The sequence below is a fragment of the Podarcis tiliguerta genome (assembly GCF_965153285.1).
Source record: "Podarcis tiliguerta genome assembly, chromosome: 3".
Lineage (NCBI taxonomy): Eukaryota > Metazoa > Chordata > Lepidosauria > Squamata > Lacertidae > Podarcis > Podarcis tiliguerta.
This window is the reverse complement of record NC_139536.1, coordinates 51847104-51919192: the sequence shown is the minus strand read 5'-3', so window position 1 is coordinate 51919192 and position 72089 is coordinate 51847104. Positions and strand designations below refer to the sequence as shown.

General features: G+C 41.9%; 2 protein-coding genes across 6 annotated transcripts in view; both read right to left on the bottom strand.

Annotated features, from left to right (window-relative positions):
• Nucleotides 1–42982: 42982 nt before the first annotated feature.
• SOD2 (superoxide dismutase 2) lies at nucleotides 42983–53798 on the bottom strand. Of its 3 annotated transcripts, none has more exons than XM_083434300.1 (5): nucleotides 53082–53798; nucleotides 50883–51085; nucleotides 45845–45961; nucleotides 44323–44502; nucleotides 42983–44104 (listed from the first exon to the last, which is right to left on the bottom strand). In XM_083434300.1, exons 1-5 carry the CDS (start codon nucleotides 53120–53122, stop codon nucleotides 43959–43961), a joined length of 687 nt encoding a protein of 228 aa, XP_083290426.1. In that variant the 5' UTR covers nucleotides 53123–53798; the 3' UTR covers nucleotides 42983–43958. The 3 variants fall into 3 exon arrangements, with proteins under 3 accessions (XP_083290426.1, XP_083290428.1, XP_083290427.1); XM_083434302.1 differs by having other exon boundaries at nucleotides 50883–51076; nucleotides 53076–53220; XM_083434301.1 differs by having other exon boundaries at nucleotides 52610–53162.
• A 4245-nt stretch (nucleotides 53799–58043) lies between these two features.
• WTAP (WT1 associated protein) overlaps nucleotides 58044–72089 on the bottom strand; it is a 21302-nt gene continuing 7256 nt past the window's right edge. For all 3 annotated transcript variants that reach the window (XM_083434221.1, XM_083434222.1, XM_083434220.1), the window contains 7 exons: nucleotides 71863–71900; nucleotides 71723–71778; nucleotides 71077–71135; nucleotides 68223–68350; nucleotides 66306–66484; nucleotides 61037–61191; nucleotides 58044–59231 (listed from right to left, as the gene is read on the bottom strand). In XM_083434221.1, the coding sequence (XP_083290347.1) occupies nucleotides 58648–59231; nucleotides 61037–61191; nucleotides 66306–66484; nucleotides 68223–68350; nucleotides 71077–71135; nucleotides 71723–71778; nucleotides 71863–71892 (1191 nt within the window). In that variant the 5' untranslated portion in view covers nucleotides 71893–71900 and the 3' untranslated portion in view covers nucleotides 58044–58647. The remainder of the gene's footprint in view (nucleotides 59232–61036; nucleotides 61192–66305; nucleotides 66485–68222; nucleotides 68351–71076; nucleotides 71136–71722; nucleotides 71779–71862; nucleotides 71901–72089) is intronic.

The window sequence follows — 72089 nt, the reverse complement described above, 5'->3', positions numbered from 1 at the left end:
AAATGTTAATAACAGCTGTGGCCCCGACCCAATCATTTATATATTTTTATATTTTTTTGCTGCTGAGCACAATCATTATTGGGACCATGCAACATAAGGAAAGGGATTAACCCTGTCTTCCAATGAAGTCCTGATTAATGTCATCTCTGAAAGCTATTGTTTGCCCTGGGTAGGATGTTTGCTTGGGCAATAATTGAAGCTCTCCTACTCAGGCAAATAAGAGCAGGTTGGGGAGATGGTTTTAATCAGGACCATAGCACAAGGGAAAGGGTCAAACTACAGTCCCAGTCTTGATCTCTGCCCCCTACAGTTGCTTTTTAAATTGAAGAAGTAGAAAGGTCAACCACGACTGTGCAATTAATGTCAGGTCTACTTTGGCCCTGAATCAAGCCTAAAATGGGCAAACTCATTTGACCTGCATTAAAGGAGGATATTGATGTAATGTCCACATCACTTAATTCCATGACCTTCCTGGTAACCTACTGCATTTTGGTTTCAATTTTTTTAATGCAGTTGTACATGATACATCTGTTAATATTTAAGCATTTTAAAATAATAGAGAGTGCTTGAACAAGTAGAGAGTGCAGCATACTGGATACAACACAGGTTTTCGTAAATTGGAGTGGCTAAGCTGAGGCCCTCTCAATGTTCCTGTGGACCCCCATGTATTCAGATATTTATTTACTGAAGAAATATTGGAGAATAAAGATGCTCGTAGACTTTCAGGTAAGATGGTATACATTTGGATCTGATGTGATCATATGTTCATATATGTTTGCTAACAACTCAACCCAATGCATTTTTGCAGAGAAATGATTTCATTTACCTCAGTGGGCCTTTTTCTCTCCAAATAGGGATGCAAAAGGTTGTGGCCTAGCTAATGAATGTCCTTGTTTTTCGGAATGAGCAAAATATTAAACATTGCGCTTACAATCCTACCATATTTAGTATGCTTTTCCATCAAAATCATCTGCTTTTATTTCCCCAGCTCTGCAACTTGGAGAGAACCATGGTCCTCCCTGGGACAAAGTGTTTTAACATGCAGATGAAGGCACACCATGCCAAATCTGCTGTGTCCTGTTATAAACAATTATCTTGAAGCTCAATAGCTGCCATAAGGAAGAACGCAGCCAAGCAGCTTAGTTACCAGGAGTGTCTGTGTATGTGTTTACAAACTGTGTAAACCCCTTCGCAAGGAACCACTTATTGCAATGACTGTATAGTGCTGAAGATTTACACTAGAAAAGCTCCTTGTCTATTTGGTAAAAATGGCTCTTTTTCACTAGCAGCTGTTTCTAACCATCCTTCTGCAAGCTTTTGACCCCAACGTCCTTACATAACTTCCCCATCTCACCAAGGCCCAGCATATTTTCTGGAATGCACAGACTCCTTTCAAGTCAAAACTCTACATTCCCTATAGGGGAGGAAACTTCTCATTGTTTCAGTTGCAGATTTCTGGCCACAGGAAAGAGATCTCAGGACCTCAAAGCTGTGCTCAAGGTTTGATTTATATGTTTACTTAATGACAGAAAGTTACTGTTGCTTTGGGGATAACTCATGTACAAGGCCATTACTGTAGTCGACGAAACAGAAAGTGCAATAAAAAGCATTGTGTTTAAGGTGATAGGTTTTGTGTTCTCCATGTAGCTCCATTGCAGAGCATCTGCTTTACATGCAAAAGAGCCCATGTTCAACCCCTGACATACTGCAGTAGGCCTGGGAAAGAAGTGTTAAGTAGAGTTGTTTGATTGTACATTGAAATGGAAAATGACTCAGTGTACTGTTAAAGGGTCCCTTTGCTCAGTCCCAGCTCCTACCAACCTAGCAGTTCAAAAGCAAGTCAAAGTGCAAGTAGATAAATAGGTACTGCTCCAGCAGGAAGGTAAATGGCGTTTCCATGCGCTGCTCTGGTTTTGCCAGAAGCGGCTTAGTCATGCTGGCCACACGACATGGAAAAACTGTCTGTGGACAAACATTGGCTTCCTTGGCCAGTAAAGCGAGATGAGCGCCGCAACCCCAGAGTCGTTCACGACTGGACTTAACTGTCAGGAGTCCTTTACCTTTACTGTTAAAGGGAACATTGGGGAAATTCCATTGAAGTTAAGCTGGAGCCTAACAGTTGATAATTAGCTAGTAATATATCTCTGATGGCCCTTAGATCACATGAGTAAGGTATTCAGTTCCAAATATCCATTTTGAGGGAGTTGCCTTTGTTCTCAAACCACCATAGGTGTGCAAATGAGTCTCTCCTGGAGAAAACAGCCTCAAGCTGGAAGGCAGGCGAATGGAGTCTGTGTATGGAGAGAAAGACCTTTGATTTCAAGTATGTTTGAAGTAATCTGATATTTCTAAGAAGAGGAACCTGTGTTTGGACAAGCACGTTGTTTTATACAACTATTTGGTTGCATCATTATTTGTTTTTGTGTCTGTTTGAAGAAAGTTCTGTTGGTAAAGCTTTGAAAACATATTTTGGGTCTGGATAATTTTTATTCCAAGAGGAATCAGTTTTTATTCATCTTACTGTTTCAAGCTGTGCAATATTAATATCTGCAATAGGAAGAGCATCTGAAACCCTGCAGAACCACTACCAGTCAATGTAGTAGTAGAAACTGAAATTGGCAGATTCACTCATCCCTACCTACTTTACAGGGTGGTTTTGACAATAATTTGGGTAGTGGAAGAATCTTGCACACTGCTTTGCGCTCCCTGGAGAAATGGTATGATATAAATGTAATAATAAATTGTTTAGTCTTGCCTTTCTAGTTTTTTCTACTTTAAATAGTATCTGGAGCGGCATTAAAAGACACACACAATGCCCATTCTTCCTCTGGAAACGGCCACCCCATGAAGGCTCCTTGGCCTGTGAGAATCCAAAGTTATGGCTTTGGCATCTCCCCTAGAAATTTGATGGAGAGCAAGATCCTTTGGAGTGTCGATGCTGTGAAATGTCCATCTTATGCAGCATAAGATGGAAAATAAATGTGTAACGCATAAGATAGGTAAATAAACCATGTATCACAGAAATGCCAAAAATCTCCCACGATCTTCATTCCATGAAACCAACACTCAGGAGCCCTTGAAAGATTGGAGCATGTGTAACACTAGCAGTTAGACCAACCTTCCCCAACTTGGTGTCTTCCAGATGTTCTGAATTGCAACTCTCATCAGCTCTGATCATTGGCGGGGTCTGGTGGAGAACATCAGGTTGAGGAAAGCTGAAACAGACAATACTGAGCTAGACTGACAAGTAGTCTGACTTGGTGTGCAGCAGCTTCCCATGTTGAAATACTCAGGTGTTTACTCAAAAAAAAACCTTGAACTATTCTTTGGACTACCCATCATGCAAAACTACAAGAAGCTGATGGCTATCTTTATCATGAGCATGAGCAAAAGACAAAGTATTGCCACATGGAAGATGTAACATTTGATGCAGATGGCCCCAATTGTTCAATCACTGCATCTACGCAACAGCTGCCAGGAAGCAGTGGCTCAGAAATGTGCATGAGCTGCCGCCAAGCATCATTACATTCTCCACACAGCTGTGTGTCTGGGTGCCACTCCACATGGAGATATTAAAAAAATGCTTGAACCAGTTCGTAATGTCTCACATTTGAATCTCTAGACTGACTTCACAGAAAGGTATCGCATGGAGATAACACGTTCATCAAGTGATGGGCCTGTATCATAGCCGTGAGATTTGGAAAAGCATGCCTAATCCATTGTGCCACAAGTACACAGCATGTACAACAGGGGCTGCCAGCCTTTTTTGACTGGGGGCACATGTTGAATGTAGAGAGAATTCTGAGGATGCCAGTCAGAAGGAGGCATGTCATAACACAAAATTATAGGGGCTGCAAACATCATCTTCGTCAGTTTATGCGCATGCTGCTTTTCCATGTTCAATGTGGCTTACAACATGAAAAGATTTGCATCATTACAAAAGTAGTCATAAACAATTAATAAAACACATAGATCATAATAAAATCTAAAAAGAAAGAAACAAAAAATGATAGCAACAAAAGCAGCAAGAAGCCCCAACAAAAACCCCTAAACAATACCCCAGTCCAATACCCAGCTCTACCTCTCTTTCAAATCAGAACCAGTGAAGGCGGTGAAGGTCCTGTGTGAGTTTCTGGAGGCGGTTGGAGGTTGGATGGCGGCTAACAGATTGAGGTTGAAGTACTGTTCTTGGGGGACAGGAGGCGGGCAGGTGTGGAGGATTCCCTGGTCCTGAATGGGGTAACTGTGCCCCTGAAGGACCAGGTGCGCAGCCTGGGAGTCATTTTGGACTCGCAGCTGTCCATGGAGGCACAGGTCAAATCTGTATCCAGGGCAGCTGTTTACCAGCTCCATCTGGTATGCAGGCTGAGACCCTATCTGCCTGCGGACTGCCTCGCCAGAGTGGTGCATGCTCTGGTTATCTCCCGCTTGGACAACTGCAATGCGCTCTACGTGGGGCTACCTTTGAAGGTGACCCGGAAACTACAACTAATCCAGAACGCGGCAGCTAGACTGGTGACTGGGAGCAGCTGCCGAGACCATATAACACCAGTCTTAAAAGAGCTACATTGGCTCCTAGTACGTTTCCGAGCACAATTCAAAGTATTGGTGCTGACCTTTAAAGCCCTACACGGCCTCGGCCCAGTATACCTGAAGGAGCGTCTCCACCCATCATTCTGCCCGTACACTGAGGTCCAGCGCCGAGGGCCTTCTGGCGGTTCCCTCATTGCGAGAAGCAAAGCTACAGGGAACCAGGCAGAGGGCCTTCTCGGTAGTGGCGCCCACCCTGTGGAACGCCCTCCCATCAGATGTCAAAGCGATCAACAATTACCTGACATTCAGAAGACATCTTAAGGCAGCCCTGTTCAGGGAAGTTTTTAATGTGTGATTTTAGTGTATTTTTGGTTTCTGTGGAAGCCGCCCAGAGTGGCTGGGGAAACCCAGCCATATGGGCGGGGTACAAATAAATTATTATTATTATTATTATTATTATTATTATTATTATTATTATTATATAAGAGTGTGTACAACAGCAACAGCTTATAGTCAGTCAGGGCCCTGCACTCCCACGCCAGGTGGGAAAAAGCCTGCAAGGCAGGGAGCAGGTCTTCCAGAACTCACAGCCAGGATTGTGAAGTTTCCCCCAGAATTTTATTTCTATAGGAGAAAAGGCTTAACCTGTTGAATTTCTGTCTAGAAAATAAGACAGAAGCAGGAGAAGTGCAGTTCTTTAAGACCCCAGAGATTCCTTTTGCCTGGTGTCTAAACAGCTCACTTACCAAATACAACTCTGACTTCACTCATTGGCTTAAGACACAGATGGGTGGGAACAGCCTGTCAAGCGAATTTCACAGAAATCTCTTAGAAGGGCCCCTGCATATTTTATTTCAGAACTTTCCTTCAAGGACTTGTGACTATAGCTATGAATCCATTTCTCCCTTTCTTCGTTCTGCATCTAACTTAGATTGTGAAATGTAGGAGAGAGAACTGTAAGATGTGAAATGTTACCCTGTTACCTGACCTGAGGTACCCAAGGAACAGGGGAGGTTAGAAAGTAAGTAAATAAAAACAGTGCCAGGAACAATGTCTTTGAAATGAATGTTGTGAGCTTTTTAAAGTGCAGAATCCATGTGACTTTTGCTGATGCAACGGCTTCTTGTCTTGATGAGAGTGAGGCAGTTCCCCAGGATGCTCATTAAGTCAAGAATGCCCCTTTCCTCAACTTGTTCACCTGAGAAGAGCAGCCTAGCATTCCTCCTGATAAACGGCTTTTCTTTATGTCATCTGTTCTTCCCATGAAGTATGGAATGTCAGTGAGTCTGGAAGGAAATGCTCTTTATGGCCAGACGTATGCAGAGCAGATGGGCTCATCTGCTGGAGGTGGGATAGGATGGAGAGACGGAGGCCACGTATAGAATACAGTTAAGTCGCCCACTCATATGGACATTCTTCCTCTATAATGTCCTTCGCAAGCTCTGCTTTGAGGGGAAGACTATCAGACACAATTCTCTCTGGCTTTATTCGCCCAACGCATTTCATGATCCAGGGCTTGGCAACAACCCTGGGAACACTGGATTGGAGCCCCTGGGTCCTTCCCAGCCAGCCAGCCAGCCAGGTTCCTCCACTGTTTTCACTGGAAGAGCTCCAGAAAGTGGTCAGACTGTCACAGATTTTTTCCCTTGCTCTACCAGTGAGCTGTGGTCCTTCTGCATCTGTTTTGCAGGCAGAAGATTCCAGGTTCAATCCCTGACATATCCAGGAATGAGCCCCCATCTGAAACCCAGACAAACCACTGTCAGTCCATTTAGACAATACACTGATTGGCTGAGCTCACTGCCACTCTTGCTCTGGGTCCAGGATTGCTTAAACGAAAACAGTGCGAAGCTAGATGTCCAGCTGCCGATGTAGCCATTTGCTTGCTTATTTGCTGCTGCTGCTCACTTGTTGTGGCACCACTGGGGTAACTTTGGGATCATTTGAAGGAGGCAGTGTAGGACCCTCTGAGCTGAATAAGATGTCAGATCTAGGCCTGCAAGACTGTCTCTAGTGACACTCCTGACACAGATTCCTTCTACTTTCCTTCTGTAGCCCATGGCACATCTACACCAGTTTTATTTGCTAGGCAGGGCCTTAGGTCCTTTGCATTGGGCCTCAGATCTCTGTCCTTCTCTCTGCTTTTCTGTAAATTATTTTTTAAACGTACGTTGCTCACAGGGCAGTCGAACGCACTGCTAAGGTGCTAGCGAGACCCCAGTCACCTAGCACTTGAAGTTGTGGAGCAAAGCTATTTGTGCCCGGTAGCTCAGAGTAAGCGTAACAGCAAGAAGCAAATATTTTCCCTCTGAAAATTGACCATAATTTGCATCTAAGCATTTAAATTAGCATATTGTGGAATTGTAGAGTTGGAAGGGATCTCAGGGATCATTTAGTACAAGCCTCTGTTCAGGGACATATCACAGGAGTAATAGGTGGTGCAGACATACTCTCAGAAGCAGCACTGAGGAGACTCCTGGGCTCAGGTGCTTCTCAAGATACCGTGATACCTCAGATTAAGAACTTAATTCGTTCTGGAGGTCCGTTCTTAACCTGAAACTGTTCTTAACCTGAGGTACCACTTTAGCTAATGGGGCCTCCCGCTGCCACTGCGCCGCTGCAGCGTGATTTCTGTTCTCATCCTGAAGCAAAGTTCTTAACCTGAGGTACTATTTCTAGGTTAGCGAAGTCTGAAACCTGAAGCGTCTCTAAACTGAAGCGTCTGTAACCCGAGGTACCACTGTATCTGCACAAACCATGAGAGACCCTACATAGCTGAGGACGAAAATAGACCTACATGTATAGCATACATAAATGTTGCCCTAAAGGAATGGAAATGAGGAATATTATTAGATGATTGTGTTTTAATAATATGTACATTCATCTTTTGGCTGGATTCTTTTGGCTGTCCTGAAAGGAAATGCCTCTTGGGGGTCTCAGCAAGGAAAACAGCTAAATATTTTGCTTGATGATTTCATCACAGGAGTCTTCTTTAGGAAACGCCACTTCCTGCTGAACAGAGGATATATTGTTCTCAAGAGACCTTTAATATGGGACCCAGCTCAGTCTCATAATGTCAGACAAAGAAGAAGCTGTGGTAAGTCTCTGATATTTCTTTTATTTATATCCTGCCTTTTGGCCCATGGAGACCGGAACAGGTTGGAAATATCTCAAGAAACATAGATTCAGATTTTCTGCAAATATACTAAAATAAATGACTTGATCTCCCTTGAATATTACAATTGTCATGGGGTTTTTCATGGGGTTTGTCATGAGGGGAAAATGTTATATTAGCCTTTTTGTGCCACTTTGACAGCATTTTAACACTTGATGATACTGATGCAAACCACTGTGATACATTTTATGATCAACAATAAACAAATAATTATAAAGAAAATAAAATGAATAGTTGGTGAATCTTCTCCAAAACAGTGGAAATTGTAGTTTGGAAAGATGCCAACTTTCTGTCAGAAATCCTTCAGAAGTAAGAACCACTGAGTTCAATGTGGCTTATTCCCAAGTAGCTGACTACAGGACGCTTGTCCTCACAGTCCCTTAACTCAGCTTAAGTCTAGATATGTCCATAGTAGATGCGAAAATAAACCTGCCAGCTCTGCTGTCTAGAATATGTAGTTGACTTATCTATTTTAAGGCTCATATTCTTCTGTATACTTTTAAATCTGGCCACTTGGCAGCCATATTTGTCTCTCGTTGTAGTCTGCTTCATGCAATGTGCTACTATGTTTATTTTTCATTGAGGTTTTCTCCAAACCATTCTTCCCGAGGCTGGAGACCTCCAGATGCTGCTGTCTACAAATACCTTCAAACTTGAATATTGGCCAAGAGGGCTGGAGCTGATGGGAGTTGTAGTCCAAAGAAGAGGCCATATTGGGAAAGGCTGCTCTAAACAAATCATGGTAATCCTTGTAAGAGCAGACTTGCTAGCTCAAAGCAAATTATTCAACCATATTGCTCCTTTTCCAAGCCAAATAAATAAGCATTGAAAATCCTGAGCTGATAGAACGAAGGTGATTTGTCGACTTGCATCTGTGGTAACGCCAGTAAAAAGCCCATTGTGGAGCTCTAGTAAACCCTTCACCCCCATTTGTTACTGAGCATACAATGCAAGCAAAATATGATAGTTTCATTGCTAGGTAGTACTGTATTTGCAAATCCTCATCTCTTCTCATTAGAACCAAGCTTTGCTAAACATGAGTTGCTTGATTTCTCAGATCACTTGGCAAGAACCTAGCTTCTTTACAAGCAACATAAGGGAGAAGTGTTTACATTCAAATTTGAAATCTGAGAGTAACAATAAATTGTATTCAACCTTAGAGTGTGGGGATAAGCTTTTAAATATGGAACTGTTTTAAACTTTAGCATACATTTGAAATATAATCAAAGCAAATCTAAAATAGGAACATAGTTTTCCTGGTTTCTTGATATTGTTTTCATAGTAGTAGCAGGGACACCCCTTCAAAAAAGGGGGGGCCTGTGGCTCAACCAACACTGCATCACTGCAGTAAGATCTTGTAGTCTTTCCAGCCAGTTTTCCTTCCACCCACTAAGCTTGCACCTCACAGGGGTGGGTGGCACTGTGATAGGAGAACTTCCAGGACTGAATTCTCCTTTGTTTATCCATTCGATTTTGAAAGAAATTTAGTACCATCCCATGCTACTGTTAAGTTTAGGTGTGATTATGTGACTATCTGCTGCTGAATCATTTTTATTATTTTTATATTTTGCAGTTAACTTTATTTTTCATTTATTTCAACCATTTATGTACTGCTTAATTACAATTACATCCAGCTCAACAAATACACATTTGTTGTATTTGTACAAGAACTAATTTAATGCTGTGTCATTGCTCATACACTGCCCTGGGATCCTATGGAATGAAAGGCAGTCTAAAAAATTAATTCATCTTCTTTTCATAGAAAGTGATATTCAGATTTGTTCTCTACTTCTTCCTCTTCTTCTTCTCTCTCTTGGCTGTGTACACTTTGTACTTTTAAATCACATTCAAAACACATTATTTGCTTCAAAGAATTCTGGACAATATACTTTGTTCAGGGTTGCTGGGAACTATAACTATGTGAAGAGTGAACTACAGTGCCTGTAATTCTTTGAGGGAAAGAATACATTTAGAATGTGCTTCATAGCTGCACACAGCTCAGATAGATCTCTGGTGGGTGAGAGAAAGAGAGAGAGAGAGAGAGAGAGAGAGAGAGAGAGAACAGTCTTTGCTTAAAGTTAAAGTTCATATATAGAAATTCAGTGGCAGCTATCTTAATTTCTTTTTCAGAAAAATTACATTGCTCTTTTTAAGCCATGTTTCCATTAACCTTGCCTGATATATATAGATATATACTCAGTGGCCAACTCACCCATTTCAAAATGACTATAACATTTCCTCCTTTAAAAGTTAGGAAAACCTGACACGCACTATCACTTCTTTGAGAACACATTCTTCTCACCTTCACTCATGTGCTCTAAGCAACAGACAGTAAAATCATTACTTTTAAGACGTATGGGAATGGGACAAAAGTCATCCTTTCCCTATACCTTAGTACTCTTATGAAGGCTGTAGGCCTTCAAAAGGAACAAAATGTACAATAGACCCCCACAACTATATTTATGGTGCAATCTTACATGTGTTTAGTCAGAAATAATTCTGTGTTCAATGAGGCTTAGTTCAACCCCCTGCAATGCAGGAATCGCAACTATAGCATCCATGACAGATGGCCATCCAACCTCTGCTTAAAAATTTCCAATGAAAGAGAATGCCAACAATACTGAGCTAGATGAACCAATGGTTGTTCCTCTGCTAAAGAAAAATCTTCTTATCCACTTGCTCTTTTAAGAGTCCTGCGGGCAGAAAAAGCTATTGGCAGAGGGATGGGGTAGGGGTGAGGTGATTGCAGCTTCTCACAGAGAGCCTGGTGTATAAAGGGATAGCCAAGGTAGCTCTGTGAGGACTAGAACCCTACTTATGCCTTTGCTTCCATGAGAAGCTCTATGTAGGGGGGGAGGGGCTGGTTGGTGGTTGGGAGGGGGGAAATGACTTCTGTGAGCCATGTTCAACTAATAAAAATTCAGTAAAGCTTAGGAGTCCTCATAGAAAGACAGAAGAGCAATAGTAGCTTTTCAAGTTACAGTCAGATCAGTTGTTTTGTATTCAGTCCCCATCCAAGTATAGTGAGGGGACGACATGATATGGATACAGCAGAAGCAAATTAATTGTATAATAAATCCTCTTGGTGCTAATGGCTCTGGTGTTTTTGGTGTTCTGAAGTGTGATGTTACTAATCAAGAGAGTAGCGTAACAAGAAGGATAATGTTGACATTACTCATAGCAATATTCTAGGGTAGTGACATCAAAAGCCTCTAATTCCTTAATTGGCTTTATCAATGTTTTCAGCTGGGGGAAAACACACTGAATGTATCACACGCTCGCCACATCTGTCGAATGCTGATTGTTTGCCCTGCTATTATGCTTATTACTCACAATTTATTGCATTTTCTCTGATCTTGAGTCCTGTGGAGCAGATGCTACATTAACTTTTTATTTTGGGCAGAAACTTCTACACGCCTCATTCTTTTAAAAGAACATTTATTGGATGGGTATTATAGACGTTAAAGTGTTTGCAGAGAACTCTTCAGTGAGCTCTTCTCAATTAAGTGTCGCCAATGAAATCACGTTCCAATGGATGCGTCTCACCAGAGAGATGAAGTTAAATATAGTAAGATCCAGAAAATGGTTATACAGATTATAATTGGCAAGCCACAGTGATGATCAATGGTGCAAACAGAAAAGACAAAGGAAGAGACAAGAAAAGGGCTGGAAATTATTACCGGTGTTACCATATTAGAGGTGTATGAACAGAGGAAGCTGCTTTATATTGGGACATTAATCCCAGCTCTTTTTTGGTATTGACTGGCACTGACAGGGCCTGTCCAAGATTTCAGACTGAAGCCACTATCAGCTCCACCTAGAGTGCTGGGGATTGAACCTGGAATCATATGTATGCAAAGCAGATGCTCTTCCACTGACCAATGGCTTTCCCCCCAGTAATACTAGGCAGAGCTAGCATCAGCTGTTGGCATGACTAGGCTTCTGCCAAAGCCCATGATTCAAACAAGGCAGAGGCGCCAGCTTGCAAGGGTGATTGTGGGAGGAGGCCAATGTTGCATGCGTGACATCACACACAAGTGGATGACCTGACAACTGGCAGATGATATCAGGACATCAGGAGGAATCAGGCGCAGAGCTGAAAACAGCAGCCATGCAGCTTCAATGACCAGTGGCTCCTCTGCCTCCTGGTGCCACCACCAGTGGGAGGCTGCTTCAACCCTCCTTTCCCTCCATGGCAGAAGGAGGAGGAGAAGGAGCAGGCCACTGGAGCCATGCCTCACTGGGCTCTGTGCTTTGGGGCATTGGGGGGCCTGGCCTCTACCCCAAAAATATTGAGGGGGCAGAAAAGGGATCAGCTCTCAGGAGCTGATTCCTCTGATACAAAGACTCTGCGTGGATGAGGCTACTGCAATTCAATCGAGAGAAAGTAGACATAATTGTGAACTATGACTGGCAGGCCTGGTGATACGCAAAAGGTGGAGAGATCTATTTGCCTTGTCTGGCTGCAGATGGTCACAGAGTTGGACATGTTTATCTAACTAACTATCATCTCCTCTATCTATCTATCTAGTTGCAGGGTACACCAGGAACATGAAACATACTGGGCCTTTATTCAAATTCAAACACTGATTCCTATTCACACGCCTTTAAACCTCCAGGCTCAAACCTTCTAAGAATGTCAGTAATAACCGTCACTGAACTCTTCCTGTCTCCACTGCTGCAAATGTCAGTGGGCTGGTTTGAGCACTGCTAAAAGTGAACATAAGAATGCTAACCTATTTCAGGGAGATGTAAATGTTACTGAGATATTATAGGTGGAGCTCTAAATGCTAATTAAAATGGTTATTGTCTCTAAAAAGTGCTTCAGTACTATTACATTTCTTTTCACGCAGAGGGATTTATAAGGCCAAGCTTTGCACCGAGTAGCAGAAATGATTCACGATAGCCTGGTTGCTTCCTGTCTTCATCCCACATCGACTCTGTCTCTGGTAGCTTTTTCAACACAAGCAAATTACTTGTATTGTTAGGAAGAGAAAGGAGCAGATGATGAGTTTATGGTACGTGAACTGAGTGTGCATTAGCATTTGGAGCACTGCTACAGGGACACATTGAACAAATCATGCAGTCATCAGAGAGCAGGACAGGATCCTGTGGAAGAAACTGGCTCATTTGATTAGAGCATGTGATTTTATCATCATTTCTTATCATTGCCAGCGCCATATAGGCAGTTCAACTACATAGAAGAGCTGAAGAAAAAATGTAAAAACAACAGCAATTCTGTTTCTTTTCCAGACCCCGTAGGGGGAAATGCAGAAGAGATGTCCCTTAAAAATATTTGACCAAAAAGCATTTTATTTTAATTTGGAGACCGAAGAGAAACCACAGAGCAGCTAATGGATGAAAAACTCACAGAAATAGATATCTTTGGCTAGAACATGAACTGGCCTGGCTAATGTTAAAACTTTTAACTACCTATATGGCTCTGGCAACACTAAGCAATGATTATAAAATCACACACTCTAACCGATGAGCCAGTTTCTTCCACAGATTCCTCTCCTGCCTCTCAGGATTGATTACTGTCTGATTTGTCCAGTGTTGTTGGAGGTATTTTGCTTTCTCCTGACACATCAAGCCTTCACCTAAACCAAATTTCAAGGTCTGTGATCCAGAGTTTTAGGAAAATGTGAGTCATGATCACATAGACTATAGGAGCTTCCAGAACGACTGTTTATTCACACTATGTTCGAATGAAACTTGTGCTGATGTCACCTGTTTAAGAAGTATTCGTCCTCATATGTTTCCACAGAGGTTATATATAACATTGCCAGCTCTCCCGCACTTTCCATCACAATTTTTGATCACATTTGGGAAAATAAATAAACAGTCTATCTAAAAGTATTCTATGTGTCATTCAGCTTGATAAGAGCATAAGAAAACCCCTGCTGGAGCAAGCCTCCAGCTTAAGTGCTTATAGGACAGCAGCAGGACATATTTACTGTCATATTTACTGTCACCACTGAAAACCATTGCCTTTCAGATTATATGAATGCACTGAATATGGTTTGGTCTGCACTGGCTGTTTCAGACATGCCAGCTCCCACTTAACACTGCCTCAAGTGAGTGGTGAACATGTATATATGAATTTGCCTTCTGTCAGGGGCAATAAGTATAGGGATCATTATGCTGGTGGGTTGCTAGGCTTGGATTTAACTAACTCAGTGCACTAGCAAGCGCTCCTGCTAGTACATGTCTCCCCCCCTTTCCTTCCCCTGTGCTCCCTGCTCCTCTTCCAGATCTGAATCCCTTTGGACTCGTGTGTGGGTAAACAACAAAAATAAATGGCAGGGTGCTTGGATTCAAAATGCAGGGCTTGCACGAAGAGAGCCTGAGTAGGAGGCTATTAAACTCACAAAAGTTGAGCAGGAGCATAGCATGAGGAATATAGGTTGTTAAACCTTTTTTATTTCATTCAGCTGCACACAGCAGCTGACCTCAGTGGCGTAGCGTGGGTTGTCAGCACCCGGGGCAAGGCAAGTAATTTGCACCCCCTAACCCGTGGATTTGCGCCCCCTAACCCGTGGATTTGCGCCCCCTAACCCTAACCCCCAGATGTTGCGCCCGGTGCGGCCGGCCCCCCCTGCACCCCCCACGCTACGCCACTGGCTGACCTCATTCTACCTCTCTTGCCATGAGCAGGCCACACACTGTTAAGTAAGTTTAAAATGCTTTACTTACAGTTTCAAGGTGTCAGTCATACATTGTTCCATACAGCAGCAAGGATAATACAGGCAAAATTGTACTGGGTAGAAAATACAGCAAAGTAGCTTCAAGCATGTGGTCTGTGCTTGTGCCCAAGCCCAAGACACATCCTTCTCGTGGCTTACAAGAGAGAAGGGGGTAGAAAGGCATCACTTCCTCTCTGGAGGAGAGTGGGCATGACCTAACTGAGTCTATCTAGCAACACAGCTCTGTGGTCCTTAACCCCTTCATGCACCAACTAACAGTCATGCATAGTTATGTTTGACTGCAATCTCTCACAAGGACAACCGTTAGAACAGTGTGTAGGGTGAGGAAAGGAGGAATCGTTCCATTTGGCAAGCTGAAATGTTTGCACTGATAGAATGATCAGAAGAGCACAATGTTGAATTCCTCCCTTCAGCTTTTATTCCCATGCTTTCTCCCGATGAAAGTCACAAATACACACATCAATGTTACTATTTGGGGAGTGGGGAGAGATGTATTGGTGACAACAGCAGTACCGCACAAATCACAGCTTGGGGAAGGATTTTTGTCCAGAACATGATCCCATTCTTGATTCTCCCTTTATGGCTTCTATTCATCACCATAATCCATGACCAAATACAAGGTTAACATAACATGTCCCTTGACTGGAAACTCCTGGCTCTCTGTTTCATGGTTGAGTGGCAGTACATCACTGGTCCCGCCCATGTGGGATCCAGAGTTTACCGTAGGTTGGAGCATGAGAAGAAGCCATGTGGAAGCTACTTCCCACACCACTGCCCCTCATGCATGTATCAGCCCAGCATGCCGCAAAACAGGAAAGAGAGATAGTGAGATTGTGCTGGGCATTTCAGTGTTTTTTGGAACAAGATAAGAGGCTTTTCAAAGCCAAGCCCTGCTTGCTATTTCAGCTAACCATAATTGAGAGCAAGTCTGCCAGAGATACAAAAAAAAGTGGTGGAGGTGGGGAAGAGACCCTTTTTAGTTCAAAGTTCTGAATCCCTTTTCAAGTGTTATCATTGAGTCATGTTCACAGTTCCTGTAAGCCACCATCAAGCTTTCTTGGTGGGAGATGACAGAAAGATAGCCCTTTGTACTTTCCCTTTGAATAGTCTACTGATCTCTTCGTCAGTGGCTTGATTTTAGTGCTACAATGACCTCATATTTCTCATACTTTGAACTCTTGTTTTAAAGCTTAGCAATGCAAGTATGGTCATAGATCTCATGAGCATAGGATGGAGTGTTTTATTGCTAATTGTTTGGATCTTGGCTTTTTTCACTTATATTGCTTTAAGGAAAGAAGGGGTCTGCCTGAAGCAACACTGAATACAGGCAACACCACCGCCATTTACGCACATGCAATATGTGCACAACTGGGCTTACGTGCATCACGCTGAACCCAGAACTGCATTTAAAAATGGCCCTAAAAAAGCGCAAACAGGTCAGAAAATGCACAAAAAACAGTGCCTAGCAATCCCATGAGCCTTTGCAATTGCAATCCCAAGAGCCCTTGATTTGACCATTGCTGTGGTGAGTTGGAGTTTATGGAAGGTGGTTGAAAGGAAGCAATTGTGGTGGAGTTTGGCAGGATGCCTCACTCTACTTAATAATAGGGCTAGCCCTGTGTCGGGGAATGTTATTTCCAACTGTCTTCAGTTTGATGGAGTCTGAGGGCTTATCCACACTTCCTCTTGTCTGGTTGCTTATCTCTGGGGAAAATTGCTCTTTAGCGCTCAATTGGAGCAAACAGCAATTTGGGTTGTTTGCGGATTGCCATTTGTTCCAATTTATCGCTAAAGAGCAGGTTTTCCCTGAGAAAGGAGAGGGCAAGAGGGAAACTGCTCTGACTCATTCTTTCTAAGCATGGAACAACTGGAAGTGTGGATGAACCTTCAGACAAATATGGCTTAATTTATTATCTTTCAGAAGTAGGAGTTTTGAAAAGAAACAAGTTATTACGTATATCTTCTCTATCTCTTTCTCTCCCCTCCCCCGCCCCATTGTCAAGAAGAGAACATGCTTCAAAGAATAATCCAGAACCACATTTTGTGCTTAAATGGGAAATTAATCCTGCAATCCTAAACACACTTACTACGAAGTAAGCTGCATGGAACACAGGGCTTACTTCTGAGGAAACCTGCATAGGATTGTGCTGTACAATCTTAACTTTTTGCAAAGCAGCTGTTAAGAGGAAGCAAAGGTTTCACTTTTTCTGGGCAAGTACGTTTTGCCAGATGTGTTGACAGTTTCTATTTACTGAAAAGATTAATTAATGTACTGGGAAGCAGGGCGGAAAAGAAAACTAGTAAATCATACTGGAGATGGGAAGAGTCACGGGAAAGAATTGTATAAAGAAAAACTCCTTAGAAATCCACCCAGATTTCAATCATAACTACCCAAACCACAGGGCAGAATCAGACCTGGCAACCCAGTTCTGACTTGTGCTCCACAAGGACAGCCTCTTCAAAAGGGCATGGCCGCTTCAGGGATGCATGTCATTATCTGAAGCATGCCTCAATGTACAGATTGCCATTTAGTTTTATTTTTGCAAAGGTCTCGCACATGGCAGGCTTTCTGCCTGCAGCTGAGCACTTCTGGTTCAGAAGATTCACATGCTCAGCAGGACTGGGACCTGCAGAGGATAGGAGAGGTAGCAGCAGGTGTGACCCCAGCCTCCCCTGCCGCTCGTCCATGCATTCATCAGCTTTCCAAAAATGAGCAACACTGTCCTTTCTTCATGCAGCCTGCAATGGCTAACCAAAAGGAGCACCAGTTTAGCTGATCCTGTGTAAAAGAATTGCATACTGAAATTTTCCTTCCAAATGCCCCTTAGTATTAGAGGCATGACTAACCTGCTCAACCCTTTCAGGAAATACGGCTAATTTTGTTATGAGCATATTAAGATTTGCAATTTGAATTTGGCTGATCTCCTCTGGACTTAACAAACAGTGAAAATCTCACGAGGGCCAGATGTCTTGACCCTCTGCAGCTCACAGCCAGCCAGATGTGTGCTGCAGAGTCAGCTCTAAGGGCTTATGCCAGGGGCCAGCAAACCTTTTCAGCAGGGGGCCAGTCCACTGTCCCTCAGGCCTTGTGGGGGGCTGGACTGTATTTTTTTTGGGGGGGGAGGGATGAACAAATTCCTATGCCTCACAAATAACCCAGAGATGCATTTTAAATAAAAGGACACATTCTACTCATGTAAAAACATGCTGATTCCTGGACCGTCCACGGGCCAGATTGAGAAGGCGATTGGGCCAGATCTGGCCCCCAGGCCTTAGTTTGCCTACCCATGGTTTATGCACTTAACTGCTGGTCTCATTGTGCACTGATATTGCTATCAGTGACTGGGACGCTTCAGCCTGATCTGTTTGCAGGGAGATGTTGGCTACTTAATGAGCATTCATTCCTGTTTGTTTACAGGGAGGTTAGATGATGCTGCATCAGAGCAAGTGTTATCCTATGTTTTCCATCGTATTTTCCAGTCACTTTCCTAATGGCAAAAAGTCCTATTGTTTAGGGTAGCAGATTTATTGCACAAGACCTCCCTATCAAACAACTTGACTTTGCTGGTGCATAATAGAATCCCACTCGAAAATAGCAACAGTTTGGAAGTCTCCTCAGATAGAAATGGGTGTCTTGTTGCAGGGAGGGAAGCAGCTCTGTGAAACACCTAGGTAAGGGAACATGCACAGAGTGATGAGGGTTTTTTGTTTGTTTGTTTGTTTGTTTTTTAAAAAGTGTGATTCCCAAAGAAGACAGAAGAAAGTTTCTTTTGCTTAAAGAATCTCTAAGGATTGCAGAAGCAAAGTGACTGCTTTTGAGTGCCTTAAAAAAAACAATAGGGGATGAGTGTTGCTCTCCTGTAACACACACAGAAGTTCTTGTCCTATTATTTTAAGCAGAGAACACAAGCAAGCTTTCCCCACTATTCTGCTTGCAGCTATTTCCCAACATTTTCTGGATCTTTTGAAATTATAGCTGCGGATCTTTCATAACTGTGTGCTCCCCATCTCTGGCACTTGAGCACACGTCACCCCTCTTTTTAAATGCTGAACATGGCGAACATGAGCACAGCTGTATCCCACCATAAGGCTACTCACCTCCTTCTAATATACAGATATGAGATTTTGAGCTACTAGTACTGGATTTGGTCTATCAAGAAGAGAGCGGCGAAAGAGAAATCTGGTTTGTTAAATCATCTGTAAAGGTCCTAGGTCATTTGGCTGCTGTTTTCTTTTGAGAGCACATATTGTCAAGATATTTGTTTACCATTGCCAGATGTTCCCCAATTTTTTTAAAGAAAACATCTGTATTGAGATTTCTCCCCCCCCCCCATGTTCACTGAACAATGTTACTGTTTTTGCCTTCCAAGAATATCCCCACCCTATCTTCTACAGACCCCTTCTCTTCCAGCGGCTTGGCCTGTGCAAGAACTTTCTCCCTATAAAGGCATTCCTATTCCCAGGGGAAACTGGGGCAAAGATCTTCAACAGATCAGATGCTCATCAAATTACCATTCTTGTGGCTCTTTGGGGGAAGGTATGATAGTCAATTTCCCCTATACACAGGGGTTTCCAAAACAGGTGGTTTACAAGTTAAAATTACAAGAAAGTAATTGTTGGGGGAAAGGTGCCCTGGTAGGCTGTAGGTCTTCTTCCTTGGAAGTTTTCGTGAAAAGGCTGAAAAGATATCATTTCTGAAAGCTGGAGGAATAGAGGGTCTTCTCGCCTTAAGTCAGAATTCCCGACAGTGATTACCTTTCATCTTTCTACATTCCTGCCTGTCTCTCAGTTCCATGTGCTTATTTTTTGGCACATGAATCTGGAATCCCAAGACAACCCCTTAAAAATTGTGCGGTACAGCAATGCTCAGATGAACAGCAGCTATTTGGATGGGTGCATGTGGGATTTCCTTAGGATTATGCCGATCTGGAGATAAATAAAGAAATGCCCAGTGATTTAGGGGAGTCAGCAGATATTCAGAAGATGAGGGCGGGGAGAGATGCCACCATTTTTCAACTACCTCTCCCTAGTAAGTAGTTGAGACTCTGACACATCAGTGCAATGGATATGTCAGCCACAGTCTGACACAAAGTTAAACATGGTTAAGCTCACTGAAACTAATAAGATTAAGCACTGTAGTTTGTGGTCCTAGTTTGTATATTTTGACACTGAGCTGGTGACACTTACATTGGAAATGTGGTGCCAGTTTCATCTCTCCTGGCATTCTCAACATTATGAGGCCATTTTTGTTGATGTCACTTTTTCCCTGATTGTGGAAGTTGAATGTTTGCAGCAGAGGGCAGAGTAGAGTCCCCAAATCTTCTCCAACCAGAAATCTCTTGCCTTGCTTTCTTTGCACTACAGTGGAAATTAAAATGGAAACCCAGTTCAATTTTAGACTGCTGGTGGCAATGAGGACCGTCATGGCGTCAGTCTCCAGTCAATTTCTCTTTCTGTGAGCCCACCGCAGCTCTATGAGCTTTTCTCTCTCCCATTTGCCTATGCTATGTTTTTTGCTGTTTTCCAGGCCCCAGCCAAAGACCCTTATCTGGTTATGAATGTTCCTGATACCGCTCCAGAATACAGGATGCTGTTTCAACCATTTGAACGAAGCAGCCATATTTTTATGAACTCTTGTTTGATTTTTAAAGGGATGAAACCCAGTTTATGTGCCACAGCAGCTTCATTCAGCACTGATCCGTGAAGCTGAAGAAGTATTAGTAGGATCTTTGGGAATAAAGACAGCAAGTAATCTGTCTATTAAGGGGGTTTAGATTTAGAATTTCTTAGTATTACAGGCTGGAGCAAGACGCCACTCTTGGATTTTTCATTCTGTATCCTTTCCACTTCTGTCTAGTGTTACTCCAGAATAAGCAGCGTGTTTGTTGGTCTGCAGATAACGTGAGCAGAAGCTTTAGCAGTTTTACTGTTATGCTGAAAGATGTTTCTGTATTAAAATCCCTTTTTGCTAGTGGTTGGCTGTGGCGGTTAGAACTCTGCAAAGCACCATGCCTGCATTAGGGATGGCCCAGGCAAATCTACCCCATTTCAGTTTCTTGGTGTCTCATTTTTCCAATCTTAAATTCAGTTTTCCACATTTCCACAACAGTTTGTGATTTGTTTATTTTTAATGCCTCATGAAAATACATCAGCAAATTCCTCCTAATATGCACATGTTTGTATGCAATTTCTCCTAATAGACACATTTTCACAAAGCAATTTTCCTGAATGCAATGCATTTTTAATACATGTGTTTTCATTTATATATTACTGCAGTATATGCAGTTTTGTAGAGTCTAGGGCTTGCCAATCAGAAGGTCGGCGGTTCGAATCCATGCAACGGGGTGAGCTCCCGTTCCTTGGTCCCTGCTCCTGCCAACCTAGCAGTTCGAAAGCACGAACTGTGAGATTTTTGACCAGCTTCGGCCCATCTGAAGCTGATACAGGCTCGTCTTATCTTGAGCCCAAGCAGAGTAGTCCACACAGCAGAAGGATAAGCAGTATGTGCCACATTCTTTAACTTTATTTACACTCTATGCTGAGAGAATACAAACATGCATCTTGCCTCTGTGAGAGCAGAGAAGCAACTCCCTCTTGACACAAAGAACACCAAGAGAAACAGTGAAATCCAGGAAACCAGTGTACATCACATCCAGTCTCCCATTCCCGTGGGAATCCAACAGTAACTTGGACTGTGGAATGCAAAACAATGTCTTGTGACTGCAGTTGCTGCTCAGTGAGGGAAATAGAAACCAACACGAACTTCCAGCAGGAAGGTAAACGGCGTTTCCGTGCACTGCTCTGGTTCGGCAGAAGCGGCTTAGTCATGCTGGCCACATGACCCGGAAGCTGTACGCTGGCTCCCTCAGCCAATAAAGCGAGATGAGCGCCGCAACCCCAGAGTCGGTCACGACTGGACCTAATGGTCAGGGGTCCCTTTACCTTTACCTATGCATTCATTGGCTGGAGAATTTCATTGCAAAATCTGGAAAACTGCAAATTTTGAAGGCTAGCTGTGTGTTGTTTTGGAAAGTAAAAATTAGCCAGGTTCATTTTTAAATGCAAACTGATTCAGATTCCCCACACCCTATCTGTAATAATGGAGCAGAGAGATTTTTTTATTTGATATATTGTCAAAGGTGAATCCTATCTTTGAAGGGCTTTCTAATCCAAGTCTGGTTTCAAGTTTTGTTGTTGTTTAGTCGTTCAGTCGTGTCCGACTCTTCGTGACCCCATGGACCAGAGCACGCCAGGCACTTCTGTCTTCCACTGCCACCCGCAGTTTGGTCAGATTCATGTTTGTAGCTTCGAGAACGCTGTCTAACCATCTCATCCTCTGTCGTCCCCTTCTCCTTGTGCCCTCCATCTTTCCCAACATCAGGGTCTTTTCCAGTGAGTCTTCTCTTCTCATGAGGTGGCCAAAGTATTGGAGCCTCAGCTTCACGATCTGTCCTTCCAGTGAGCACTCAGGGCTGATTTCCTTAAGAATGGATGCGTTTGATCTTCTTGCAGTCCATGGGACTCTCAAGAGTCTCCTCCAGCACCATAATTCAAAAGCGTCAATTCTTCGGCGATCAGCCTTCTTTATGGTCCAGCTCTCACTTCCATACATCACAACTGGGAAAACCATAGCTTTTACTATACGGACCTTTGTTGGCAAGGTGATGTCTCTACTTTTTAGAATGCTATCTAGGTTTGCCATTGCTTTCCTCCCAAGAAGCAGGCGTCTCTTAATTTCGTGGCTGCTGTCACCATCTGCAGTGATCATGGAACCCAAGAAAGTAAAATCTCTCACTGCTTCCATTTCCTCCCCTTCTATTTGCCAGGAGGTGATGGAACCAGTGGCCATGATCTTCGTTTTTTTGATGTTGAGCTTCAGACCATATTTTGCGCTCTCCTCTTTCACCCTCAATAAAAGGTTTTTTAATTCCTCCTCACTTTCTGCCATCAAGGTTGTGTCATCTGCATATCTGAGGTTGTTGATATTTCTTCCAGCAATCTTAATTCCGGCTAGGGATTCATCCAGCCCAGCCTTTCGCATGATGAATTCTGCATATAAGTTAAATAAGCAGGGAGACAAAATACAGCCTTGTCGTACTCCTTTCCCAATTTTGAACCAATCAGTTGTTCCATATCCAGTTCTAACTGTAGCTTCTTGTCCCACATAGAGATTTCTCAGGAGACAGATGAGGTGATCAGGCACTCCCATTTCTTTAAGAACTTGCCATAGTTTGCTGTGATCGACACAGTCAAAGGCTTTTGCATAGTCAATGAAGCAGAAGTAGATGTCTTTCTGGAACTCTCTAGCTTTCTCCATAATCCAGCGCATGTTTGCAATTTGGTCTCTGGTTCCCCTGCCTCTTCTAAATCCAGCTTGCACTTCTGGGAGTTCTCGGTCCACATACTGCTTGAGCCTTCCTTGAAGAATTTTAAGCATAACCTTGCTAGCGTGTGAAATGAGTGCAATTGTGCGGTAGTTGGAGCATTCTTTAGCACTGCCCTTCTTTGGGATTGGGATGTAGACTGACCTTCTCCAATCTTCTGGCCACTGCTGAGTTTTCCAAACTTGCTGGCATATTGAGTGTAGCACCTTAACAGCATCATCTTTTAAAATTTTAAATAGTTCAGCTGGAATGCCATCACTTCCACTGGCCTTGTTATTTGCAATGCTTTCTAAGGCCCATTTGACTTCACTCTCCAGGATGTCTGGCTCAAGGTCAGCAACCACACTACCTGGGGTGTACGAGACATCCATATCTTTCTGGTATAATTCCTCTGTGTATTCTTGCCACCTCTTCTTGATGTCTTCTGCTTCTGTTAGGTCCTTACCACTTTTGTCCTTTATTATGGTAATCTTTGAACGAAATGTTCCTTTCATATCTCCAATTTTCTTGAACAGATCTCTGGTTCTTCCCATTCTGTTGTTTTCCTCTATTTCTTTGCATTGCTCATTTAAGAAGGCCTTCTTGTCTCTCCTTGCTATTTTTTGGAATTCTGCATTCAATTTCCTGTATCTTTCTCTATCTCCCTCGCATTTTGCTTGCCTTCTCTCCTCCGCTATTTGTAAGGCCTCATTGGACAACCACTTTGCTTTCTTGCATTTCCTTTTCATTGGGATGGTTTTCGTTGCTGCCTCCTGTATAATGTTTCGAGCCTCCATCCATAGTTCTTCAGGCACTCTGTCCAGCAATTCTAAATCCTTAAACCTGTTCCTCACTTCCACTGTGTATTCATAGGGGATTTGGTTTAGATTGTATCTTACCGGCCCAGTGGTTTTTCCTACTTTCTTCAGTTTAAGCTTGAATTTTGCTATAAGAAGCTGATGATCTGAGCCACAGTCAGCTCCAGGTCTTGTTTTTGCTGACTGTATAGAGCTTCTCCATCTTTGGCTGCAGAGAATATAATCAATCTGATTTCGATGCTGCCCATCTGGTGATGTCCATGTGTAGAGTCGTCTCTTGTGTTGTTGGAAAAGAGTGTTTGTGATGACCAGCTTGTTCTCTTGACAGAACTCTATTAGCCTTTGCCCTGCTTCATTTTGAATTCCAAGACCAAATTTGCCAGTTGTTCCTTTTATCTCTTGATTCCCTACTTTAGCATTCCAATCCCCTATAATGAGAAGAACATCCTTCTTTGGTGTCACTTCTATAAGCTGTTGTAAGTCTTCATAGAATTGGTCAATTTCAGTTTCTTCAGCACCAGTAGTTGGTGCATAAACTTGGATTACTGTGATGTTAAAAGGTCTGCCTTGGATTCGTATCGAGATCATTCTATCATTTTTGAGATTGCATCCCAGTACAGCTTTTGCCACTCTTTTGTTGACTATGAGGGCCACTCCATTTCTTTTACGGGTTTCTTGCCCACAGTAGTAGATATGATAGTCATCCGAACTGAATTCGCCCATTCCCGTCCATTTTAGTTCACTGATGCCCAGGATGTCAATGTTTATTCTTGCCATCTCATTTTTGACCACATCCAACTTACCCAGGTTCATGGTTCTTACATTCCAGGTTCCTATGCAATATTTTTCTTTACAGCATTGGACTTTCCTTTCGCTTCCATGCATATCCGCAACTGAGCGTCCTTTCGGCTTTGGCCCAGCCGCTTCATCAGCTCTGGATCTACTTGTACTTGTCCTCCGCTCTTCCCCAGTAGCATGTTGGACGCCTTCCGACCTGAGGGGCTCATCTTCCAGCGTCATAACTTTTATATACCTGTTGTCTTTGTCCATGGAGTTTTCTTGGCAGGGATACTGGAGTGGCTTGCCGATTCCTACTCCAGGTGGATCACGTTTGGTCAAAACTCTCCACTATGACCTGTTCATCTTGGGTGCCCTGCTCGGCATAGTTCATAGCTTCTCTGAGTTCTTCAAGCCCCTTCGCCACGGCAAGGCAGTGATCCATGAAGGGGGGTTTCAAGTTAAAGAACCATAAATAGCCTGAGCCTGTTCTAAAATCCAAGGCATTGGCCTGATCTTAGAGTAGTACTCTTCAATGAATATATGTATTGTGCTATTTTTCAGACATGACCTGGAAGTTGGTAGAGTCAGCAGAAGGTTCCCCAATACTGTTTCTGCCCAGAATATATGGCTTCAGTGACACTTTCAAATCATCTTCCAGATTAGTGTTTTAAGGCTGTGATTTCGGATATTTAATCACCATCATCTCATAGTATACAGAGGACATGAATGAACATGTTTGGTAGGGTTGCCATAGCCGGAATACTGCAGTTGGCGGCAGTGTCCGGGCAGAAATTTGTGAAATGTCCGGGGAAAACCGGATGTATGGCAGCCCATGTTGGCAGTGCTGCTTTGGCCAATTTCCCATAAAAATAACTCAAAAACAGCTTTTTTTTTTTTTTTTGCGATTTTGGCAAAAAACCCCTCATAGATAGTGACAGTGCTAGGCAAATCAAACATTTCACGAGACATTCACTTTTACGGTGGGGAGTCATTTTATTGACTCTGGCTTTCAGAAACCCCCACCAATTACCTGCGGTGGAACCTGGACGACTTAATAGCAGACCAGCTCTACATCCCTTTTACAAGCTGTAAACACCACGGGCTTAAAATATGAGGGAGAAGCTCAGAGCAACACACCCAAAGGGCAATTGGAGTTAGGCACGGCTGGAAACAACCAGGCTGCTGCCAAAGAAATATACTTCATATGCCCAGAAGGCTTGTTTGTGGTAAGGGAGAGCTGAGTTCGCATTAAAAGGAAAATGCTGGATTAACATAGGGAAGTGGTTTTGTACATGGCTCAGTTTGTGAGTTTGCATGCACTTTTAAAAAAAAGAGGCATAAATGATATTTAAAAGAAAACATGAATCCCAGCACTGTCAATAATAATAATAATAATAATAATAATAATACCTTTATTGTCAATGTACAACCTGCGTACAATGAAAATGACCAAATTTAATATGGTAAGTCCTATAGAAATTACAACAGGTTGAGGACAGATACAAGAGTATATGTGAGATAGGGAGATTGTAAAGAGGTGTTGACTAATAGGTACTTTTGTAATGTATATAGAGCTAGTGCTACATAGTCACTCAGTGTGTAAACTGGAGAGTCCCTGGTTTGAATTTCACTTCAGCCACAAACCCAATAGATGGTCTTAGGCAAACGACTATTAACTCAGTCCCCACCCATCCAATCTGCACTATGAGCTTAGTAATAGTGAGACCTAGCCACACTTATCTGTGCACTAGCCATGTCTACACTTTGCTGTAATGTGCTCTATGTGGGGCTCTTTTGAAAGACACCTCAGGAACTTCAGCTGGTTTAAATTCTGACCACCAGGGTGACCGCATAACACCTTCATTATACCAGTTGCACTGTTTACTTACACATTTCTGGGCAAAATTTAAAGTGCTGGTTTCAGCCTTTCCACCTAACCTTTAACCTAAAGGGCTTGGGCCCAAGTATTTTTGCACCCATATCAATCTGCCCACACATAAGATCTTTAATGGAGACTATGCTCATTTTGCCTGTAGGCTAGTGAACTTGGTAGGCACAAGGAAGAAGACCTTTTCAGTGGTGGCATCATGATTCTGGAATTTGTTGTCTGTCAACCTCAAGAAGATTGCCACACTCCAGTCCTTTGGAAAGGCTTTGAAGACTTGTTTCAGGCAAATTATGTATGGTGTGTATGTGTACAGCTCTATGAAATGGATGAATTGGGAAACTAAGTTTTATATTCTACGCTGGGAGGTTGTTATTATAATTGGCTTTTAGTTCTGGAGTAATTATAGAAATGACTTTGAATGTTTTATGGAAACGCAGTACTCAAAAAGTTTGCCTAGGAATATTTTAATTAACCAAATAAGGGACATCACATTTTAAGCAATAGCCACACCTTTGCTACTCACTCCCCTTTAATGCATGAGCAACACATGTCGGGTGCCTTCACATCTGAAGTTTAAATTTCCAAGCTTCTCTCACGCTATTTATATTAACCATGTGGCAGAGAACACAGAGGAGATGTATATGCAATGCAGAAGGGGCATTATATTTGCATTATTGAACTGATTGAAGCAAGAGCCGCTCTTAAGCTTCACACGTGAAAACACTCTTTCTGAGCTCCTACTTCTCCAAATCTGGCAGAGCATCAAGTCAGATTTAGTTAGCACTGGAAGATCCAACCTAGCTGCTTTCAAACACAAAGATCAAAGTGACAATGCATACTGTTTCAAGATATGGCATGTCTAGTTCTTTTCTTATGAACAGATAGAGATGATTTAAAGGCACTTATTTAAAGGTAGTGCCCCGCGTGCTCACTTAATGTGAGACAATTTGGAACAGACTTAGTCTGGATGAGGAAGCTTACTGAAATGTAACTGCATTGGGAAGAACTGTGAACAGACAAAATGGAAACAATGGAATTTAGGGCTAGAAAGTTGTCATCCTAAGGATTAACCAAGATGTAATATATTCCATGCCATTAACAATTGTGTGAATATTAAAAAATAAATAAATAGCAGGAGGGCTCCAGCCCACTGCAGATCTGGGTAAGGCTCATTAGAGTGGGAAATTGAATTTAATCTTTTGCTCCTGCCATGGTCCCAACCTAGACTGACACAACACACATTTTACCTGTTTACTAAATCATTCTATACAATTGCTAGCTACATGAATTAGGCTGCGTCCAGTTTGGCCTTTAATCAACTGCATTACTCTGTGAAAAAAGGAAAGTTATTATGCAGTTATTTAGTTAGAGGCTGTTAAAGAATACTGTGGTACCTCAGGTTACATACGCTTCAGGTTACAGACTCTGCTAACCCAGAAATAGTACCTCGGGTTAAGAACTTTGCTTCAGGATGAGAACAGAAATCGTGCAGCAGTGGCAGCGGGAGGCCCCATTAGCTAAAGTGGTGCTTCAGGTTAAGAACAGTTTCAGGTTAAAAACGGACCTCCGGAACAAATTAAGTACTTAACCCGAGGTCCCACTGTACTTCAAAGGTGCATCAGTAAGGATGGATGGATCACTCTCTTGCCAGACCACATCAGTTTCAAATGTGCTCAGTCATAAGTCTATTCTGTTCCATTTCTGAATCAGTCTGATTTTTAAAAAAATAAAAAACTCCAGGAAATTTTATATATTTTTCAAAAATTGCAATTTTTGTATATATTTTACCCTAGAATCATAGAATTGGGAAATTTGGGAGGGAACCCGAGTGTCATCTAGTCCATCCCTCTACAATGCAGGAATCCAGCACATAGCCACAGTGGCGTAGCGTGGGTTGTCAGCACCCGGGGCAAGGCAAGTAATTTGCGCCCCCTAACCCGTGGATTTTAGCAGGGGGGCAGAGAGCTGCGAGCGCCCCCCCCCCGATGTTGCGCCCGGTGCGGCCGGCCCCCCCTGCACCCCCCACGCTACACCACTGCATAGCCATCCCCAGTAGGCTCAAACCACCAACCTTCTGGTAAACAGCCAGACACATTGACCCATTGCACCACAGGTCTGGGGGATGAATAATGTTTATATGCATTTTATCCTGAAATATGCATTTCTGTATGTACAATATTTTAATCTAAAATGTGCATTTGTTAGTGTATTTTGGTATCTTTGTGAGCCAAGAGCTGAATTTCAAAGTTCAGAGAAATATAAAAAGTGAATACTGAGCTCCAACCCACATGGTAGGACACCAGTTTCCTTTAAAAAGTGGAACAAATTGAATCCTTGTATCAATGTGCTTTTTCCCCTTCTTGCCTGAGGCTACAACTCTAAACAAATCCACAAGGGATTAAGTACTGCTACACTCAGACATACTTTTGAATAAACATACATTGGATTATGCTGCATAGCACAGTGCAACGTATATGGCATACTGTCAGTTATTTCGTTATTCCGTCAAACTCCCAGGCAAAGCCCACAAAATTCAGTAAGAATATTATATTAGAATGAAGACAGATATCCTTATGAGAATGAATGGAAAGTGACACCCACTGTGTTCACTGTCTGGTTAGTGTGTTCAGTTTATTTCCACAGCTTGAAATCTTTCCTCTTGGCTAAAGCTGGAGACCATGTAAAAAGTTTATCACCAGCCATAACTACAGAAAAGTGCTGGAATTAAAATTTCAGGGAAAAGAGGGAAAGTTACGCGCAGGGTGACAAGCTGAAACCCAGCTCAGCACACTGAACACTGTTATAGAATTGCAAACCAGTAACTGAGGGAAAAACAAAAATCAACAACTTACAAGCTTTGTGTGAGGAGAGGTAAAGAATCTCTGGAACACTTTTATGTCATATGATGGGACTTTATATCTTATGTCTCAGTTACTAATAGTCAAGGCTCCTTAAAGGTAAAGGTAAAGGTACCCCTGCCCGTACGGGCCAGTCTTGACAGACTCTAGGGTTGTGCGCCCATCTCACTCAAGAGGCCGGGGGCCAGCGCTGTCCGGAGACACTTCCGGGTCACGTGGCCAGCGTGACATCGTTGCTCTGGCGAGCCAGAGCCGCACACGGAAACGCCGTTTACCTTCCCGCTAGTAAGCGGTCCCTATTTATCTACTTGCACCCAGGGGTGCTTTCGAACTGCTAGGTTGGCAGGCGCTGGGACCGAGCGACGGGAGCGCACCCCGCCTCGGGGATTCGAACCGCCGACCTTTCGATCGGCAAGCCCTAGGCGCTGAGGCTTTTACCCACAGCACCACCCGCGTCCCCTATCAAGGCTCCTTACCTGCACCTAAGAAAGAAATTTGAACTTCACAATTCAGGTGTGATTACAAAACGGTTATATAAGATTAATACTTAACCATTTTATGTACTGTATCCCTTTGCAGCTTCCTGTTTGTCAGATTGATGCTGGTTGATCTATGTATTTACCTGAAAAATAAAGAAATAGGACCCTGAGGATCACCTAGTCCCACTCCCTGCAATGCAGGAATATGCAGCTGTCCCATGTAGGACTTGAACCTGCAACCTTGGCATTATCAGCACCATGCTCTAGCCAACTGAACAATCCCAGCACTAAGGTTTTGTTCTTGATCTTGCCTCCTCCCTCTCCTTAGTGCTACATCAATAATGTCTTTAGGGGTGTTCAATCTAGTCCCTACATAGGTATGTACACAACATGGCTTCAGCCCTGTATACCTGAAGGAGGGCCTCCACCCTCATCGTTCTGCCCAGACAGCGAGATGCAGCACTGAGGGCCTTCTGGCAGTTCCCTCACTGTGAGAAGTGAAGCTACAGAGAACCAGGCAGAGGGCCTTCTTGGTAGTGGCACCCGCCCTGTGGAATGCCGTCCCATCAGATGTCAGGGAGATGAGTAATTATATATCTTTTAGAAGACATCTGAAGGCAGCCTGTATAGGGAAGCTGTACCCATCTGACTGGCTGGGGCAACCAGTCAGATGGGTGGGGTACAATTATTATTATTATTATTATTATTAGCTTAAAACTCAGTTAGGTCACTCTTTTTCTCAATTTGGACCAAAGTTTGTTGGGGGGAAACACATTAAAACACAGATTTTCATTGGAAACGACGGAGTAGATATGAACTGTGGCTAACATCATGTGCACACCGCTTCCCATGCAGGAAGTGTGTGGAGAGCCATTTGCTCAGCAAGCACTGGAAAGGGCAGAAAGAACGTATTTGCTGCCAGCACCCCTCCCTTGCCATTTAGCCTTCTGGCCGTGCGCATGGTGGCCACAAAGTCAACACGCAAGTGACATGACCAGCAGGCATGTGCCCACAACCCCATGGCATGCTCACTGAAAGCATGAGGGGGCTCACTGGAACACCACAGCAATGCCAGAGATCACTGTCACTCCTAAGTGGCTGTGAGGGTGTAAGAGAGTACTCTGTGGACTGAAAGTATGGCATAAATTAGGGGTAGGGAAGCTGTGACCCTCCTGGGGTTGGAGGACTGCCGGCAGCAATGGCTGGTGAGCATTAGGACTGGTTCTACGAGAGCAACACTGAGACTAAGCTGACAGCCAGTGCCACTTCCTGGACCTTCCTTGGAGGTTTTTAAGCAGAGGTTGGATGGCCTTGGATGGCCTTGGATGCTTTAGCTGAGATTCCTGCATTGCAGGGGGCTGGACCAGATGACCCTTGCAGTTCCTTCAAACTCTACTGTTCTATGATTGTATAAGTCAATATGCAAGTGTAAGTGTTATGTACTGAGTTGAATAGGATCCAAACTGCAGCAGTCTGATTGGTCCTAGAACAATAGGATCCAAAAGGCAGCGGTCTGATTGGTCCTAGAACAATAGGATTCAGAATGCAGCAGTCTGATTGGTCCTAGAACAATGCAGCAGTATGATTGGTTGGCAGGAACCACCCAATCATGCTCCAGATAGAAGTGAATCCACAACCTGATTGGCTTACAGTAGAATTCCGGAATTAGCCAATCATGTGCAGCCCATTGTGTAAATAATGTATATAAAGCAGATAATTTGAGGGGACTTTCATTCATTCCTCCTCACCACTATGAGCTGAATAAAGAGCATGAAATCACTTTGCGACTCTGAGTATATTTCAGTAAGTAAGAAGGTAGGCAGGTGGGAGCTGACTGAGGTTGGTGGGTGTTCACCCTCATGGTCCAGTCTCCCCTGAGTACAGTTCCCATTTTCCCTGACCGCTGGCCATGCTGGCTGGGGATGATGGAAGCTAGAGGACAGGACAGGCACCTCCAGGGTAAAGGAATATGAAAACAGCTTTTGTCTTGCATTTCCTCTGGAAAGTTTGAGAAGAGAGAGAAACGGAATACCCTTCAGACTGGAGAGTGAGTCAAGCATTTCACTGCTCCAGGCAAGTCATTTGGAGATGCTAAAGGGGAAAGTGACAAGGATATTTCAAAATACCTTCCATTGTTTCATGATGCCATTAAGTGGCAGCCTGAGACTAAACAATGTGGGAAAGAGGTTTAACCTTCAGTGTCAAATAAACAAAGAGATTTAGCCTTCAGTGGATGTTTCCATGTCCTCATTGGCCAGTGAATCGCTCTCTTTTTTTGAACAGAGGGGCTGATGTGAGGCAAAAAAAAAAAAAAGCTACTGGACAAATGGATGTAAACAAAGAAAATGAAAAGGAATGCTCTGAAGGGCTTCTCCCAATCTTTTTCTTTTTTAAATTGACTCTGACCGTTCCACAACACAAAGCATCTGTTTCTAGCTATATATCTACTTGTGGAAAATGTTCTGAAAATTGCTAACTCCACACACACACCCCACTCCAATGTACAAGTGTTGATCACAAGGCACTGTGGCAGGGCAGTTGCTTTTATCTGTACTCATTGGCACTAGATTTAGAAGCAGAGGCCAGGCACAGGTTCAGGCTGTATTTTATTTCAAATTTATGGTTACAGCAACGTGGTTCATACGGCAGAAGAGCTGACCCCACTCGGTCTGTTGGACAGGGACGCTTCGCCTTCCTCTATATTCTCAGCTTATTTCGTTTCCTGAATTCCCTTGTTGGATGTAGGGCTTTTGTTCCTCAGGGGCAGGTGGTGCCACCTGTGGCCAGACTGTGGTGCCACCTGTGGCCCTTTCTCCCCTCAGTATGCACCTCCTCAATGCAGACTTTTCTCTGGCTACACAACGCCTCAGGAATAACCAATGTAATGCTATCCAGATGTTGTTGAACTGCAGTTCCCATCAGCCTCAGCCAGTGTGATTCCGCTGGCAGGGGCTGATGTGAGCTGCAGCGTAGGTGAAAGCAAATTTATGTGTTGATTGGTTGGTTTATTGCATTTCTAGCCCACCTTGTTCTCTAAGGAGCTTGAGCATACATGGTTTCCCACCTGCTCCTCATTTAATCCCCACAACAACCCTGGAAGAACAGGGTTCAAATCTCCACTCGGACATGAAACTCACCTTGAGCCAGTCAGAGCCTCGCAGACTCCTTCCATCCTGGCTTCTTCTCAGTGTTTAGGGTTTAGTACCCTAATTAAACAGGTGGATATGTAGCATATTTCCATGTATGGCTTGTGGTCAGGGCAGTGGGAGATTCTCTCTCAACACATAGTACCTTTCTTGGCAGGATATATAGCTTGTTGTTAGGCTTGTGGTTGGGCTGAAGTGAGAGAGGGGGCAAAGGGAACAAGCAGAACAAAGGGAAATGTCAGAGAAGATGGATGTGAGTTCAACTGAAAAGGCACTCTGCACATGGCCACATGTTTAATTAGGATACTAAACCTTAAACACTGTGGAAGCCCCCTGAATCAGTTCAGGGCCCAGATTCTGGTTGGATCAGTTCTTCTTCAAATCCTTGGTTCAGGTCCCAAATAGATATGTATATTTACCTCCATGGTGCTAACAGGGTGAGGGGAAAGCTGAGAGACAGTGGTTTGCTAAAGCTACCTTAATTTCTGAAGAGGCAATTGCCCTACGCTAGGTCTTGACAAAGTAAGGACTCTGTTGTGCCACAAATTCTGACTGTAAAAGATTTGAGCTTTTCTTTAATGCCTTAGGGATTGTTTTTTTCATAAAGCATAAACAAAACTCGCAAAGCACATGGCTATGCACCTAGACCAGCAGTGACAAAATGTGTTTTCAGTTGTTTCCATCGGTCCGTCTTGTTTTCCATGATTACAATTCAGCCTCTCACACAATTCAAGGGCTGCATTGTTTTTTGTTTGACCTCGCATGACAGTTTTTAAAAACATACATAAACACACATATGAGAAAGTCTTTTGGCCACGAGGCTCCCATTCTCTGTGTTTAAATCAAAATCGTATGGAAAGCATATTTATTACAGAGAACTAGAACCTCTCAAGGAAAAAGAAATACTTATAGCAGATGTTTCCCCTTAAAAGAGAATGGATTAGAAAAGCCAGGAAGAGCTCATCTTGGCCCACATTAATCTCCGAATGGAGGACAATCCCTGTAGTGTTCACTGCATGAATCTAGATGTCCTCCCCATGCTTTGTACCACACCTTCTATAGTTTTTCTTTTAAAAAGTTTGCTAATGTTCCTAGCCCTCTTGACTCACGTTAAAGGGTAAGCTTAAATACTTACTCATTAAACAGAAGAATGGGGAGGTTAAAGGTCTTTAGAGATAATTTTCAAAAGCAAAATTATGCCAAGTCACAGTGTTAGAATCAAAAGAGGTTGCTGCTAAGAAATTAACGTGAACACAGAATTTAGCCACTATGCCAAACAGATAGAATAGCAGAATTCTGTGGTGACTGAGTGAACAGGATTAACTGTAATTCTTTCTAATACTGAACTCAAGTTATGAGTTTAGAAGCTAAACAGGGTCACCCGCAAACTGGAGTGAGGCATCTGTATGTTTACAGAAGAAGAAAAATCTAAAGAGGCAAAAAACAGGCCAAAGATAACTTAAGAAGAGCCTGCCAATGGTCTATCTAGCCCAGCATCCTGATCTCACAGTGGCCAACCAGACGCCTGTGGGAAGGCGGCAAGCAGCACCTGAGTTCAACAGCGAGTGGTATTCAGATGCACAGTGCCTCTGGCAGGTAGGACATAGTCATCATGGTCAGCAGTTATCAATAACTTCTCCATGAATTTTTGTCTAATCCTCTTTGAAAGCCATCCAAGCTGGTGGCCATTCTTACATCTTTGTTGTTGTTGTTGTTGTTGTTGTTGTTGTTGTTTAGTCATTTAGTCGTGTCTGACTCTTCGTGACCCCATGGAACAGAGCACGCAAGGCACTTCTGTCTTCCACTGCCACCCACAGTTTGGTCAAACTCATGCTGGTAGCTTCTAATTCTGTAGTTTAACTTTGTGCTATGTGAAGAAGCACTTCGTTTTGTCTGTCCTATCACTGGGTGTCTCAAAGTTCCAGTATTATGAGAGAGGGGAAATTATTCCTATCCACTTTCTGCACACCATACACAATCTTATTCTCCTCTGTCAGGTCCCCACTTACTTATTCCTTCTCTCTCCTTCCTGTTCCTTAACCTGTTGCTGATTCATAATTCTTATTCCTTGACGACTCAGCTTAGTCAAGGCTCTTGGATGCGGTACTCTGTCAAAAGTTCTGCATCAGCAAGACTTGATCTTTGATATGATAACTTTATTGTTAATAATGTTTTCCATCAGTTTTCCCAGATGTTAAACTAAATGGCCTATGATTCTCCAAATACTCTCTGGATCCCATTTTTGAAATGGTTATTATTGGCCACTTCCCAGCCGTTGGGTAGGTACACTGATCTTATGGTCACGTTACATACTTTTATTAGAAGATAAGCAATTGCATATACAGTGGTACCTCTAGTTATGAACTTAATTCGTTCCGGAGGTCTGTTCTTAACCTGAATGTTCTTAACTAGAGGCGGGCTTTCGCTAACGGGGCCTCTTGCTGCCGCTGCACCACCAGCACACGATTTCCATTCTCATCCTGAGGCAAAGTTCTCAACGAGGTAACTCTTCCAGGTTAGCGGAGTTTGTAACCTGAAGTGTTTGTAACCTGAGGCGTTTGTAACTCGAGGTACCACTGTATATGTTATTTAAAAATGCGCAGGTGGATGGCCACCCAGACCCAGTTAATAAGGCCCAGAACTTCATTTATTCTCACCTCTATTTGCCTCACTTCCTCAGACTGCCTTCTCAAGAAAATCAGGTTCAGGCCCAGGGGTCCCACCTACATCTTTCAAAGTGAAGCCAGATGCACTTCTCTTGAAAGGTACCAAGCTGGAGAAGGGCACCTAGAATGTTCCTAAAGCATCAGCGGTTCAAAATTGAGACATAACCATTTATATGCGGCTTTGTTTTTTTATAAGGCTAGCTTCTCTGGATTTAACAAGCAAAGAAAAAATTGCAGTTCTTCCATTGCCTACTTTGTCAAGGATGTGATCAGTTGCCTGGTCCAAAATGACACATTTTGGCCAACTCCAGGAATTAAAACAGGCTTGAGCGTTTATAGGTAGACTGCAGCTAGAAGTGGTGTGTGTTGAATGTATTTGGCATTGCTTGCTGTCTTTCCAGTCTGCCACGCTAGTAAGAGCTCCACTCCAAGTTGGCTCGTGGAGGTTGCTAGAAAGTTGGAGTATTTTCAGACTGTTACTATGCCTTTACCTTACAAAGACAAAATAAGCCACTGGTCGGGACAAGAGGCAGGGGCAGGGGGATAGCCCTGTGTAGTAAACACGTGGGGTTTTTTCCTCTAGAGACCCCAAGTTTTTTTTGAAAAGTGCCCACTTCCATAAATTCCTAAAAAGTTGCCCAGTCAACCTAATCTAGGCCAGAACTAATTTGCAGAAACTTCCATATATATCCCTAAATCCCTCAGATTTGCACTGAAACTTCAAAACATATGCTTTGGTCTTGAATAAATATTTCAAATACACCATGATATTGTTGTTGGAAAGCCACCTCAATCTATAAATGGAGGGCCCTCTTTAGAGATGTGGCACTCACAACAGTGTCCCACTGGGGGCAGGCAGAAAAATATTTACAAGAAAGATATAGGGGGAAATGCACATTTTGTATCAAATACTGCTTAGCAGGCCCTTATTTACATTATTTCTCTTCTAAAAATAATAATAAACTGTTGGTCCATCCTAGAAGACTTCTGTGTTCAGTGTCACCTTTCCTTAATTTGTCTTACCTTCATGGCTTTAATAGATTTATAACCTAAAACTGATCACCACTGCATTTCATCCTTTTATGTTTGTGTCTCTGTGTGTGTTTTTATCCCAGAGAAAGAAGAAACGAAGTTAGTTTGACATGAGTTGTTTTGTGGATTACACAAATTGCCTGGGGTCATTGCCATTCCTGGAAGTGAGATTATCTCTGGTTTCTCACAATGTCAACTCTCCAAACATACTGCATGAGATAAAACTGAGCACAGCCAGGGATTTTATTTTATTTTTATTTTTTTAAACCCTTCCATTTGCAGACCAAAATTTAGCAGCTCCGTTCAACTAATCCTCATAAAAGTTTAGGAGAACGTAGGAAAAAAGAAAATCCTTTAAATTATGCTAGTCCAAAAAAGAAGGAACAACTTTGCCTTATCTGTCCACTGGCTCCAACTCCAGGGGGCCCTGGGGGGCCCAGGCACCCACAAAAAAATTATTGTGGGTGCTCAGCACCCACTCCGTGGGGCCTTGGACATGACTTCCGGGTCCCATCTGAGGCCTTGGAAACCCTTGGAAGTGGTGTCCTAGGCCTCACAGAGCCTCCAACGCCACTTCTGGTTCCTTCCAGAGGCCATGATGTCATTACATCGCTGCCGCTGGGCACCCATGATCTGGGGTCCAAGTAGTCTCCCCTGATGGTAAGAGGTATAACTGCTCCTAAGCATTGCTGATACTAAGGAGGATGTGAGAAGTTCCCTGCTTGATCAGACCAATCCTGTTTTCACAGTGGCCAACCCAAATCTTTGGTTGGGAAGCCTGAAAATAGGACATAACAAGTTGGTGTGGGCAACTCCTCCTCTTCCTTGAGTTTGGTACAGGAAATAAGGGTGAATTTTGAGCAGGCCTCCTAGGCAGGCTAAAGAGGTCCAGTTGCTTGAAAATGGGCAACATGACAGCTCCAGGTGAAGAGTGCAGCACTCATTAAAGTTATTTTGCCAGATGTAAAGCTGGATTGTGCCGAGCAGATGTGTTTTGTTTTGCAAGAAATGAAGGGTTTTTCTCCTTCCAAGATACACACTCCATTCTGTCCTGTATAACACAAGCCTTTCTACCCTGTATGCATCTACAAACATAACCTCTTGCTACGTAAGGCAGCTGAAGAGGATGCAATTAAATCCTCAGTGAGTTTAGAGGCAGATGGACACTTGTACCTTGCTGCGGCTTCATTGCACTTTTGTGGAAGTTAAACCATAACCCGAAGCAACCCCAATTCCTATTTCATTCATTCATTAAGGATGTAAGCTATTCTCAGCAAGACAGACAGATTGTAGCCTCATTTCATTGGTCCTCCCCGCACCCCCAGTTCCCAGTCATCAATTAGTCATTTAAAAATCTGTATTTATGCATTCTCTTGATAGTCTGGATATTTAAAAAAAATCAAAGGAATAAAATCTATTAGTGAATCATAGAATAGTTGGAAGGGACCATGTGGGGCTTGAACTCAAGACCTTGAGATTGAGAGTTGCATGCTCTGCCAACTGAGCTATGGTTTTTATTATGTTTACACACACACACACACACACACACACACAATAATTCTCACCAGAAATGTTTTGAGATGTTCTCCCCCATTTCCGTTGTGATTACAGGATGCTAGACTAGATGGACCTTTGGCCTGATCCAGTGGGGCTCTTACTAGGTTCTTACATTTTATCGTTTCACCGGTCCTGCCCTTTGCAGCCTCTTCTTTGCTGCTTTTGTCTGTGTGTCCCCATATGTTTAAGCAGAGGCCAAATGTATATTTCAATAGTCAAATGTTTTTGCACTAAGCCCCACCAACCCTACCATGTCGTGCTTCTTTCTTTCACTACTTGTAATATTTAATATTTAAGCACAGGCCGTAGCTCAGTGGTAGAGCACATAAAGATACAGGAACACTCCAGGTTCAGCTCCCTGGTATCTCTGGTTAAAATGATTTGGTAGCAGGTATGAAAGGTCTCTGCCACAGACGCAAGTGCCAGTGTCATTCAGAGAAATAGGCAATACTGGGCTCGGCAAATCTTTGTGCCCATTTTTTTTTATCTGATAGCTGCTTGTGCAGATGTGCACAATATCTGTTTTCTTTGGGTTTTGCATGTGCATGTCCATTTTTCAAACGCTTTAACCCAGAGATGCTTTTGCAGTTCCTTGTTTCTCCTTTTTTGTTCAGATTTTGCGTAACTCTGCAAATTTGGCAGGGTATAGAAGCAGCGCATGACAGTGTGGGCATTTAGCATCGATTAAAATAAACAAGTAAGACAGAAGCACCAGTTGGAAGAAGTTAGTATATATTCTGAACCCAAGTACATGTTCAAAAATATTTGGATCCATTTACATGTTCATTACAAAACAACAACATGTGGACCATATAGCTCTATCACAATTGTGTGTGAAGGGAATGGTGAGCTTTCTGATGCACACAGAAAACTAGCAGATCAGGGAAAAGGCAACACTAGAGCCCTTATGTCTAACATGATAATTTGTGCTGGATGTTTTGCTTTTATTCTTATAGAATTTTAAAGGCCGTGCATACTGTTCTCACAAGGTGGAATGCACTCCAATTTTGATTTATTTTAAAAGTGACAATGACCACTGAGGTACAGAAGTTTCCCTGAAAAAAGGTCTCTTGATTGTTTTCCTTGTTTAGTCATTAGAGCACGAGACTCTTAATCTCAGGGTTGTGGGTTTGAGCTCCATGTTGGGCAAAAGATTCCTGCATGGAAGAGGATTTGGACCAGATGACCATTGTGGTCCTTTCCAACTCTACAGTTCTATGACTCTATATGCACAATCTGATAAATTCCTTCCAGCTTCCAACATCACACTTTGCCTGGACTTTTTGGATACAAAATATATGCTCTGCTATTGAGCTATAGCCCCTTCCCAATACTCACTGCACCATTATAAAGTGTGTTGTTGTTTTTTATCTTCTATTCATTTCCCCTACCTATCCACCACAGATTGTAAAAGCATTTGGAGAAAGTCTACCATGATGTCCTTTACAGCATTCCACAAAGTGTGAGCATGAAGCAAAATGGTCTTAGTTATTCAGTGAGTTACGTGGGCTTCACAGTGCAGCAAAATTCCTAATAACTTGAACTGCACTAGAAGATGAAGTGGATAACGATCTCCCTCTACTGGCAAGAGTCCATGCATTTGGTCATGTCATCTGTGCACACAAATTTTGCTAGGCACATTATTTCCTGAGGCAAAGCAGTTTTCAAATCAGTATCTGTGACTGCCAAGATAATAAAAAACACATTGTCTCAAATGTTAAGTTGTTAAGCACAAGTGTGGGGTGGAGAGGAGATTAAAAAAGAAAAACTTGATTCAAAGATTATGTATTTGTCGGCTTCCTTTTACAAACTGGAGTCCCTCAAAATAATTTGTTTACAATCTGGACAAATCTGAAGTATCTTTCACTGTTTCACTGAATAAAACCTTATTGGTAAAAGGGGTGGCCATAATAAACCCCTATTTCAAACAATAATTTTATTCGGAGAAAAGAAGCAATTAAATTGGTTGCAAGAGGTAAGGAAAGGGGATTCTGTTGTTGGTTCAAACCAAAGGAACGAGCAGACACAGGGGATGTGGATTTCTGCTTCATGCCTCTGTTCTTGCGCAGCCTTTTGCTCTGCTGAACTGATTCTGTATCACAACAGTTCCAGAAAATGGTTCCAGTTTCCAGTATCACCACCAATGCCAGCAGGAGCCATCAGCATCATGTGCTTTGCAAAGGTTTTCTTGGAGCAGGAGTAGCCAACTTGGGACTTTTGAGAGCCCACCTCATGGAACTGGAGCATGGAGCATGGGGCTGCCCCTCTAGCACATCAGTATTGCAAGAAAGGAGCATCTCTTTCAGATAGTACTGCCCAATTGCCAAGCACAGCATATTGTGTCACACATACAGCACACACTTCTCCTGCGTAGCAGCAGCAGCAGCAATTGAGATAGCATGGTAGTTTCAAACTGCCCAATTTCCCCTACAACTTGCGCTATGTGATTTCATATTGTGTGAGAAGCTTCCTTGCCCTGAGCCAAGGTATCAACCAAAACAAACTCAAGGAAGTAGCCCTTATGGCTTTGAAATTAAGTAAGAAATATTTCTCAAAATGAACTGAGAATGAACTAATGTAAATATTGCCTACCAAATTTAAATCTGAATAAAGGCCATATAACATTTCTCTCTCTCCATATAACTTCAGAATATTCAGAAAGATGCAAGTTTCCACTGTTCCTTGTTATATTGTCAAATTCCTTTATTCCGTGCATTTATTCCACACCATTCTTCCGTCATGGAACTCAAGGCATGGGCTTCGCAAGACAGTGTCCCATCCAGGCAGTGTCCAGACCCAGACTTCCTTGGCATCAGCTGCATCATGTGCCCTCATGCATACGGCAAACAGCTTGTAGAACCTATTTACTAAACTTCCCCTAATAAAGCGGGTGATGGTGTGTCAAACGGTCCAAAAAGAAAGCTAAAAGAAAACAGTGTTGGGCTACAATCTTATTAAAGAGATTCTGTAAGCCAAACCCATTTTCTAAGTATGGTACTGCAGCAGCACCTGCTGGTAAAGTTAGAGAGTTACAGTTTGACATTTAATAATAGCTATGTTCTGGAGGTGGGGACTCTCTTCCAGGGAATATTCAGCATAGGGTGGGATGTTCCATTTGCCACCTCTGCCTCCTAGCAGATGGTGGCAGCAGAGACATCACCTTGCCAACAAAGGTCTGTATAGTTAAAGCTACGGATTTCGCAGTAGTGATGTATGGAAGTGAGAGCTGGACCATAAAGAAGGCTGATCGCTGAAGAACTGATGCTTTTGAATTATGGTGCTGGAGGAGACCCTTGAGAGTCCCATGGACTGCAAGAAGATCAAACGCATCCATTCTTAAGGAAATCAGCCCTGAGTCGTCACTGGAAGGACAGATCCTGAAGCTGAGGCTCCAGTACTTTGGCCACCTCATGAGAAGAGAAGACTCCCTAGAAAAGACCCTGATGTTGGGAAAGATTGAGGGCACAAGGAGAAGGGGACGACGGAGGGCAAGATGGCTGGACAGTGTTCTCGAAGCTACAAACATGAATCTGACCAAACTGCGGGTGGCAGTAGAAGACAGGAGTGCCTGGCGTGCTCTGGTCCATGGGGTCACGAAGAGTCGGACACGACTAAACGACTAAACAAGAAGACAACCAGATTGCCACTCAGTTACATGAACACCCTGATTAACTACTTGGGTAAAGGGCTACTTTTCTGTATTCACCCAGAATTGCGGCTTTATAGGCATAACTGCACAACATGTAAACCTCACATTTGATCTCCAGTCAACAGAACCCCCTTCCCTATTAAAGCCATACTTCTCTTGGAATCACATGCAATGACATAAAATGAGGCCTGAATTTATATGCCGGGTATCATCACAGCACCTGTCAACTCCCTCCACTGCAAAGCCCTCGTAAAGCTGCAATCCCATTAAGTTACCTGTGAGTAAATATGCATAGGACCAGACTGCACAATAACATTAGAAATAAGGTGATTTACTTTTCACACTCAAGCTTTTGCAAGTGAAATGGCTTTATGGAGAATCCATTGGGATTCAAAAATTCAGTCAATCCGAGTTAGATGTTGCAAATGGAGTTCTTCCAGTTATATCACATTTATTATGGGGAAAGAATAGAGACTATAGAGACTAGTATGAAGATGCACGCAGAGGGGAACCAGTGGCTGTGGCTTTCAGGGATGATTGCAGGACCAGCATAGGCTGCAGGTATACTGAAGAATTGGCTTCCTTGCTACAGTTGGGGAGGTAAGGAAAGGTCTGAGTCCACAGAAATGGGAATTGTTAGTGTTCTTGTGGCCCAATATGACTTTGTAGGTATTGCTTCCAATGCATATCACAGCTAGACTGTCTTTAGTTGCAATAAGATGCAAGAGGCACAAGGGTCTCACGTGTTTTCACTTGGAGATTTGTTCATCTGTAACACTTCCATTGTAAAATGAAGATTTAGCCGTTGGCTCGAATTCTGTTTGACAGCTCATATATGCACTTGCCATAATTTGCTTAAATTAAACTCTAGTGTTTTCTTTATGTGAGGGTAGAATAATGCAGCTTCTAGGTAACCCATTCATAGAGCTCAATGTGTGTGGAAGAATGCATAAAGACCCATGCAGCAGTCTCCTTTACAGGAACGAGTGAGGAAAAAATTGAGGCTTAGATGTAGAAGCTTAGATTAATAGGTGTGCTATTTTACAAGATCAACATTGAAGAGTAGAACTGGTGAAAACAAATCTGGTAAAATTTTAACACTACTAATTCCATTAAATTACAAACATTTAGCTTCTGATCTATCTTCAACCATCTAATTCTTCCTTCTCTAACCCCACATATTATCAGGGGCATAAAGCAGGGGTGTAGCGTGGGGGTGCTGCTGGGAAGGAATTAAGATGTTTCTGTGGATACTGTGGTATAATGAACACATCAGACACATATTTAAGGCCCTTGTGGGGCCTTTAAACATATTAAATCATGTAGCAGAGTAACTTCATAGATTTTATTTCGAGAGCAAAGTTCAGATTTCCAATCAAATACTGCAGTACAAAAAAGGAAAGCCAGTTACAGCAATATTAGAAAACAATTTCATTATCCGTTATTAATGCATCCTACAGAAGTAGCAAACAACTGGATACTTCCCATTTGAAGACAAACACACATATATTAAACACACTTAACCACAAACCTGATATCCTATACATTTGGTGCAACGCATCTTTCCAGGGTATTTTGTTTTCCCTTTTTCCACTTTCAGCAGGACAAAAATCATGAAAGCTAACCCACTGTTCTTAGCAGCTGACATGCATTAGGAATCCTCACGTTGTAACGAACAAACGTTTGCAAAATCGGCTGTTAGGAAGACTAAAACGAATTGCCTTTTACTCAAGGTTTTGGTAGGCTACAATATACGCAACAGCATTTAATTCAAACACAGGGCAATAGTCAATGGTGCCCATCCTCAAGACAAACAGATTTGCACTCCACAACAGGACTCCCCCTTTTGCACACCAACCTGATATTCTGTAGAGTGGCAACACCCCGGATGAGATTTGCAAGGGCTGCAAGTGGGAGAAGAGGAAGAGGAATTCTGTTCATAGTCTATAAAATGCTCTGAGAATGCTGTTATTTTGGACTTTCCCTTTGAATTACGTACACCTTGAAACTCACTCGAAAGAGTAAGCAGCAAATCACATGTTATCAAAAGGAACCGGTTGTAATCCCATACTGATGTTTTATAAAGGATTGTATTCTTTCAGAACACTGGATAAAGGATTCCTGTTTTTGAAGAACAAGTGAGCAGTTTCACCAAATTAAGCAAACATTGAGCTAAGAACTTTCTTTTGATGAGCTTGAATATTTTAAGTGGTGGAGCAATTAGCAAACAAACTGCTAGAAGTTACTACAAAAATGATCAAAGAATAACAGTGTTCTTTCTTTAATGATCTTGTACAAGATTTTGCTCTACTTTTTGCAAGCTGCATATCTCGAAGATACGTTTTCCCAGTTTATCACGTTCCAAATAGCTTTGAGATAGTCGGGTCTAACATTTTTATACTGGAGATAATATGCATGCTCCCATACATCAATTCCTAGAAGGGGAACAAGACCTAGAAAAGAAGAGAAATATTTATTTTTATTTCCTGCACACAAGTAGGTTTTGATAAGAGGAAACAAGTAGATTTCTTATCCAATCAGCTATGCAAGGGAAAGCAGGGAGTCCTTCTTCTTTGCTCTGGTGAGCAGAACTGCTGGTGTCTGCTTTCATCTACCGCATAGCAAAAATTGTACTTTCAATTGTAGACAAGCTCCAGCTAGAGAAACTCACCTGTAGTCCCCTGAAGAGGATCCTGATTGGAACAGGCAGTCACCTGCAGTCGACCCTGTTCTTTATTAAAACCGAGCCATCCCCATCCTGAGCCTTGGACTCCAACTGAAAGAGTTGTCAACTTCTCCTTGAAGTTCGCAAAGGAGCCAAAATCACGCTTAATAGCTTCCATTAGCTCCCCTTAATAAATGAAAATAGTAATAACAATTCACACACAGAGCTTTCCATTTGATGTTCCAAAACATCATTCATATTAATTCAGAAGTAAGGAGGATAGGTACGGATGTAAATCTTCCAATCGTCAATAGAATGGAAGTCAGTTGCAGGGTCACCAGTCCTTCATTTGCCAGTCTCAACCATAGGTAAGCAGTACCTCAGCACCAGCATTAACAGTTAACCCTAACTTGCTTCCCTCTTAACCAATCTCTGATAAACATTCTGAAGCTGTTTAACAGGGAACTCCAGTTAGTGATAACCAGTTAACATGGATGATGCTAGAATACTTCCTGTGGCTACAGGAAGGGTGGGAGGAAAGCAAGGGCTGACTGGTGGGAGTGTGTGATCCTACAGCCTGCTGATAACCTCTACCTAACATCACAACCCAGTATTACATCTAGATAGCTGTCCAGAGAACCAAGGGAACAGCAGATAACAGTGTGAAGCTCATGTGGGCAACAGCCTGTCCACAAGCTAAAGTGCAAACACACATGCCATTTGGAAGAGGCTTAAGAGAGGACACGCCTACCATTACACTTTTCGAAGTGTTCTGTTTCCAAATGTCACATTTAGTTCCATAAGTAACACACAGCCATTCATGCATTTCATTCATTGTTTTACAGACTGTGGTTCATCTGGAGGAGACCAACTGCAAGCCTAGTTTGGATGACACACTAAAACAAACCATAATGTAGCTCACAGCAGCGGCCACAAACTGGTCTCTGGGAAGCTGCATGTTCTCACTAAGCCATGGTTTGCCTTAACATTACATGCAAAACTGAGCACTGTGTGCTTCAAACTTTTAAAAAAGCTTTTGATAAAGTGCCTCATTGGCATTATATGCTGCTTGGAGGCTTCCCATAGTTATTAGGCTAGCCACTGCTAGGACAGAATGCTGGACAATTAAAAAAAATTGTGAGGCAGCAGCGTGGGAGAAGGCCTTTTCTGTGGTGACTCCCAATTTCTGAAATACCTTTTCATCTGAGGTGTGTCTGACCCCATCTCTGTATCCTTTTCAAAGGAGGGAGGGTTATCAAGATGCAAGCTTTCTGCCCAGGTCTTTAGTGGAAGAGAATGCAATCTGATGTTCCCTACTGCTGTTGTTGACCTTGAATGCTATTTAAGATGTTTTCATTATTGGCTTCATGATAAGCATTACACACTTTATTTGCTGTCTTATGCTGTCTATCATCTACACTAGAACACAGACTAAAGATGCTATAATAAATGATACATTAGCATTTGGTCTGATCGAGTGGGGCTTTTCAAATGTCCTGTGTAACATTAAAATGCTTTGATTACAAACCTTTGGGTTCTCCTCCACCATTAGGAGAAAGGTTTGTCCAGAAGATAGTGTGATTAATGTGACCTCCACCATTGAACTTCAGAGCCGGCTGAAGAGACACCTGAGCAGTCACATCACCTGCAAAGAACAGAGAATTAAGTGCAACATCTACAGCAAGCCTTAGCAGAGAACAAATTATTCCTTACCCCAGGAGGAGTCCACTTAGTTAAGAGTGTTAATTTGAATCAATGAATTGCAGCTTAGAAAAGAAAGTAAAAATACAAATAATGGATTAGGATCAAGACTGGCTGTTCCAGCAAAAGCTCCCAGATGGAGGAAAAAAGTGTATGAAGGAAATTTTCACTGATTCTTCTACTGCCTCCCCCCTCCCAATTATCTTTCATGCTGTTCCTGAAAATTTCCACTTCTCCTGAGTAGTTGTTCAGGGGGTCACAGGGAGAAAGAGGAACTGACCAAACTTCCTCCTCTACTTCCTCTGACATGAACTGAATTCTGCCTACCATAACTCTGGATATTTTAAGAGTTGTGCCTTAACATATACACTAGTCTATATAAATCCACAACCTTTATACATATTTTGTGAATGTGAATACACACATACACACACCTTAAGCAAGGATCCCAAAATTTTGGCTTGGCTGCATAGTCTGCCACTATTCAGTTGCCACCAACCATTCCTCAAAGTCTCTTGGAACACATAGACCATGGGTAGGCAAACTAAGGCCCGGGCCCCTGATCCGGCCCAATCACCTTCTAAATCCGGCCTGCAGATGGTCTGGGAATCAGTGTGTGTTTACATGAGTAGAATGTGTCCTTTTATTTAAAATGCCTCTCTGGGTTATTTGTGGGGCATAGGAATTCATTCATTCCCCCCCCCCCCCCAAAAAAAAATATAGTCCGGCCCCCCACAAGGTCTGAGGGACAGTGGACCAGCCCCCTGCTGAAAAAGTTTGCTGACCCCTGACAGACAAATCAAGAGAGCAGGTCCATCTCCATTCATTTGCCTGGGGACTCTCAGGGAAGAAACGACCAGTTTCTCCCTTTTTAAAGGAGGATATGGCAATACTAAAAATGCTTCTTCCTCCAAGCCCAATTTATTTCCTTCTTTAGCATGCCCCCTTAAATGAGTTCATATTACAATGAAGATGTGAGGAAGGGCAGCACTGACCCTTGAATTCCTTACATAAAACTGCTGAGCCCAAATTTCTACGCCTACTCCCATAGGCTGGGGAACAACACTTCAGAAATACTCCTTAATTCAGGCAAACTGTGACATGTGCTTCCCAACAGAATAAATATGCTGTAGGTGATCCTCAAGTCCAACTATGCTGCATCATTATGCTGCCTTCCAAACGAGTTGAGAAATTTGTACTTTCTGTGCTCTGGAGCTTCTGCAAAAGCTACAACTCCTGTTCCCAAGTCTTGCTTGGATTCCTCCAGTGCTGCTGAGCCCGGGACATCAAACTAGCTCCAAGGGGCTACAGCTACCACTTCCCTGTCCCAGATGCGAGAAAGGGGCAGAAGAGTTTAAAATGAGAATGAGAGTACTTCTAGGCAGTATTAAAGCAGACACAAGGGACACCCTCTTTCATCTGCCTACCCCTCAAGCACAGTCCTAACAAAGAACTCTACAATTCCATAATTCCTGAGAACTGCTGCTGGTAGAGTCCCTTCTGTGCCATGCAGCCAGGATAGAGGAGAAGTCAGCAGCAGCATGCAGGAGTGTTGAACAAGGGGGGGGGGGGAATAAGCCTCAGAAATTTCCCATGCCAGGCAAACAAGCAAGGATGCAGCTAAACTAGTGCTTGACATTCCCATTCTTTTTCTTGAATGTTAGTGTGCATGCAGAGAATAGTGACGGAAGGCAAAAAGCTCACTGAAGACGACTGGATCTTCAGGGGCAGAAGTTGTGTTGGCTTTACTGCACTGAGAAGCATAGATAAAAAGCCTACAGACAGGCTCACTACAATTAGCCAGGCCACAATTAGGCTCACTAGAACTAGGACAGCTAACATATAGGCATGTGTCTGATTAATATGTAATCCATAACACAAGTAAAACTGAACTGCTAAAGTTACAAATACTTGTTTAAAATACTTATACTCCATCCTAGCAGCTAATTTAAAATCTAAAGTAATAAACTTTAAAACAATTTAAAATTAGCAAGAAAGCCCAACCAAATCATGTTAACAAGCTGCCAGAAAAAAGAAAGTTTTCAGCTTCTTTAAAAAATACACACCCCAAAGGCAAGGCACCCTGAGTAAGGTCCTATTCCTTGTTGTCACCTGTCTTGTATTGGAAGATGGGGGCACTTCAGAGATGGTTTTAATACTGCTTTTTGCACTGAAGTATATTGGACATATTTTTGAACTAATATTTACACAACAAAAATGTGTATGTACTTTATCAAGTTTAGATTTCCTCTTTTTTAAAATTCAGAGTTTAAGATTCTGGAAACTGACAACTGTTTCATTTGATTTTTCAAAAGAGCCTTCCTGCATTACATTGGAACAGAATGTTGTGGTTCGAGGACCCCCAACCCCCGTGAGGTGGAAATAAACAGACAAGGACGCGTGGTATAAGGTTTATGGGCAAGGAAAAGGCCACAACTTTATTGGTTACTGCAATGAAAAGGTATTGGCTTAGGCATTGGATGACCACAGCAGAGGGGTTGAATCATCAGTAGAGTAGATGGAGCCAGTTGATGCCTATCCAACTATAGGCTCACCCCTGATGCCACCGGGGGTCGTGCCATGGCCTCCAGCCAAGCAGGCATCGGACGGAATACACGACCGCCGGATTCCTTTAACGGAATACCCAAATCGAAGGCGTAGGCGATGGCCACACCTAGCCTTCCCACACAGCATAACACCCAAATCCAATGCCTAACCTACCCACCAATACCATGAAAGTTGTGACGGTTGCTACGAGGTAGGCGAAAAAACCCATAGGCCTAATGCCAACAGGAAAAACTCCTACCAGGCCCCCAGACAACCGGGCGACCAACCTAAGGTCCATAGCAAGGCCAGAAGAAAACTTAAGCCCTGAGCTAGAGGGAGTGGAGGGTGGGTGACTCGCGGAGCGGCGACGTGGAAAGAGGCCGAAGGGGGGCCGGCGCCAGCATATATCCGAAGGCCAGGCACGCCCCCTCTACGGGCGGCTCCAGGTGGGAGCCGCCTCCTGGGCGTGCGGCGCCGGCCAGGTGAGCCGGAAGGAGCAGGGGCTCCCGCCCCTGCGTGGGCGGGGTCGGAGCTCCCGTCCACAACCACTCCCCTCCCCTCTGGGGAGGAGAGTCTTTCCTCTGATGGGAGAGCTGTTGTGCAACTCAACACAAACTGAGATTCAGTGTCACTTTAAACAACAAATCTGCTTTGCACCCACTGAGTGCAGATTTTCTGCTTCATGTAGTTTGAGTAGAATACTCTTGTACATTGGACTAGGTATCTATTGACAGCACTCAGAAAGTGCTCTTGGATACAGCCTAAAAAGAAAGGGAGTAAACGGCCAATTTGCTTATCTTGAAGCCACCAGCCAAAAAGCATTCCTGCCTCTGCACAATCATTAACTCTCATAGCAACAGTTATTTTCCTCCTTTCTTTCTCCGTAAAGCTTGCGAGGAAAATTACAGAGAAAAACTGTGTAGAGCCCTGAAGTTGTATACATACACTGTAGAAAAAATAAAAACTTGAATTGCCTTTTTGAATACTTGACAATGTTGTTTTGAAAATGCATTGAACAGTGCAATCCTATATATAATTCCACAGAAGTAAATCCCAGTGATTTCAACCAGCTTTACTCCCAAGTAAATAGGTACAGGATTGCAACCAATGTAACTTGACATCCAACAGTTTACAGCTCTATTGAAACAACATGGGCGTTGCAGAGGGACAATAAGATACAGTGGTAACTCTGGATACGTACACCTCTGGTTGCATATCCTTCAGGTTACGCATGCAGCAAACCCGGAAGTATTTTTCCGGGTTTCGCCACGTGCGCATGTGCAGAAGCACTCTACCGCGCCATGCGCAAAACAGGCACCTCCAATTGCGAATTCCTCGGAATCCGACCGGAGCTCCGGAACGGATCCCGTGAGCAATCGGAGGTACCACTGTACTCAAATCTGAACACAACAAATAATCTCAAATGTCCAGCCCAAGATGGGCAATCCTACAGCTCCATTCTACTGCCTTTCAAAGCAACCTATTACATTGCTGAACTCATTCAGACAGCCACATATAAAGCAAGTCAACACGTGTTGCAATTCTTCAGTGTTTGCCTCTCAGCAGCTTCCCCTTGTATCATAGGTGTTTTAGTGTGAGAATGTGACACTACAGCAGTTTGGAAGAAAAACCATTATTTCTAACCTTATATATTTCTTTATCATTTCTCAGCCTTATGCCTCCTTATAAGGCTCTGAAATACTAACTGGACTCAGCAGAAATGCACCACATTTTAAAACAGCCTATAGCGCTTGAGTTTAAAATTAGTATCACAAAGTTCCATGGACTTCCCATTTAATCACATTAGTATTAATGCAAAACTCTGGAGATTTCATTAAAATCTCAACGTTTGATAAGAAATTACATTTTAAATGTAACTACAAGGTATAAGCGTTGCTTTAGATACAGCATAGTTTCAGCCTTAACTCTAAAATTCAAAAGAAAATAGTTGGGAGGTACAAATTCTGAGCCTCATCTGCCTTTCTTGTGCAACTACTAGTTGGACAAAGTGACAGCTGTAATATAATGGTACTCCTAATGTACCAATAAAGATGACTACAGTAATAAGTTTTAGTACAGACATATTTCTAGTTACAAGGCTTCAAATCTCATAACTATTAATTCTGAGATCCTACGCCAGGCGTCTGAAATGCTTTCTGGAGCTTAAGGTGTAAACTATAGCTCCCCTGCACTGCAGCTGGCCACTTTAGGAAAACATGGCCTCTGTCTCAAATAAGTACTGTACTAACTTTAGCCCAAGAGACAACATGTGAGCACACACTGACAGACATGTAACACAGATATACAGTTACCCATACCTTTTGCCAAGGCCTCTTTGTATTTTTCTTCAGCAACATTCAGATTATTTACATACGCAGCATGATGTTTACTGTGGTGAAGTTGCATAATTTCTGCACTTATGTGAGGTTGCAGGGCCCCATAATCATAAGGCAGGTCAGGAAGAGTATGCTTTTGTCTAGATGCCAGACACCCAAGAGGTGCAATCAGTTTACTGCTATTTCTGGAAGAGAAGGAAACAAAATAATAATAATAAAAATGTAGGATTCTTATCTTGCTATATTATGTGACCAGTCAAATTCTTTATAATTTCTTCTTTTAGAATGTTAACTTATCCTCACAGCTATCTTCATCACCACTAGGCCCACTTAACTGAACTGAGGCTGAAAGGGCCTTGAACTTAAGTATCCCACAAGCAGACATCTCAATCACAATATCCTTGAACGCGCTGGCTCTCAGTTACAACTGCTTCTATCCTAACATAGAGGAAAACAAACAGAAGCACCAATGGCAAATTGTTGAAATACATTTGGTGGGGTGGAGACTGAAGCAGAGAGAAAAGGAGCAAGCAATGGTGTAATGGATTGCCAAACCCTCCCCACACCCCTTTTATTTTTACTGTTTTTGCCAAGTGCATAAAGGCTGAATGTGCACAAGTTAAATGCATGTAAATTCACACTTACTGTACATGCCTGAACTGAAATCTTTAAAGGGGGGGGGGGGTGACACTGACACACACACACACACACACACACACACACACCAGGTGGGCAGTGGATAGCCAAGTAGGAGCAACACTTGCAGAAACATTTCATCAGTAACACCGCTGTGTTGACAAGAGAATCTGGCTAACTAGGTCACATAGTTCTAGAGAGAACACAAGAATTTCTACTTAACAGCTTACCCCTTCAACATAAAGCATCACTGGGATCATATTTAAAACTCACTTCACTTGTTTGTCTTGTGGAGCAACTCTTTTTAACCTCTTCAGTACAGTATCTCAAACTGGAAATAACTGCATTGCCCTTTCACCAGATAAGGCTGCGTTTATACATAAATTAGTTACAGAAGAACAAGAGTATGTAAACTCCCCACAAAAAAAATTGGCAAATTAAGTTAATGCAATATGCAGAGATTGCCAAATTAACAGGCAGACTCAGAAATCAGGCAGTAACAAATTTTAAAATGAATGGGAAATTTTTATTGCATATATGTCAAAGCATATGTTGATACATCAGCAGGATTCCAAAAAAACATTGCAATATTATAATAATAGATAAAAACTGATATGAACGGAGGGAAATATGACTAGGACATGCATGAATTAACAATAAAATAATGGAACCATGGAGAGGGAAGTCAAGGGATTGTAGAAATCCTACATTTCACTATTGTATTGATTCTATAAACAGTATGTAAAATGATACAGTTGATTTTAATTATTATTTTTTCTTAATGACTGCTGTTTTAAGATGTTTGTTATAATAAAAACTAATAAAACATATATATTTTTGAGAGTATGTAAACTCACCCTGCAAGTTATACAAAACCCTGGATAACAGGGAATCAGCTTCTTGGTCACACAGTCACTCCCAGAGCAGCTACGGGCTCTCATTTCACATCCCCAACAGATGGGGGAAACGTTTTAATATTCTTTAGCAAATCTAAATTACAAGCTGCCGCTGACAAACAGAACGGGCTTAAACGATGAGCCCTTAATGCGGAAAGTGTAAGAGTTCAAACTTACCGGGAAACTTTTTTTCCTAATCCCAGCTATTAATGACTTCACTTCCCCAAGAAGTTTATGATCCTTCTACAGTTCCCCACTCAATGTTAGCTTCACAACAACCCCGTGAGGTAGGCCGAGAGTGTGCAACTTGCCCAAAGCAAGCGGCCCAGTGAGCTCCACGGCTGGAAAGGGAGCTTTGCCCGAGTCCTCCTGCAATAATAGGCCAACCAAGCACCACGTTCAGCGCATATTATGGGGCTGCCACTTTTATCCATTTAGCGGGTGAACTCCTGCATGAGCCGCAGATTCCTGGCTCGAAATGGGGTCCGCTTCCCCCTCGTTCCCAAGTCTCGCCCTTCCCTTGTTCACCTCCCTCGTCTGTCCCGCCCGCTGCTCCGCCTCTCCTTTGCCCCGAGAGGGCCCACCACGCCGTGCCCTTGGCCAGAGGCAGCTCAAGGGCTTCCGAGCGACCCCTCCGCCGGACTCTCACCTGCAGCCGCCCGGGGAAACCAGCCGGCAGAGCAGCATCATGGAGACGCCGCTTGGAGCAGGAGCAAGAGCAGCAGGGAAAGCGCCAAAGGACACGGCCGCGCTCTGCGCCCCAGTAGCCCCGCTCGCCTCGCCGTCTGGCGGCCTCGTTCCGCGAAACGCCTGCGCGGCCCCTCCTCTCCCGGCTGCCGCTGACTGGGGCGGGGAGACGCCTCTCCGCCCGCCAATAATGAAGAAGCGGCGGGCCGAGGCGTTGACGCGGGCGAGGCAAGGGCAACTTGGCCTCGGCGTGCTATGAAATTAAGCGGCCTTCGCGACAACGCTGCGTCTGCTGCGCAGCTCTGGCCTTGGCTCCTAAGGGGGCCGCCGGGAGAGCCCGCCTTCTTCGGACAGGCTTGCGAGCGACGGCGCTGCGGCGGGCCTCTTCCATTAGGAGCAGCGCGGGAATTTCCATAAAAGCGCCTTTGGATGTTGCGAAACCAAAGCAGCATGCGTCTCCATGCAAAATTTGAATTCTCTTACTGCACATTTAAAACCAGTACTTGGGCCGCTGAGAGGTGGTCTGCTCACGATTGACATATCTCCACGGTCTCTTGTCAAATAGCTGATACCCCCCCTTTTTTTTAGGGGTTCCTACTCCATGCACAGCACCCAGCGGCTAATAATATCGCTTAGAAGAATACAAACTACCTAAGTACACTCCATGAAAAACACCTCTAACACTTGTTGCAGTCAATTCTTCATCGCTGGCTGACAGAAAGTGCAATTGTTTACCTTTTTTAACTTATTAATGGCTGGTTTTTTAAATCCAGAATTTAAACTAAATGTACTAATGCAGAATGACAAACAGGATTACTGATCTATTTTAAATAGTAGGCAGGTGTCCCAACTACAAGATATAGACTGAGAGAGGGTCCCTTATCCTCCAGAAAAAGGACTGGTGGGAACATCCATGCATGGACCTAGCCAAGGGCAGCAGGGAGGGGCAGCTGCCCCATCAATAAAAATCAATAAAATATATAGCTGAGGCGCTGCCCCCCTAACAAAAATCCTGGCTACACCCATGCATCCATATAGAACTTACAACCTCAAGATTTTAGGGGGGGATCCTAGTGAGTCACTCTAGAGTTCTTTGGGAAATACTATCCAAGGAAAAGAGAATAACCTCCAGAAAAATAATTTGGAGGAACCTAATTTCACCGTGATACTGCAGAGCTTTTACACTGACCTCTGGGGAGAAAGACAGCAAGAGACCATCCACTTTGGAATTAATGAGTTTTAAAATACCGTATACTTGATAGCCCATGCACTGAGGGCAAAACAAGGCAGATTGTAGAACATAATAGCTGAAGAGTCATAGGGAAAAATGCATGTGCCGGACAGATGCCTTCTACAGGTATGCCAATATGAGAAGCCAAGATGGCGGAGTTGGGAGTATAGAATGGTAAATTAGAACATGGTGTGCAATATGCATAACAGAAACAGGAAGGATAGGTGACAAACCAGTGGGATACGGTTATCTGAATACAAATTTAGCAAGGAAGAGCATACTGAATGGTGTCACTGTATGTCAAGGTGGCCATAGGGTCACGACAAATTATAAATCTCAGACAAAGCAGACTCCCCTCACAAAATCACTTTAGGTGAGAATATCAAGTATTATTGCTATCCTGACCAAATTGTCTTGGGTGATTATGGTGGAGAGTGTAAAATCAAGCAGGCACCCAACATTGGCAGTGTGCTAATGCACAACAACTCTCACATAAATCTAGTACAGTGGTACCTTGGGTTGCATACGCTTCAGGTTACACACTCCGCTAACTCAGGTTAAGAACTTTGCTTCAGGATAAGAACAGAAATCGGGCTCCGGCGCCGCGGCGGCAGCGGGAGGCCCCATTAGCTAAAGTGGTGCTTCAGGTTAAGAACAGTTTCAGGTTAAGAACGGACCTCCGGAACGAATTAAGAACTTAACCTGAGGTACCACTGTATGTTGTTCTGGTCACAACAACGAGGTAGATTCTAGATGCCCTAAGGACTGTGACCTAGAACAGTTGGTCATGGAGCCAAACAGGTGAAGTGACTCTGGACTTAAAGTGGCACCCAAGACCTGGTGCAAGGTATGTTGTTAAGTCATTTGGAAACTGACCAGTGCTCTCAATTTCTATGTATGAAAATGGACAACTGCCAAGAAAGTCCAATGCAATCCCATTTGATTTCAAGAGGAGACTTTCCACAAAGATTGGTAAAAAGGAAGCTGAAAGTCACAAGAAGGTCAAATCTCTCCAGGCAGCTTGGGAGCTGTTCAAAACCACACTAAGCCTAGCTGGTATAGCACAGATCAGAAAGGCACCACCAAGGCCAAGAGGATGCCAGCATGGTTAACCAAGTCAAGAAGCTTTTAGAAGGCGGGTTCCTTCAGAAAATAAAAGTGTTGCCCAACTGAGAACACAGAGCTTTGATAAAGAAATGGAAGCAGACAATGGGGGATGCAGAAGAGAGATATGAGTGACACCTCCCTTTAAAGACTTAAGTCCAACAATAAGCACATTTTAAAATATACCAGAAGCTAGGCAGGCAATGGGACTGTGACTTATCAGGATTGGGGGGGGGGGCGGTTTCCCTACTGGCAGACCCCCTTTAATAGTTTCTCAGAAAGGAATCTGGATAGGCCAATAGGCCAATCCTACCTGGGGTGGGGGGGAGAAACTAGGCTGTCTAGATACCTTTTTATATTAATGAAGTTGTCAATGTATTTAGAACGGGGTGGGGTAAGTAAAAGATTGGGCAACAAATCACACTTCAAAATTATTTCAAACAGTTAAAACTAAATTAGCTAGTTAGGTTGTACTTGCTTGAGGAGGCTTTGATTTCAAGAGCATCTGAGCAGAGTGCCTTGCAGGGAAGAGACTTTGAGAAAGGGCAAAGCTTTACATTGTATCTGGTTGGATGGCTCCACGGAGACAAATGAACTGAGGGGATGCTTCACATATTTATAGCCAGGAAAAGCCAACACCCTTCCTTAGAATATATGGTGAGCAACTGGAGAAAGAATATCCATTTCTGATCACGCAAGTGATCCTAAGTAGTCAGATTCATACTGAAGAGGCTGGTTCCACCTTAATGATTCTGGACTCCTATTACAAAAGAACTAGCTAGTTTAGAGGAAATATACATTAAAAAAGTCCAGTAGCACCTTAAGACCAACTACCGTATTTTTCACTCTATAAGACGCACCAGAGCACAAGACACACCTAGTTTTTGGAGGAGGAAAACAAGAAAAATATTCTGAATCTCAGAAGCCAGAACAGCAAGAGGGATTGCTGTGCAGTGAAAGCAGCGACCCCTCTTGCTGTTCTGGCTTCTGGGATAGCTGCTCAGCCTGCATTCGCTCCATAAGACGAACACTTTTTAGGAGGGAAAAAGTGAGTCTTATAGAGCAAAAAATACAGTAAGTTTGTTCTTGGTATAAGCTTTCGTCTGCATGCAGACAAAAGAAGTGTGCAGATCTGAAGAAGTGTGCATGCAGACAAAAGCTTATACAGTGGTACCTCTGGATACGAACGGGATACGTTCCAGAGCCAAACACAACCTGCGTCTGCGCGTGTTGCGATTTGCCGGTTCTGTGCATGATGTCATTTTGACCGTCTGCGCATGCACGAGCGGCAAAACCCAGAAGTAATGCGTTCTGTTACTTCCATGTCGCCTCAAGCGCAACCCGAAAACACTCAACCTGAAGCAACTTCAACCCAAGATATGACTGTACCAAGAACAAACTTAGTTGGTCTCTAAGGTGCTACTGGACAATTTTTTTTTAGTTTAGAGGAGTTAGCCTACTACTAAAATAATACAAAAGATTTAAACTTGAGATGAAATTCAAGATACTGCTTCCTCAAAGGTTCTGAATGCCAGGCACTCTAGGGGTTACTGTTGGTAGTTACCAAATTGACTGAAATAACCATTGCCAAGTATCACTGACTGTATACAAACCTATTGTGCAACCACACTTTGAATACTGTGTACTTTTCATCACTCCATTTCAAAAAGCTTACTGTAGGGTTGTAAAATATGCATTAATTGGCAAATGAAATAAGAGGATTGAAGCAACATAGGAAGGAAAGTTTCATTTGGAGCTTTTTAGCTTAGCAAAAAGGCCATGGGGTGGGTGGAATTAACATGTATAGAGATAATAAATGGTGTGCACTAAGTGGATAGGGTGTTTTCTTTTTCATAACCCAGTGTCATCCCTGAAGGTGGATTTTGGAAGGGTTTAAGTTAAATGCTTCTGCAACACACAAATCATGAACAAGGTCTGGAAAAGCCGTATGTAATTGCATGCCAATGTATGGAAGACTGCACTAGGGTTTCAGAGTTTTTGCTTTGGTACTGTGTCACACTGAACCATAAAGGAGTTTGACATGTAGATGTGAGGCACCTTGGAAACAAAATCCTACCTCTCCCAATCATTTTCACAAAGCATAGCAAAAATTGTACTATGACAGTGTTTGACATATCCATTCTAGTTAAATGCACTTAAAGAGAATGGTTGATGTTTAAACCAGCAATTCAGAATTCCAATTCTCCCACAGAAAATGTGTGCTTAGATGTCCTCCGTATCCCATGATAAGCACACCTATGGATTTCCACTATGGAAAATTTTCAGTCATTTCATTTAAGCACATTCTTGAGGAAACTATGTTTTTTGTCAATACTTCATGACCACAGCAAAATGTACCACTTGCATTTTTTAAAAAAAGTTTCAGTGGCAAGAGCTGTACATTCACTATGAGAAAGGGGGCACATACTGTATACTGATAAGAGCACCATAAAGCTTAAATGACTTTCAAGTACATGCTTTTACCTATTACAATAAAGACTGCATATTATAATGAAGGGTTCTATATAAACTGAAGTAAAGAAAAACCCAACAAGTCTGCACAAGACAAACACAGAAGGACTAAATAAATTACATTATTAAAAATCTTTATTTAGGTTTGGTCAGTACAGTTAAGATAATATTGGAGTCACAGAGCAATATGCATTAACAGGATACAACAGTTCTTAAACCGAGTAACTATGCACACAAAATTCTTAAACATTCGGTCACCTAAAGAGAACGCACAGATGCATGGTGGCAAAACTGGAACACAGACTACTACAGGACTCCTTCACCAAGTTCATTTTAGTTATAAAACTACTGTACTGGGCAAACTTGGCAGTCATTACCTCACAACTATTATGACAATTTGAGTGTTATAACAGTATGAGTAAAGAATGCCCTTACGCAGCACAAGTTCTAGATATACACAGATTTGTACAGACATCATTGTGTTATACCTGGAAATAAAATTCGTTTCAACTTCACATTAACTCAAAAATATCTTGAGCCTACACAAACATCCTTTTAGCAACATTCAATGTAATTGTTAAAATTTCAGAAGTGGCAGAGGTATCGAAGCAAAAAACCCACAAAGGCAGAATTGTGACATATATGCACTAATCTGAACAGTTCTGGACAGTTTCTTCTCCCAATTTAAACGACACTATATAAAAATGTTGCAGAAAAAAGGTTACAAAACTGAACCCTGTACATTGACATTTGAGTCCAAACCATTCTGAACATGACGAGACCCCGCAGTTCTGTTACCTTTCACACTGACTGTTTTCTCCTCTTGAGAATCGTGATTGGAGTCTGTGTCATTTGAATGGTGAGTTAGAGAATTCTCACTACCAGTGGGAGAGTCTACACTTTCGTACCCAGTACTGAGTTGATTTATATAGCTACCAGATCCTCTGCCAGTTCTATCTTCAGAGTGGTTGGAAAGCTTATTACCATTGCTTGGTGAGGGTGGAAAGTCATCCTCTGTTCCACTGCCCTCTCTATAAAAACCAGGCCCAGCTGTCCTCTGATGAGACGAGCTGCCATTGCTTGGTCCATTTGCCATACGACTGCAGTCTTTGCTCATGGCTTCTCCCTGGTCTGCAGTTTCTGAAGTTGGAGTCCGGCTGCTACCTGGGGCTGAGGTTTGTGACTGCTGCTGCTGCTGCTGAACCAACTGCTGGCGAGTCTCCTTCAATTGTTGCTGTAGGACTAGAATGGTACTCTGCATACCTTCTACTTCCTCATCAAGTTGGATGATGAAATCATTCAGTTCTACATGAAGAAAAACACATTTGGAGCATACACTTAAAATAGCTCATTTATGTATCCTAAAACTGTCTCAAGCCACCTCAACTTAGTTAATAACATATTCATATGTTGACGGCCTTGTGTACATATTTTTCCTAATCTATATAGCCAATACAGAGCTCCAAAAAAATAACTTCCACATCCCATGCTAGGACAGCACAACCCAATGGGCATATACAAAGAAAAAGAACTAGAGAAAAATACAGAGCAGAAGACATTTCATAGAATGTTTGTTTTAATCTCAAAATGCCTACCAAAATGATTATAAATGAAGCAGCAAGTTCCTGCAAATCCAAATGCAAAGAATTTTGCACCAGGGCCCAAATGCATTATCAGGCAAAGATTCTTCAGGGGGGGAAAACTGTTACAGCTATTGAATTGTCAAGATATCTGCAAATGCTCCAAGGTTAAGGGATGGCAGTCCCAACCTGCATGGTTACATGCGTCTTCCTTATAACTTCTGGGCATTTTGCCTTAAAACATTTACTCTTAGCATACATCACCACATTTATATATATTAATTTGCATGATCTTCTATGCTATCTTTGGAAGTGGGGAAAACTGGGGTTCCATGGCAAATAATGTTGTTTTTGCACCAGTAATGTTTCTGTACCATGATCCCTCATATAAAAACCTATGTAGTATATAATCACTAACTGTACATTTAAAAAACTTCACTCACAAGTGTTCATACCATAGCTGTCAACTTTTCCCTTTTTTAAAAGGCAATTCCCTTATTCCAAATAGGATTCCTCGCAAGAAAAGGGAAAAGTTGACAGCTATGGTTCATACATATTTGGCAATATGAATAAATGTAATATCAACATTCTCTTTGGAAGTTTGCTGTTCATCACCAGCCTGATAGAATGATACTAACAAGTATGCCAACACAGGCAAACATTAACAATAACAACTTCATTCCACAAACATACGATCGTGATTTTTTCAGTATTTTCTACTATTAGAAAATTTCAATACCCAGTCAAGTGCCTACAATCCTACAACTTGCCCCCAAAACTATTTCCAATGAAGGGTTAAATCCATGTAATCCCTACAGCAAACATTTCCGCTAGTTGTGATACAAAGTGCTAGCATTATACCAAAGCATGCCCATGTCTCTAACTCAATACATCTATCTACAACTGAAGGTAAAATTCATAACAATAAATGAGATACAAATTTTCACTTTGTATGAACTTCTTCTGGAAATGTGCTGGTCAGAACTGGGCCAAAGCAAAATTTACAAAGCAAGCTCTGTGATCCTGATAACTACTTTAGGTACCCATGTGCCTGTCTGCCACCCAGACAGGCACATGGGTACCTAAAGGGGCTTGGGTTGCTTTACTATGAAAAGCAGACCACCATGTTTTATCACATAATCCTGTTGTACTTTCCTCAATTTCAAATTAGTCTTCTGCTGTGTAGCAAAGAAGGCTTCTGTTTTAGAATAAAGTCCACAGCACCCTTGGAGGGCAAAGTATCAAACACACACATATGCAAGTAGTCACACATGACTATTTCCTAGTGGAATTCCTTCATATCTGTTATTTTACATGTCACACTACATTTACCTTCATGAAAAACTAGCTTTATGTTTAATTTTTTGTGCTTCCACGGAATTTGATTAAATGAGCTTGAAATTATCCCTTTATTCATAATGTTTAAACATGCTCCACAGTGGAAACAGAATACCCACCATCACAACATTAACTGGTGAAGCCTACAGATAAAAGGCATTTTTTCTATTTTCTTTATAAAAAAACCCTTACCATCCTGACTGCTTTTAAGCTCCTCACTATATTTCTTCTGTAAAGCCAACTCTGCCTCAAGTTGTGCAATACGTCCTTGGGACAGCTGCCTTCCAAGCTCTTGATTCTCCTGGATAAGCATTCGACACTTCGCCATTAACTTTTTGCCTGTTTGGCTGTAAAGGAAAGAGCCATCTATCACAAAATGAAGACAATATTCTCTCATCTCCCTTTTTAAAAGTAGTTACTGAAGTGGTATTCCTGTATGTGTCACGCTACAGTATCTTACTGCCAGTTGTCATTGTACAAAGTCTCCCTATAGATACCAGAGGCTGATCCATCATCGTCTGCTGATCTTCTGGCCCTGTTCCGAGAAACTGAAAGGCAAGTTCTACAGTTGAACATTTTAAATGATCAAATGACTTTTGTTGTTCTTATACTCCAACGACAGCATGAAGCAATTTTCAAAAGAAAATGAACTTAGTTGTGCCTCTAAGGAAGGGAAGGTGGGAGAAGTAAAGCAGTGTTGGACATAATGGGTTGCATCCAACTAAGTCCTAATCAGAGTAGACCCACTGAAATTAAAGGGTTTAAGTTAATCATGGCCATTAATTTCAATGGATCTACTTTGAGCAGGACTAGCACTGGCTAGAACCCAGTATAGTCAATGATCTGGCTTGCAAGCAATGGACAATCTCATTTTACCAATATACTGGAGGCTCTAGTCATGGCTATATGCAAAATTGAATGGCTCTAACATTATGTTGCATAATAATGCTTTACAAAAGGCAAACTTGCCATACCAAGAATGCAAATGAGCAGAAAAGAATCCAAAACCTTAGGAAAAAATGACACAACCACAGAGTACCAATAAAGGGGTGGGTGGGAAGGTTTTAGTCATGCTTAGAGATCGAGTAAAATCAATGGGACTTAATAATACCCAACCTGTCCCATTTAAATGGGCTTGGATCCAATCCAAAGGACTGAGATATGATTCAGAAGGGGCTCATCAAGAAATTTATTTTAATCGTCTTTCAGTGTTGTGCTAGGTATGCTGCTCCTGTGATGAGCAATGCAACACATTGCAATGCAGTCCTACCATTTCTGGTAAGTCATCATAGTGTGTAGGCTACTCTGCCAGAGCAGCACCATAGCCGCGAGTCCACAGAGCTGTGGCCACTATGTGTAAGTGATCTGCAGGAGTTAAGCAGCACACTGCAGGGTGTTTAGCAAAATAAGTTACAATATACTTTCCACAAACAGAAGCAGCTAGATCATGCCACTGTCTTACATATTTTAGCATATGACTGATTAATGCGCATGATCTAATTTATAGAACTGTGACAGCTAGTTGCTTTCTTTCTGTGTGACTTCACACAAAAATGCACAAATAATATGCTATATATACACTTTTGTTTACATGTCCAGGATTTATGCAATCTTGTTTCAGTTCAGGAAAACCACTCAACATATACTAAAAGGCAAAAGGATATACTGCTCAGTAATATGAAGATGCTTTGCATGCAGAAGAGCCCATTCTGATAGAAAGGCTGGGGGAAAACTTCTACCTAAGATATTATAGACCTTAGTAATGCAAGGAAGATTCCAAAACTAAAGGAAACAAATACAGCTTCAAAATTTGTATGAAATAAAATCATGGGGGCTTAAAAATTGCAGTTAATAGTTTCATGAGCAAGGTAAGCTATGAAAATGTGACATATGATGCAAAAACAGTATTAGAGCAAAATTTAGAACCTGACTGTGTCTGCACAATTTATTATCCTTTTAAAATATGTTATTCTCTAGAAAGGTTCCTGTCACTTACATTACCTATTTTCCCCCGCTAGGACACACATTCTTGAAGCTTACCTATATATGGATCTACTATAATCCCAGCAAGTTAACGTTAACATTTCATTTTCCTTAATATGTATTCCTTGCAAATCATGTGTGCGCCTAGCCAAAAACTGTAAGCAGATATGTAACTGTTTCACCATCCAATTCTCAGCTTTTTTGCCTGTTCATACTGCAATTGTGGCTAAATAAAAGTTCAACGTTTTCAAGTGTTCTTTGCTATAATTCAAGACATAGAAGGGTACTTCACACAAGGCATTTTCCTACATAAACCTGTTCCACATAGGAAAACTAACCTTACACCATAATGTGACATGTGCATGTGTTCTGAATACATGGAACCCACTGCTAATCACGCACACTAAGTGTGCATGTGCTGAAGTACATATCAGTATGCATCACATGTTATGGCATATACCTATTTTTTCTACATGGAAACAATGATCAATACAGAAAACAATTTGCATGAAGTGACCCTTGGTTATTACACAAAGCTGATGGCCAGGATCCAAAGAGCTGCTTTAAGTATACAAGAGGGGATTGAACAGGTCCTGGTTTTTTTTAAATTTTCTTTAATAACAGCCCTCATTAATTTCTGAAACTCTTCTCAGTTTCAAAATCATCCCTTGCATTATATGAGGCTTTGGTTCAAGAAAAAAAGTCAAAACCCTCAAACTCTTTGAAGGATGGTTCTTTGGATCTTGGCCTGTGCCTTCAAGAATTTCAGCCATTTCAGAATATCCATGATGCATTCTTCATGTCCACCTCCAGCACAACATAATCTCTTTAAGAACCTACATAGGAATTTAAGTTGTTCCTTATGTTTTCATGTTCACCAAACTACTGTCTCATATAAAAAATCAAGAAACTGTTTCTGTCAAGAAAGAGATTATAAATGGGTGAGAATGGCAACAACAGTAACAAGCTAACAGAATTGCAGGATGCTGCTGCAGTGAAAACTACCACCTATTTAACAAATCAAATATTCTGGTAAAGTTATAATTTTTAAGCATTTTCCTGTTAACTAGGAAGCCTCAATGATGCCACCCCCATAATTAGCATCACTATTGGATACTATGTGTGGTATCAGTGACAGTTAAAATATAGCATTCAGTGATTTCCCCTACTGTATCTGGAATCCTATGAACAAGGACAATGCAATACAATACTTAAAACACTGTTGAAACAGTCAGCTCTTGAGCACAGACAATAATCCACAAAAAATGATGTGCAAATACAAGAACTGTTCCTTTGACCCTTCAGAACCACATTAATCTGTAGAAGAGTGAACTAGTACTTTCAAGTATCAAGTCAAAAAGAAATTTGGGCAAAACACATGGAAGACAAATGATGAAAATATTTCTTGAAAGGGATAAATTAAGATCCCACCCCTTAGACCTTTAAAATGTGTAGCAAAGTCAATTGTAAGGCATATCAAATAAAACTTAAATGTTTAAAGGGATGTGATTTCACAGTAAGTGGAAATATGTATATATCAAAGACCTGTTCAAGACTAAGATACTCATTTTTCTAAAAATCAAGCAAAAATTAGTTTTTCCAGATGTCTATTTGAAGTGAAAACGAAGTAAGTTCATACTTAGGTTCATGTCACCTTGAGAACCCAAAAACATTTGAAGTCACCATCCTCTAACCACACATGAATTGATTAAGCTGAAGTTCACAAATAATCTGTATGACATCCCACAATTAAAACATACCTATGAGAAATGATTTTTGATTATACATTTAACAAGTTTTACAAAGTCAGTTGCAACATATTAGGACAGTTTTTGCTGTTTTCTCTGTTGGTCTTACCTCTGTTTTGATGCTAGACCTTTAAAAGATTTTCCATAGCATCACCCCAAGATGTTTGAAAGATGCAATTTGTTTTTGCTTCAAGGTTTTCTTTCGATGTAGACTCAATAATGGACAAAGGTTCATATACTACCACATTTCATATGCTGCAATAATTATCTAAAGCAGAGCTAAAAAGTACTTCATAGAAGTATCTTTTATTTAAGTCAACCAATACTGTATTGGGAATGCTGGAAGTGGAACATTAAAATATTTGTTCTTCTATTTTACCTACTATGAAACAGTCCTTAATTTTCTTTCTGTTATTATATATTGACTATTATGGTTCAATTATATTCGGCAGTCTTTCCACTGTGACCTCAAGAATGCACACTAAACTGTCCCAGACTACCATTCCTGGAAATCACTTGGGACATGACGAGGCATCAAAAAGTATCAATTCTTCTGAACTGATGCCAACCAGTGGGATGCATGCATTTTGCTTCAACATCATCTCTCTTCCAGAGAACAGGACAAAATCAAGTAGCAGCCTGTTCTACATATTTATATTCATACTACATGAAAGCTTCCCATACAGTAGTACGAACAGCAGTGTCCCCTGAACTATATAGTACAACTATTTCAAGGCACATTTTATAGAAGGCTGCAGTACAAAAACTAGGTATACAGTGGAATGCAAAATGCCCCAAACAAACTCTGAAAGTAACTACTACTGCAGCACCTTGTATAGCCTGCACATAGTGTCTCAGGATAAAAATAATGAATGGCACTTCTGCATGGATAAGGGGAGAAAAAGAATCACAACTAGTTTGGGGTTAGATATACTAGTTGAGATCCAGGACGTACACAACTGCTTCAACAAGGTTAGGAAGATGTAATTAAATTGCAACTATACGTACAGTACTAGATTTAGGAGTTCACATATTGCCAGCCATCCACAGAACAATTTGTTATTCAAAGCCATGAAAAGGTTCACTGAAGTCCTATGGAACCCAAATGCTAGGAAAAATCAACACTGACTGTGTGCGTGTTCTCACAGCTATTCAAAGCCGATTACCAAATGTGATTTAAACAAAATTCACCTCATTGAGTTTTGACCCAGCAGTTCAGTGAACAAGGAGGAAGTCCACAGTCTTATTGGCAAAACTGACTTAATCAGTCTCTAAGTCACTAGGTTTAGGGTTAAGAGCGAAGCATATTCCATTTTAATGTTTTACTCGAATTTGACATGATCAATTCATGATTTAAAATCTCTAGGTTCTCCTCCAAACTGTCTGTAGACATAGTGTGCCACAGACTTTAGACTTCTGCTTCTCCCTCTATTTTCTTCAAACAGAACCACTTCGCAAATGTCTACATGTTCTAGAAAGGGCACTTTTTCTGAGGTGGCCACTTCTTCAGAATAGTCCGACGCTGTCAGGCCTCTGAAGCAAAGGGGGGGAAAAGCTGAAACACAAGGTTCATCTGATAAGTTTTACATTAAGCATTACAAGCTGGACAGTATAAGAATGTGGCTTTTGGCTCAAAACGTCTGAGTCTTGGTGTGGAAACGAGTACGTGGTTGTCCCACCAAAGCATTCTCTGTCAGGGAAGTCTTGACTGGGGAGTATGTTTTGTTTACCTATCAGGTGTAAATTTCCAGGCACTCAGTTCATTTTGGGCTTGTTCCAGTTTGTCTTTAGTCTGTTCCAGTTCAGCTTTCATTTTTAGGAAAAACAAGTTGATGGCTGGGTCCACCATTGTTGATCTCAGTTGAGCAACACTTGGCTGCTGGACTTGCTTGAGGTACTGGATCTGATTCTGCATAAAAGGGGGCGAAATGATTACATTGGCATTTACAAGCTTTCATGAGCCAACTTAACCCATTTCAGTCTGATACCCCCAGACAATAAGGATCTCATAATTTAACATTTTCTTGAATACAACTGAACACTGAAACTGACAGAAATGCATAGAATTTGGATGCTTAGAATGGATCCAAAGAACAGGGCAATTTTGTGTTTGTTCCACCAGCCTACTGGGTACCTAGGATTTTTTTTTTAATCATCACTGTATCAACCTCCAGGAACTACTCCCAAAATTTAACCCATAGCACCTTCAGATCATCCACCACAATCAAGCGGTATACAAATTTTATAAAATAAATGAATCAACATATGCCTTTTATTTGTAATTTTACACTTTAAGCTCCTCAAAAGACAGAGCTATAAGTTGTTCTCAACTCAATTTTAAGTTGTACTAGTAGTAACTAGTAGGTTTACATCAAGTTCTCTTTTTAACATTGGCAGCAGTTTTCATCTTTGCATGCACTTCTGTAAAAAGGCAGGTAACATCAAAGAGACATTTGACTGGCCAATAAATATGTGGCTTTAATCCTTTTTTGGGGGGTAGAATTTTTAAAACCATTTTTAAAACCATTTTTTTTACCTATCTTAGAGGAAATATGAACTGGCAGGACAGATCTCTTCAAAATTCATTGTTATTTGAGTGAATACTACATTAGAGAAAATTCTACTTAACACATTTTCTTCTGCCAATATTTATTACTCAATGAACACTGGTACTGTGATATCAGTTGGGAAGTTCTAAAGCAGAGTAACTTTTGTCTTCTTCTAGAATACCATCTCAAAGTGCTTTAAAGGAGCTATGTGGTGCTAAGAACCACATAGCTTGGCAAAAAGTATGAAATACAGCTTGCAGAAAACGTGGCCAAAGCAACTGCTAGCCAATCTCTGATCTGAAAATATTTATGCAGTAAACTGCACAAAAAGTAATGAACATAAATGTATCAACTCCCAAGCTATGGACTGATAAATTTGAGATTCTGCAGCATAAATAGGCATATAGCTAGAAATACCTCCCTAACCACAGTGATATTTCCCTAAGCCAACCAATATCCTAGTCTTGTCTGCTAGAACTATTCACAAACTGGGAAGCCAAGCTCTGCTTCTACATTTATACAGGTACACCTAAATTAAGTGAATTAAGTAAAACGACAAATGACTTGAAGGAAGTCATTCACAAGGAAAAGTGCTGTTCCTCTTACTGTAGGTACAGAAGACAATAGTGAATACTGGGCCTGCTTCCTGAAATATCTTTGGGACTCCATTAACTCATTTTGGAAGTAGAGATGACATATATAGATCAGAACAGCTGGGTCATTTTCGTCATACACCACCACAATTTGGCTACACAGAAGTTGTTTCAGCTACCTATGCATCACAACAGAATTAAATGTGCACAGCATTTTATTGTTGTTATTTTAAAAGTAGCTATGTTTTGCTTAGGTCTGCTACTGATCTAGGGTGGTTCTCAGTCACTTAAAAAGATGAAGGCATCATGATTCATTAAAGTTTTCATTCTGCCAGGAATGTGGCCTTTTGACCAAAAAGACTCTGAAAAAAACACTCATGCAACAGGATAGTTGAAACAAACACCACAGGATGTTAATAGTAATCCACATACAGGATGTTAAGCTAAAAATAAATATATCAACACAGACACCTTCATCTGCAACAAGTTGAAAAGCTTCACTTACAGTACACTCTTGCATCTCTTGTTCCTTAGTTGCCAGCCGCATCACTAGGATATTTTCTCTTCGAGCAGATTCTTGCTGTTGCTGCTTCAGCTTTTCTTCTGACTCTCTCAATCCAGTTACATCATTAGCTATTGTTGAATGGCAAAGCAAACAGTAAAGTTTTAGTGGGAGCCTATAAAGACCTTAAACCAAATTTTTGTCTACGCAAAACAACTTGACCATCAAATTTGTCTGCTTCTGCTCCCCTATTGAATCAACTAAACCCACATACAAGAATTTAACAGGGAAAGGAATAGCTCCTCTACAGCAAGCAAAGCTGCACAAACACAGCAAAGATCAATTAGGAGATTCCTACCCTTTTTCTACCTTCCTTTTTCCTGTCAGCAACAGGTAGGACCAGTAGTCTATAATAAGGGAACTCCCCCTCCCTCTCCTCTTCCCCTACTTGCTCCTCAAATTTGCTTCAGAGGGTTGCTGGAACCCCCTGAACAGATTCTGTGAGTGTATGAGGAGAGAAAAGGGAGGGTAAGTTCCAAAGCAAAGCCAGAAGTCCTTTCACTAATGAAACTACTTCACGGAATGCCACCCTTCATTTCTATTTCTAGGGACTACTTGTGAGAAGTAATGATTTATTTTTTTTAGGTGCCCAAGTTAGCCTACTCCTGCAACAAAATATTGTGCCATCTTAAAAAATAACACTATATATATATATTTGTGTGTGTGTGTGTGTGCGCGCACACACAATATATATATATAGGCAAAAGCTTTTGTAGAGTTAAATTCATGAGACACCAACATAGCATGTTTTAACTATTAACCAAGGATATTAAGTTCATAGAAGATTACATAACCTCCATAACAACTAGAAAGCTGAAAAGCAGTTGCCATGTTTAAAGGACTTAGAGGCACTTAAAGGGGATTAGACCATTACTGTGATTGCAGTGTCCCACAAACAAAATTCATGCTGTGGATCTATTAACATCTACAGATGACAGAGACAGCACATTGAGGGTAACAGAACTATAGTCTGGTATTTAGCTTTGTCCTAAAACTGGTAAAAACTTTCTGCTTCAAGTAGAAACACACCAATAATAATGGCTTGCAGTTTCACAAGACCCCAACTGGGAGAAAAGAACTGAACTTTTCTACAAACTGCATTTTGTTTGAGATCAGTCAACAGGTTCATGTTAATTAAACTCATACTTGAGATAGCGCTCTCTTGGGTGTGTTTAGAAAAAAGCTTGCTTGTCACTCTAGAGGCATCGCATGGTAACCTGTACAACTATCCTTTGGAGCCTAATTGTTGTTCCCAGTATTAATCCCAAGGTGGACATGTAAAGGAAAGCTTCTCTTTCCAGAGGGACAATTTTGAGATTCAAATAGCTTAAAATAACCTGAACTCAAATCCCAAGGATGCAGAGGAGTTCAACAACACTTACTTTAATGCCACTTTACACTGATTTTTTCTGACTGAATGGGTTTATGTTAACAAATCAAACAAATCTGATTGCAAAGTAAAGATTAAAAAAACCCCTCTTAAGTAATTTTATCTGTATCTGTATAATGGGCTTAAGCAGGTACTGACAGAGAAACTGTGGCTCGCCAAGATTTTGTTGGACCCCAGTTCTCCTCAGCCTCAGGCAGCAGAACCAACAACCCTATGATGGGAAGCATACGACCATATCTGGAGTGCCACAGGTTTCCCATACCTGACTTTACAGCAAGAACCCATTGTATTGGCTTAAAGAATTCCACAAATGATCAGAAGGTGCATATACACAAAATATGATACACTTTATCATTCATTCTATATTAATGTTTTTCAAGAACAGCATACCCCAACCTGGTGCCCTCCATATATTTTAAACTACTCCACCGCAACCAGCAGTCAATAACCAGGAATGATTGGATTGGAAGCCAAAATTTTTGGACAGCACCAGCTGGGGAAGGCTGGTCTAAAACCATAGTTCTCAAACTGGTCTTTAGCTGTGACTGCAGAGGAGACCACAAAACATACATGATGACTACAGGCAAGATCACAGCACTGTGATTTTGTGATAGCATTTCAGAAATCCTGCTTAAGCCTCCTGAAACAAAAGTAAGTATTTAATTATCAGATGCACCCACAGCACTTACAACAGTATCAGTTTGAGCAAGGGTTTCCATTTACTGCAGTTAACCAAACTTCTGCAGACAATAAGTGCGAAGATACCCAATGGGAAACCCAACACCAGTCCCACTCATAGATCTGCTGAATTCATTTAACTTTATTACAGGCACTTCTAACACACCAACAACTTCTGAAAAGACCACCAAAAACCTCTAACATTAATTTGAGCCAGCCACTTTCTCACCTCCTCCTATGGGTTACCTGGAATACTTTTGTACAAAAGGGATGGCAGGATAGGAGGATAGATTGGGAAGCTTACACCAGCTGCTGCTAGTTATGTGTATAAGTTATGTGTATATTTTATTTACGCCTGGGTTTTGTTTCTTTGTTGGGTTTTTTTAAAAACATAAACCACATTTAAGCTTAGTAAACACTGTATACCAATGACTTAAAATGTGGCCTGTGACACACCAATTTGAACAATGTACATCAGAAATAGGTTACTTAAGCCTGAGTGACTGAACTGGTAATGCCATTAATATGTCTGAACTCTAAGTAGATAGATAAAAGTGAACCTTTGAAGGGAACTACAGTTCTAAATGGTTTGTGGATCAGCCTGACCAAGCTTACTTAAAGGGCTGTTCAGATACTTTTTCTGAGCTGTACAGAAAACCCAACTGCTGCCCCTTAAAACAACTCTTTTCTTTATTATCACTTCTATTTTGCAACTGAGTTTCCACTTACAGTTAAGGTCTGTATATTTGCCCTCCAGAGCTTGCACATATGCTTCATATTGTTTCCACCTAATGAGGAAAGAAAATGGTTTTTGAATCTTAAATTATTAAATTATGGCATGCTTGGTGCAAAGTGGGAGTACAGACAAGATCACACTTAAACGCATAATAGGGTATTCATTAAATATGTTAAGCTCTTTCCAACCAAAAACAATGAGCTATAGACAATCTCACATCTAGCACCACCCTAAGCACCTTTCCACCCTTCATTTCTGCAGTTTTAAAACAAGTTTCTAGCCTCATATATGAAAGACATGGAGAGTTTATTTCTGTTACAAACCCAAGACTGCCAAGGTGCAGACTCTTGGTCATACTCTTACATTCTTTCCTCTGGAATTCTCTATACAGTCTGAAAGTATATCAAATGACTTTTTTCCTTTCTGCATTTTAAGTGCAGAATTTCCAGCTACTTGCCTTTGGATAAACAATGTACTTTTTCTCCACAGCCAGTAGGAAAAGGTTTAGTTGTAATCTTTCTACCTCATTAAACTTAAAATTGCTTTTTAGTTCCCTGTTACCATAAAAATGGAAGTTATTCAAAATGAAACAGTTAAGAGATTCATGGTTTTTAAGTAGAAGGTAGCCTATCACTTTACCTTAAGATCAACTCCTCTCTAGGTAGAACCTTGAAGTCTGTATCACTGAGGCGAACCTACAGAACAAAAATAATCAAGTTCAACTATTTCCTCATGCGATATTGAAAAAGAAATACAAATGCTACAGCTTTCAAGCTTACCTTCTTCGGAAGTGGTTCTTCATTAGTCATTGTGAATTCTGCATAAAAGAAACAAACACTATCATTATTTGGTCCCCTTACTACCATAGCCAGCATTTTTATGCCACCTGAAAATAATGATGCACTCCAACTGAAGTGAGTCCACTGAACACAGCATTATGTACTTTCCAGAATTATGAAGAATTGGGCTCTAAGTATTAGATCCAGACTACCCCTGGGCAGACCAC

Bases quoted from the DNA above. Each gene is read 5' to 3' on its own strand.
- SOD2 (XM_083434300.1), bottom strand. From the start codon at position 53,122: ATGATGCTGCTCTGCCGGCTGGTTTCCCCGGGCGGCTGCAG. The intron at 45,962-50,882 runs GTATGGGTAACT...TGTTCTTTGCAG, and splicing joins CAAAGAGGCCTTGGCAAAAG to GTGATGTGACTGCTCAGGTG. The intron at 44,105-44,322 runs GTGAGTTTCTCT...CTTCTTTTCTAG, and splicing joins TCCTCTTCAGGGGACTACAG to GTCTTGTTCCCCTTCTAGGA.